Source organism: Arachis hypogaea, chromosome 8 (assembly GCF_003086295.3).
Source record: "Arachis hypogaea cultivar Tifrunner chromosome 8, arahy.Tifrunner.gnm2.J5K5, whole genome shotgun sequence".
NCBI lineage: Eukaryota > Viridiplantae > Streptophyta > Magnoliopsida > Fabales > Fabaceae > Arachis > Arachis hypogaea.
Genome location: NC_092043.1, coordinates 36373697 through 36445785, shown reverse-complemented (window position 1 = coordinate 36445785; position 72089 = coordinate 36373697). Strand labels below are relative to the sequence as shown.

Here is a 72089-nt window from a genome sequence, read left to right as displayed (position 1 = left end):
TTATTTATATTTATTTTTATTTGATTAAATTATTTGTAATTCTACTAATTTAACATGAAATTAATATTTTTATAAAATAAAATAATAAAATAAATAAAAAATTATTCTTACATTTATAATTTTTTAAAAATTAAATATTTATTTTTTAAATGTATAATAGATGTAATAGATAATAAATTTGTGGGCTTTTTGTAGTAATGGTAATTTCAATTTTTTTTATTCAACACATTTTATCTCTTTTATTATGAATTATTTTAAGCTATTAATAAATAATAACAAGAGAAAATAATTAAAATAAAATATATATATATATATATATATTAAAGATAAATTCTATTAAATGTGTTGAATGAAAAAGTTAAAAAAGTTAATTACATCAACAAAGAAAATAATATTTATAAAATAATATTATTGTGTTTTCTAGTTCAAGAAGGGTATCAGAGCCACACAAGTGTACTCTCCCTCTCACATAACATATTACTGATACTATTGTATTTCAGTTAAGAAGTTTATAAAATTACTAACATAATACTAATTTATTCCAAAGCTATGCATAGGTATCTCTTCCGCAACATATCACTAATACTATTATGCTTTTTAGTTCAAGAAAAGTGAGAATATTAAGATAACACTAATCTATTTTGAGAATCAAGAAACGTCTAAGAATATTAAGATAACACTAATTTATCCCGAAAGTCGCACAAGTGTCCCTCCCACAATATACCATGAATTCTTTTAACTTTAAGTGGCAATATGTATATCTCTCATAACATACTTTAAATTCTTTTAACTTTAGCATCATGTGTTTTCAGCAATTTTTTTTTTATTTTTTTATGATCTATGGACAGTGGACACATTAATTTATTATTTATATTTACTTTTTACTTGATTAAATTATTTATAATTTTACTAATTTAACATAAAATTTATATTTTTAAATAAAAAATTAATAAAATAAAAAATAAATAAGTAATTATTATTAAATTTATAAATTTTATTATTTTAATAAAAAAGAATTAAATATTTATTTTCTAACTTTATTAGAAATAGAATATTTTTTAAGTTTTTTTAGGTTTAGTCAGAAATTCTTTAAAAAAAATAAAAATATTAATATTTTAATTAATTAATTTTTTATTATTTTTTTATATTACTCTATTTATTTGATTAAAATATTTAGCATTTTAACTAATCTCAATTAATAGCTTCTTCAGCAAATTGTAATCATATTCAAATAAAAAATTTGTGATCCTTCTTCTTGCAATTACAATTTTAATTTTTTTTGTAAATTATATTTGTGTCATTTTCATCAAGATTGATTTTAAGTGAATAGTTAATAGTAATAGAAAAGAATAATCAAAATAAACGAAAAAAATAGAAAAAGAAGAATAAAAAAATACCAAAAAATAAAGAAAAAATGTTAAATAAAAAAGTTAATTTCATTTACGAAAAAGAGAATATGTACGAAGAAGTGATTTTAAAGTTAATAAAAAAACCAAACTTGATTTAAATTAATAAAAAATTATGTTAAATTAAACTAATTTTAAATGAAAACAAATTAGTTATTAACAGTTTATAAAAATAATAGATCAGTTTTCAGATAATTAGAAAAATAATTTTCTGTTTAAAAATCAATTTTTCATTTAAAAATTAGTTTATTTATTGAAAAATTAATTTCATATAAAAATAAACTTTCACTTATGAACTAACATTTTGCACTTTAAACAAATAAATTTAGTCTTTTTGTCTATCTATTATAAAATTAGTTTAGGTTTATAATAAATTTATATTTGAATAATTAATTTTAAAATTTTAAATCGTCAAATCGATTTTGATTTAATTAATCGAGTTACAAATTAATTTTTATCAATTTGATTAATTGTTTTTTAAAACTAGTTATAGGTTATAAACTATTTTAAATTTTTATATCAAAATAAATTATAATAAATAAATTTTATTTTAAAATTTATTTTTAAATAAAATTATTAAAAAATATAAATTTAAATAATTTTTATATTATTTTATTATTTTATTTTAAATATATATATAGAAATATTAATTTTGTATTTTTTTCAATACTTTTTTTATTATTATTTTTAGCATTCTCAATACTCTTATTTTTTAATATGTTTTAGACTATTTTTTATTAATTATAATTCTATTATTATTTATAATTAATTTTTATTTAATTTATGTTTTTATTAGAATCAGTAATTTATATTATAAAAAATATAACAATAAACTATAAAAAAATTTTATAATTACAAATTTTACCATAAAAATAGATTATATTTTTTTCGTATTTTTAATATTTTTTATTATAATTTTATTATTATTTTATGGTTAATTTTTTATTTTTATCATTTTTTCTGATTTATAACACTTCAAGGTAAAAATAAAGATAAATCTATCGAGTAAAAGATCCGGCCAAAAAATAACGATGGAGTTCACATCCGCTTCTATTGAGAAAGTTGACAATTGACACTGTTAATGTGTTTGACGGTGACAATCACATGACTCACTCATGAAGATATTATTGTATTTTTCAGTTGAAGAAGAATGTGCGAGTTTCAGTAACGATATTATTATACTACTATATTTTTTAAAGAAATAAACGTGAGAGTACCAATGTAACACTAATCTATCTTTGGGCCGCATAAATGTCCCTCTTACAGTATAGAACTATATTTTTTAATTCAAGAAGTGTAAGGGTACCAATTTAATACTAATCTATCCAGAAAATCAAGAAGCGTGTGAGAATTTTAAACATAACATTAATCTATATCAAAAACTAAAAAATAATCTATCTCAAAAATTCTACAAGTGTCCTTTCCACAATATACTTTTCAATTCTTTTGACCCTACCTAATAATCACCTATCTCTCCCACAGTATATTTTAAACTCTTTTAACCTTACATGACAACTGTTCATACGTATTTTCAACCATTTTTCTTTTATTATTTTTTATAATATGTGAATACATTAATTTGTTATTTATATTTATTTTCATTAGATTATATTATTCACAATTCTACTAATTCAATATGAAATTTTCATTTTTTTAAATAAAAATTAATAAAATAATAAAATAAATGAGTAATTATTATTTAATTTATAAATAATTAAATATTCACTTTCTAGCTTTATCGATCTTTTCATTTTAAAAGAATTTGAAATATTGAGAATGGAATATTTTTGTAAATCTTTTTTAGATCTTGTCAAAAAATAAAAAAAAATAAAAAATATAAATATTTTAATTGATTAACTTTTTAGCATTTTTTTAGAATGCTGATTATTTTTTTTATATTACTCTACTCATGTGATTAAAATATTTAGTATTTTAACTAATTTTTATTAATATAAGAATTTAATTTTAATGTATTAATAATATAAAATATTTTATATAGTCATTTAATTATATTTATTTTTTATATAATTATTTATGTGATTAATATTAAAAATAATTATTTTTAAATATGATATTATATAATTACATAGATATACAAAATTATTTTATACTAATCATTTTATTAAAATTAAGTTAGGTTTAATTATTTTGTTGATATTTATAGTTTTACTAAATTTTTAATTAAGTCCATGTACTTTTTTTTCTTTTAATTGAGTTCTTACACTACTTTTAATTTTGTAATTACGTCATTTTTATGTTAAAAATATTAAAATTAACATAATATTTTTACCAAAATACATGCGATCAAATATTTAATTATAAAATATCTTTAATTTGTGAAAAAATATTCAATTAACTTCAATATTTTTTACACTAAGAAAACGTAATTACAAAATTAAAACAGTGTAGGAACTGAATTAAAAGAAAAAAATATAGGGATCTAATTAAAAATTTGGTAAAATTATAGGGACTAATAGAGTAATTAAACCATTAAATTATTGATATAATATTTATTTATTTGTTAAGGTCATAAAAATTCTATGCTTTGTGGACTATGGGTAACTAGGTCAATTTTTAGAGCAATTTTAATGTTTTTGTTTAATTAAGAATAAGATTCGAATAAGTTACCTTTAAGTGAGTATAAAAATACTATGTGGTAATCTTATATAATTGTTTGAATCTTAAATTTTAATTTTATATGCTAAATATAAATATTATAAAAATAAAACAAAATTCACAAAAATGAATTAAGATATTAATTTTTGCTAATCATAAATAATAACAAAATAATTTTTATATAATAAATTAGGATAATACAAAATCCTACTCCTATTTATTTTGTTATTATGACTATTTTTAAGTGCTGCTATGAAGATGAACAATCACTTTAGATTTAAAAAGATAAAAAATTTAATTGAAGAAAAGTTAAACAATTAATATCCTTAGTGTGTTTGACTGTTTTATTCATGATATTATATTACATTATCACAGAAAATATTATTATGCTTTTTAATTTAAGAGAAGTGTGAGAGTAGTAATATATACTATTATATTTTTTAATGAAAAAAAACATGTGAAAGTATCAAGATAATTCGAGTAAATTCTTGTCTTTGAGATTGATGTAATGTATTAAAATTGTTCCTGAGATTCTAATTGCACCAATTACGTTCCTCAGATTGAAAAAATTGTACCATATTAGTCTATGACCCGTTTTTCGTTAACGATACGCTGATGTGGTTTAATGACATGGACTATTGGTGACACGTGTCACCTCATGATTTGGCCACGTAAAATAGCATGATGATGTGTTGGTTAGCTATACGTAACATGCTGACGTGGATGGTTATGCCACGTGTCATAATGTTATTTTGTTAAGTGGCCGATTATGTCACGTGCCATAATGTTATTTGTCCGCGTGTTCTCAACTATGTCATCATTATATATGCACCAAATTGGTCCCTTACTTTGCATCAAATGACTCATTTTTGTCCGTGAAATTGAATATTGTGCACCAAATTAGTCAATTCATCAGTTTATTCTTGTTTTTTTTTATAAATTCAAAATTTTTAATATCTTTAAATACACTCATTTTAATTTTATCTTTTCACAAGTTATTTAAATACAAGTGTTTTTATAAAATATTTTTAAAATGTTAGTTTTAATTATACAAATTTTTTTCTACAATATTTTACCAAAAGAATTATATGAGATATTGATATTAGTTTAGTAAAAAATGTAAGTTAAGAGTATAATAATATTTTTTAATAATAATTTTTTAATATTTAACACCTTAATAAATATTTTAAAAATACTTGATAAGGCACTTGTTAACTAATATAAATTCATTATTCACATCCATTTTAAAAATGTTTGATTCCCTATATAAATGACTTCTCACTAAATTAATAAGACAGATTTATACTGTTGATCATAATAATTTATTTTATCTGTAACTTAATTAAGTAGCCTTTTCATATATTACACTATTAATTAATGTAAGCATTTATTGTAACCATGTTTTAAATAGTATTAAAACAGATACAAATAAATAAAGAGACAATAATAAAATTTTGGATTTAACTAACATGTACTCTAATGATACAAGTTAAAATTATTAATTAAGAAATTCATTATAAAAAACTGTATAATAAAAAATTAAAATTTGTGTATAAAAAATATTGAGAGTTTTAAATTTACAAAAAAATGAGAATAAACCGATGAAGAGACTAATTTGGTGCACGATATTTAATTTCAGGGACTAAAATGAGTCATTTTATGTAAAGTGAGGGACCAATTTAGTGCACATATAATAATGACATAGTGGATGATACGCAGACAAATAACATTGTGACCCGTGGCATAACAATCAACGTCAGCATGCCACATGTCGCTAACTAACACGTCATCATACCGTTACATGTGGCCAAACCATGAGATGACACGTGTCACCAAATGTCCATATCATCAAGTCATGTCAGTGCGTCGTTAGCGAAAAATGGATCAATGATTAATATGGTGCAATTAGAATTTCAGAGACAATTTTAGTGCACGACGTCAATTTCACGCACCATTTTAAAGATTTACTCAGATAATACTGTGTCTTAGAGTAGTGCACATATCTCTCCGACACCATATAATTGATACTACTATATTTTTCAGTTTAAAAAAAAAGAAGCATGTACCAACATAGTATGGGAGTAGATTTCTTAATTTTTTTTTCAATTATTTGGTAAAGTGTTATTTCTCATCATTTAATAGTTTCTCTCACATATTTTCTCTTGATCTTATGAATATTATTGTGTTTTTTAATTCAAAAAAAGTGTGAGAGTACCAATATATACTATTATATTTTTCAAGCATATAAGAGTATCATGATAATATTAATCTGTCTCAATGTGGCACACGTATTTCTCTCACACTATATCACTTCACTGATACTATTGTATTCTTCAGATCAAGAAGCATGAGTGCACCAATATAATACGGAAGTGAATTCTTTCAATTTTTTTCAGTTGTTTGGTAAATTATAATCTCTCACCATTCAATATATTTTTTTATTTTTCTTTTGTCTCATTTAAAGAATATAAGGTGAGATATCACACTTTACCAAATAATTAATAAAAAAACAATGAAAAGAATTTATTTCTACCTAACACTAATCTATTCCAAGAATAAAAAAAGGTATAAAAATACCAATATAACATTAATTTGTTCTAAAGGCGTCCATCCCATAACATACTTTAAATTCTTTTATTTTTATGTGATAACTATTTACAAGTATTTTTAATCATTTTTCTTTCTATTATTTTCTATAATTTGTCAACATATTAATTTATTATTTATATTTATTTTTATTTGATCAAATTATTTTACATTCTACTAATTTAACATGAAATTTATATTTTTTAAATAAAAAATTAATAAATTATAAAATAAACTAATAATTATTATTAAATTTATATTTTTTATTATTTTAATTCAAAAATAGTTAAATATTCGCTTTATAATTTTTTTCATTTTAAAAGAGATTAAAAGGATTGAGAATAAAATATTTTTATAAGTCTTTTTTATATTTGGTCAGAATTTTTTTAAAAAAATAAATAAATAATATAAATAATTTAATTGATTAATTTTTTAGCATTTTTTATCATACTTTTTATTTTTTGTATTACTCTATTCATGTGATTAAAATATTTAGTATTTTAACTAATTTCAATTAATATAAGAATTTAATTTTAATATATTAATATTATAAAATATTTTATATAATTATTTAATTATATTTATTTTTTTAATAATTATTTATGCAATTAATATTAAAAATAATTATTTTTATTAATATGATATTATGTTGATTATGATATTAATATTAAATATTAATATAATATTTATTTATTTGTTAAGATCATAAAAATTCTATGCTTTGTGTGGACTGTGGGTAACTAGGTCAATTGAGCCTGCCGTTTTATTATATCCGGATCCCAACACTGACCCGGACCGGACCCACTTGTTCCTTTCTAACGATTTATGAACACACATATTTGAGAGTAATCTACATTATCCACTTACATCTTAGTCCTAGTTTATGTAACACGATCACATGCTTAATATGAAAGTGGTAGCTTAGTTAATTAAAGGCAGCTATAGTTAGCAATTGATCTTGGGTTCAAACTTCAAAATTAAATATAAGTAGGATTTATTAATTGAATTCTAATTTGGATGAAAGAGGTTTGACTACGAATAGGAGGAATCTAGTTGGATTTGTTGAATAAAATTATATTATTTTAATAAGAGGATATTTATTCAAAGTTCGCCTAAAAATGCTTGTTAATATGTTATTATAAAAAGTTATTCAAAATAAAAAATTAGTTTTCGAATACTTTATTGAACATAGAGAAGATATCTTTTTTTCACTTTAAGAATGTTAGTTAGCCAAACTCTTTAATATATAGTTTTGATAAATTAAAAAAATAAGAAAATAAGAAAAGACAAGAAATAATATTAAATAAGTTCTTGCAGATTTGGAAGCTGGGGATTTTGAAAAGAAAAAGATGATGGCTTATGGCTAATCATTAGTTAATAAATGCAATTAATCATAAAATGATAAAAATATGTCTCTGTTCATACTTCATTTGAGATATTTTTCCATTTAAATAAAACCTTATGTAAATTGTGGAAAATTGATCTGTACACACCTTAAATGATGTCGTTATATACATCGTACCATCAATTACCAAGTATGATTTAATTAGTTGTTGGTGATTAAAAAATAGATTAGACTGACGTGTTTCATGATCCCATTTATTTCTCAGAATATTATATTATTTTTTAGATTCTGGTTATGCGCATCAATTCATGTATTATATTTTATATCTAGGACAAAGGATATGTGTATTATATTTACTTGGCTTCGTTCATTTCACATTTTATATTTTTTATATTATATATATATTGCAGAGCGTTACATTTCTTTTAAAAACTATTGTCTGCGTTATTCTAATTACGTGTAACATTCATATGTTATTCTTTTTTAGCCACTTGAAGATTTCACATTTCTATGTAGTCTAAAATATAATTTTGTCAATAAGTAATTTCAAAAATGATTAAAAAATACCAAAAGAATCTATCTCAAAAATTTTGAAAATTTCAACCTAGGACATCAAAAAAATTATTTGAAAAAACCTTAATATCGGTAATTTACATGGAGAATAATAAATATTAATATTAATATTAAAAAATTTGAAGAATCAACAATTTTAATTTATATTAATTAATATTTTTAGTTAATATTTTTAAATATTATTGATTAATTATGAGACAAAAAATAATAAATTGTGCTGGTTCTGCTGTAATATTATTATATATATATATTAAATTTGTAAAAATTAAATAAAAGAAAATTATAAGCAATAAATATATATTTTGCAATAAAACGCACATACACACAGAATATTTCATTAATTTTGTTTAACAGAAGAATATTTCATTAAATTGAATGTTCATAAGAACTAGCCAGGTTTAGAGGGGAAATGTTTATAAAAGCTGATTCTTAGAGCAGACAATCCCCCGAAAAAAAAATTAATTTATGAGGAAAAGTGGAAAACTTTAAATTAGTGAGGCTACCACCCCTTTTAGTCCTTCTTATCTTCAACAAATTAACAAGAAATGCTCTTAAATTATTCATTAATTAAATAAATTAAACTCTAATAGAGTGTTATCAAACCTAATAATTTAAAGCAACATATTTATATAGCCAATATAAATGAAATTTTAGAATTTGATATTGGAACTCTTATCCATTTAAGTTTTGTAATTAATAGAGTGATTGTTGTAAATCAATTTTGTCATTTGTTGTTTATCTTTTTTTTTTTTTCAGAAAGAGAAAAGAAATAAAAAATTGGGTGCTATAAATTCGTTTTCAGGTTCATTTGCAGTGAAGATTTTCGAAAGAGTAACGTTTTTCACCTTTGACAGTTTGACGTACTCTTAAACAAGAATGACAACACAATCTCTATATGGATATCCAATTTGTCGTTATTCAATGATATATAATATAACTTTTCAAAAAATAATTAATTTAAAAATATATTTATTTTTAACCTTATATAATTGTTATTTTTAATTTAATTCATGTTTTTAATAATGTTTATAATTATATGAATCTTAAATTTTAAAGATTATAAAAATAAATAAAAATGAAACAAAATTCACAAAAACGAATTAAGATATAAAAACGGTTTTTATATATTCAAGGAGAAAAGTTGAAAGGAACTAAGAAATATTCAAGGAGATTTAGTTTCACACCTCCTTCACCTACCTTAATAATTATTAAGAAAAAAAATGTTATTACTAACAAGTAATTTAAAATCATCATTTGTTACAAATATTAGAAAACTTTAATAACAAAATATTAGTTAATTTTCGTTTAACAAAATATGCATTAAAAGAACTAATTTTTTTATATTTACTGTTATTCTTTTTAAATATTGTTTTTAAGACATTTTAAGTTAAATAGAAATTAAAAAGGAAAGTAGAAAAAACGTGCATGGTGGCTAACTCATCATATTGTGACCATTTTTGTTTCACTTGTGAGCGTCTTAGTGTATTGTACCATATATGTAAAATTAAAGTTTCTTTTCGAATTGGAGATATTCTTACTTATCTAAATCTGAATACCTTTTGTATATAGTGTAAAGTAATATGTATGTGGTCATGTGGATATTGATTCTAATCTTTAGTTTTCCGAGAATTTGTAATCTTTGAATAAGCAATTATTATCCAAATTCTTATTAAAAATATATTATTTGTGTATAATTCTTTTATTATCTATCAATTAGATAGATATTATTAGGCATATATACAATTTTTGAAATAGATAATAACAATTGAAATGGGTCATAATGTAAAAAACATACATAGATGTACTCATCCATATTATATTCTTTTTCAACCAAGTATGTGGAAGTGACAAGCATAGAGGAGATCTCCGCATGCGATATGATTTATTTGATAGCGACTTAATTCAAGGGAAGAAAAAATTGCAAAAATTATAATGGAAGAGTAATGCTATTTGTGGAACTATGTACTGTGGTCAAAGGACTGCCCAGCAAATTCTCTTTGTAGTTTGTATATATAAATGAAGAAAGTTTAAAAACCAAAAAAAATTGTTGTTTTTTGTTTAATTTTTTATTTTAATAATTTAATAATATATTTTTATTTTATATTTTAAAAATTAATAACTAATTATTAATAGAAAATAATAAATTTTATTAAATTTTTAATATTTTTTTATACAAACCTCAAATAAAATAGAAAAGACCCATAATAGTCGGTGCTAGGTAGAGGTATAGTAATCTCCTTTGAAATTTTGTCTAATTATACTTGGTAGCTTTCTTATCGATGATGAACTTACACAAATTTCTACGGTTTATATACCCTCATATTAACATTTAAATATTACATAATTGCCTTCCTATACAAGAGGCTTGCTCCATGGAATACGGGAATGTCAAGATGCAACTATCCCTAAAATAAATGGCTGTATACAGTGTGACATGGCTTTTCCCCTTTCATTAAGAAGGTTGATAGAATACGGTAAAATTTTCATTCTTGACAATTTTTAAAATTCTTTCGCTGTAAAACTATTTATATTAAATTATTAAAAAGACAAATATTTGAATACAGAAATATATCTAGATTCGTAAGAATAATTAAGAGGGTTTGATTTTTTTATTTTTCTTAAGTAAAGTCTTTTATATTTTTAATAGGATTGAATTGCAACTCCTCTAATAGAAAAACAACTGTAGAAGCGACTTTGATATATTGGGACTAAAACTCTGAAGTCACTATTTATACTTAAGTGTGACACTTATTAAACCCTAAAACCTAAATCAAATAATATTTTTGATTTTGTTCTTATTTAATTTCAAATCAAAAAATAATTATGACTTATTCAATTTAATATTTGTGACAATAAATGAGATCACTATTATATAAGTCATTTAATGTAAAATAACATAATTTATGATTTCTTATTAGTGATAAAGGCGGATCGAAGACTTAAAATAAAGAGAAAAACTAACTAAAATCCCTTACGAGGGGATACCAGACATATCTTGAAGAAGAAAGAGAGAAGTATCTTGGGAACAACATAAAAAATGTGAAGGCCAAAGGAAAGATTATGGCCTTTTTTCGCTAGGTAATCAGCAGCAAAGTTTGCCTCTCTAAAAGAGTGTGACCAAGTAATATTTTGCACTCATCTAGGTAGTATAGCAAGGTCATCAAGAAGAGAAGCATAGAGGTGAAAAGAGCTATATCCCCTCTTGATGAAATTGATGGCTAAAGCAGAATTAGATTCGACCTCTAAAAAAGTGATATTATTAGCAATTACAATTTGAAGATCACGAATAATGTCCAGACCTTAATGTGCATAATCGAGTAGCTTCTAAAGTTGCAAGTAAATCCTTTTATAAAATGACCTAAGTGATTTCTGAGAATACCACCACAGGCTGCACTGTTCGATTGAGCAAAAAAGGATCCATCCACATTTAATTTAGTAACATTCTATAACAGTAATTTTCAAGTAATGAGAAGCTCTTCCGAATTTCTTGGTATATCTTGAAGCAGAATAGTTCTTGTTACTTTGTTAATCTCTTCAAAGCGAGCTTTGATCTGTTCTCGTCTAGGACGGATAAGAGTGTTGTCTCCCTCAAAGATAAATCTATTTCAAAAGTACCAAATAGAAGAGACCGTGACGCCAAAGAGACAAGGCCACTTACCCTTTGAAGTCAGATTCTAGAGAAGCCAATCATGCAAATTAAGATGGAAAAGATTTGTTAGTCCTGATGCACTTATTAGGGAAGGCAGATACCTACAGCAAAGGGACAATCCCAAAAAACATGGAGAGTAGTTTCGTCATAAGCAGAACATCTTGGACAGGTTGCATCAAGAGTCATGTGTCTTCTTTTCCTTTTAAAATTAGCAAAGATAACGTTATGTGATACAAGCCAAAGAAAGGTCCGAATACGTTTAGGGCTCTTCCATTGCCATATCAACTTGTGAAGCCTGTTATTGCTATCTTCTTTCCCACTTATATTTTGGTGAGCCATTTTGAGCTTAAAGGAACCATGAGACGAGGGATTTCAAACAATGTGGTCATCTTTTTTTCATGGAGAAGGAAGCGATATAGCCAAAATTCTTTGGATCAGCTTGTCCAACAGCTAAGTAGTGAGTTTGTTGTAATCCCAACTTCCTGAAACAATTAAAAAATCATTTAGATTATCTTCCAAATTAATTGGCATACTCACCTGGTTAGCATACATCACAAGAGAACCCATGTTAAGCACCTAATTGTCCTTTAAAAAATTAATTTTGGAACTATTTCCTATGCGCCATATATGGTTTTGCTGAAAATTGACCCAAGACTTGTGGACAGTTTTTCAAAGGTTAAACTCTTTCATTCTTCTCTCAACAACTAGAATAATATCAGTTCCACAACCATATTTAACCCTAAAAGTTTTTGTCCAAAGAAAATTTTTTCTATCAATGAGACTCCATTTGACTTTTTTCATAAAAGCACAATTTATTTTATTGGTATGGTGAATGCCAAGCCCTCCTAGTTTCTTAGAAGTGCAAATTTTGTTCCAATTAAAAAGATGAATTTTTCTTAAATTGTTTGTGTCTCCCTAAAAGAAAATACTGCATTTACGATCAATCAAATTACAAGTAGATGACAAAAGTAAAGCAGATGCATAGTATAATAAGAAATAGAGAAAAGAACATATTTCAAAAAAATACATCGCCCCCACAAAGGAAAGGGATGCTGCTTTTCAAGAGTTCAGTCTGAAGTTTATCTTATTAATGATGTCACCATATGTTTGTCTCAAGACTTTGGAGTGGAGCAGAGGAGCACCTAAATACTTTCCTAAGACATCCATTCTAGAAAAATGTAAGGTGTTGCTAATCTTGGTTCTGACATTGTGACCTACATTCTTCAAGAAGAAAATTTGAGTCTTGTCTTGACTGACTTTTTGACCGGAGATAGCATAAAAAGCATCCAAGCATTTATTAATTATATTAGTTTGCTCCAAGTTAGCTTCTGCGAAAAGAATAATATCATTAGTGAAGCATAAATGGGAGATATCAATGGCATTTGTTTTAAGGCGGATAGGTTTTCAAAAACCATGGTGGACTGCAACATTGATGAGTTGAGATAGACGCTTAACGCACAGCTTTAGAAAAGGCTAGTGCCAATCCAAATTACACATATCTCTATTTAATCTTTCCACTAAGTCCTCCTATTCCAAGAAAAAGGCCAGTCCCTATAGCCCAGGTCAACCAAACCACATTCAGAAACATAACTTTAAAAATTGGGACAACCAACTGAATTTGTTATAGGATTGTCCCCACATCTTTTAAAATTTTGCAGAAGAGCATTGAAATCTCCTAAAATTCACCAAAAAAAGTTAATATTAGAAGTCAAAGAACGAAGAGAATGCAGAGAATTCTTCTACTAATATGTTGTGGGCTGCCATAAATAACAGAAAGAAGCAAGTAACATCATTTTTATCAGTGAGTTTGAGATGGACAATCCGTCTATTATGATAAAAAAATATCAACTTTCCAATAATCCGAATCCTAGAGGCACCAAATCCCACCAGAGTGACCATTGGCTTCCATAATAAAAGATCCGTCAAAACCAATTTTATCACGCACAGTAACTCCTTGTGACCCACTAATATGAGTTTCAAAAAGGATAATGAAATCAACCATGTATTCACGTCTAACATCTCTAATAAGAGTAGAAAATTTTTTTTCACCAGCACCTTTACAATTCCATCTTATCATAGTCATCATAAACAGGGGAAAAGAGATAATCACAAAGTACTAGATTACTCTAAGGCCTAAATCTGAGATTTCATTTTGGACTTCGCCGAAGATTCTTCTCCCAAATTTGAGTTCTTTTTTTCTTAACGAGCTTCCATCATATCCGGTGGTCTGCCGCCGTTAATTCCTAATCCATTATTCAATTCCATCGAGTTTAACGAAATAACAAGTTCAACGAGCTTATGCCATATTCGCTATTATAATTGATACATATGTATTGTTTATAAACAAATTAAAAATTTAATAATTTTTCAACACTCATTTCATGATTATATGACTAAGAGTGTTATAAGAAATTAAGTGAAAGATGGTCATGCAGATTAATTATTACTATCTAGCCACAACCTTAAAATCCATTTGGCCTCTCTCAAGGATAGAGTTGAGAGAGTGAACTATTTTATTATTCCGATCAATTGCGAATGAATTCTTTTAATGAAAAAAGTTGTCATATTTTTATAGCAAATGCAAGTGGAGATAGCCTGCTGGAAGAATGAGAATAAATTGCATGAGGATTATCATAAAGCTTGTTTATATTTTTTAAAATATTTTTTAATTAAATAAATAAAAAATTATTATCAACTTTTTAGTACATCATCAGGGCATTACTGAATGATGTGAATCTGATTCTCCTCTTTTTTGTTTCTTCTCCTTTATTAATCTAGAATATATTCTATATTCTTTAATTAATTAAATAATACAGTTTATGATCAAATTTTTACAGATTCACATAATGCAAATTGATTGAACAAACTTGAATAAAGGGTTAGACAAATTAATCTTACAATTATTCTTAAATTTTAATTTTTTTAAAGTATTTTTCCCTTATTTTTTCAATTAAAATAGCAATCTATGATTCCTACGTGCGTTTTTCCTATTTTAATCCATCTAAACTTAATGATGAACTCAACAAGTTAACAGTATGCATGCATGTACTTTCTCTATGGTAAAAGTTAATAGCATATACTCAAGACAATTATTACTTTAATTTATAACATTTATTTGAGACAATGAATATGAACATCTTTCAATCTTTTTTCTCATAAAATAATTAAACAAATGAATGCACAAAAATCACTATTAATTGAGGACGTTTGAAAGGTGTACAAGTGTACATTAATTAATATGGTGTCATATAAATTTTTCTTTTTTCATTTATTAATTAATATCAAAAGTTATTAATAGTAGTATCATATATAATCTCAAATCTTTTTGAATTTAAGATTGGTTTGTAAAATTTTAATTTTTTAAGTGAAAGATGGTCATGTAGATCAACCATCACTGTTTAGGTACAACTTTAAAATCTATTTAACCTCTCTCAAGAGTAGAGTGAATTATTTTATTATTTTAATCCATTGTGAATGAATTCTTTTAGTGAAAAAAGTTGTCACCATCTTTACAACAAATGCAAGTGAAAATAATCAGGTGAGAGAATGAGGAGAATGCCAGTAAATTAGATGAGGATCATTATAAAGCTTGTTTATATTTTTTAATTATATAAATAAAAAAATATTATCAACCTTTTGGTATAGTGTCAGAGATATTATTAAATTATGTGAATCTGATTCTTCTCTTTTTGATTCTTTTTCCTTATTAATATAAAATATATTTTATATTTTTTAATTAATTAAATAATATAATTTTTGATCAAATTTTTGTACATTCACATCATGCGAATTTATTGAACAGATTTAAATAAAATGTTAGACAAATTAATCTTACAATTATTCTTAAATTTTAATTTTTTAAGCATTTTTCCCTTATTTTCAAATTAAAATAGCAATTTATGATTTTTGCGCGTATTTTTTCTATTTTAATCCATCTAAACTTAATGATAAAGCACACTTAACAAGTTAACAGCATGTATGTACTCCCTCTATGGTAAGAATTAACAGCTTACACTTGTAAAGACGATTATTATTTTAATTTATAACATTTATTTTGAGACAATAAATATAGATATCTTTCAATTTTTTTTCTCATAAAATAATTAAATAGATGAATGTATAAAAATTATTATTAATTGAGGACTTTTAAAAGGTGTAAAAGTGTACATTAATTAGTGTGGCGTCATGATAAATTTTTTCTATATTTATCAATTAATATAAAAAATTATTAATAGTAGTATCATATATAATTTTAAATCCTTTTGAATTTAAGGTTTAGTTTGTAAAATTTTATTTTTTTTTTTAAGTGGAAGATGGTCATGTAAATTAATTATTACTGTCTAGCCATAATCTTAAAATCCATCTAGCCTCCTTCAAGAATAAAGTGAATTATTTTATTATTTTGATCCATTGCAAATGAGTTCTTTTAGTGACAAAAATTGTCACCAACTTTGCAGCAGACACAAGTGAAGGCAGTCAGGTGAGAGAATGAGAATAAATTGAATGATGAGGATCATCATAAAATTTGTTCATATTTTTTAAAATATTTTTTAGTTATATAAATAAAAAAAACATGATCAACTTTTTGATACAGTAGGTATCAAGGTATTATTAAATTATATGAATCTGATTCTCCTTTTTTTAGTTCTTTTCTTTTATTAATCTAAAATATGTTTTATGTTTTTTAATTAATTAAACAATACAGCTTTTGATCAAATTTTTGCACATTCCCATAAAGCAAATTTATTGAACGGACTTGAATAAAGCGTTATACAAATTAATTTTATAATTATTTTTAAATTTTAATTTTTTTAAAGTATTTTTTTATTTTTCCAATTAAAATAGCAATGTATGATTTCTGCGCACATTTTTTCTATTTTAATCCATCTAAACTTAACAATAAAGCACACTTAACAAATTAACAACAAACATGTACTCTCTCTATGAAAAGAGTTAACAGCATACACTTAAAGACAATTATTATTTTAATTTATAAAATTTATTCTGAGGCGATGAATATAGACACTTTTCAATATTTTTTCTTATAAAATAATCAAATAAATGAATGCACAAAAATCATTAGTAATTGAGGACTTTTGAAAGGTGTACAAGTGTACATTAATTAATGTGATATCATGATAATTTTTTTATTTTTATCAATTAATATCAAAAGTTATTAATAATAGTATCATATATAATCTCAAATCTTTTTTGAATTTAAGATTTGGTTTGTAAAGTTTTATTTTCTAAAATAATTTATAATAATTATTTTTTAAAAGCCAATTTTTTTTAAAATTATAATATCTATATTTAATAAAATTAAATTATTTTTTTTATAAATACAAGTATTATAATTGTATTTAATAAAATAATTTTAAAAATAAAAAAACATAATAAATATATAATAAAAAATAATTATTTTTTAGTGTTAATAATTGTTTTTGGATATTTATTGTTATATAAAATTATATTAAATTTTTTAATTTTGATAAATATAAGTTAATTTTAAAAAAGTTCATTCTTAAATACTTTTAAAAATATTCCTAACTTTTAAAAGTTACAAATATAAACACATGAATTTTTAATTTATTAAATACAAAATGAGATATTTGTGTTTTTTAAAAACCCAAATTTTACTAAACCAAATTTAAGTAAATTACAATATTTCATTGCATGTAGGGCTTGAAATAAGTCGAGTTGAGTCGAGCTAGACCAATCTCAAGCTCGACTCAAGAAAATTAAACTTGACATACAATTCGATTTATTAACAATCGAGCCTATTTCGTAAGTTCAAACATAGCTCAACGAAAATTCACGAGTTGGCTCGAACTCACAAACTGATTCAAATAATAGAAACATAATTTATAATTTTATATCAATAAATTATAACTTATATATACTAAAAAATAAATTTTATATATTATCTATCTATTAGTTATAAATTTTTTATTTATATCTAACATCAAAATTATATATATAAAATAATTATAAAACTTTAAATAATTAAAAATATTAATATATATATATATAATTATATATTACTATTGTATATATATATATATATAATTATTAATACGTATATCTTATATGTATTTAATCTATATTTTTAATATTATATATATATATAATCAAACTAAGTTATGAGTCAATAAATTAAGTTTATCTAAACTTAAATTCAGTTTATTTAATTTATAAATTTAATTCTATATTCAAATTTGAGTCACTAGTTCACAAGTTCAATTAAATAAGTAATTAACAAATTAAATTTAAACTAATTTATAAGTTAATTTAACTCACTTCTAACTTTATTTGTATGTAAAGTACTCATCATATGTCGTGAGGTAATCACACGCATTTCATACTAATAATGGCCATTTAATTAACATCTAAATGAAATGGATGTGTCCCAGTCAATGATTTCGTTGGTTGGTTTCATAATTACTTGACTTTGAAGGCCGCATTGTGTTCATGTATTAAAAAAATAATAATTTATTAATAAGCACTATATTATAATAGAAAATTTTACTAACAAATAATAATTTTATATTTAATATTATTTGTATATTAATTTTTTTATGGTGAAAGATTTTAATTTTTATCTTTTATTATTATAAAGAGAATCGGATAAATAATATAAAAAATACTTTAATATTTTTGATATATATTTAAAATAAATTAGTGAATAGATTTTGTAAAATTTACATTAAGAGTTAGAATATCAAATAAAAGAGAATTATTTATTGTAAATTTTATTAAATTAGTAAATAATTAGTTAATAAATTAAATTTTAATAATAAAAATTAAAAATATTAATATCATATTAAATTAGGATAGAGCTCATTAAAACGAAATTTAGACACTAATTTTAAAAAATTTAATTCAAAATTGGACTACCCTTCACACTCACTCGTCAAAACGCGTCATGTTAAAGAGATGTATCCACATTCTTATAAGGCATGTTTCGTTTCCTTCCCCAACCGATGTGGGACCTTATATCGTCAATACCCTCTAATAGAGGGTAATATTAGAATATTGATACTAAATACATTTTTCATTCATTTTCCATCTATTATTGGAGAGAAAAAAATTTCAGTGAGTCCCACCTATTTTTTTAAACTATTCATTATTTTTCTTTGACTTTTCCATTCAACTAAACAAAGAAAAATAACTATTTTTCTTTTAAATTTTTTCGCTTCTATTTTCTTCCTCTAATTTTCACTTCAAACAAACACACCCTAAATGACAACATGTGCTTCTCTCACAAATATCTTTTTTTTTCTATTATTTTTTATAATTTGTGGACGTATTAATTTATTATTTATATTTATTTTCATTTGATTAAATTATTTGTAATTCTACTAATATAACATGAAATTTATATTTTTGTAAAATAAAATAATAAAATAAATGAAAAATTATTTTTATATTTATAATTTTTATTATTTTAATTTAAAAAATTAAATATTTATTTTTTAAATATATAATAGATATAATAGACATAATAAATTTGTGATTTTTTTTGTAGTAATTGTAATTTCAATTTTTTTATTCAACACATTTGTCCCTTTTATTATGAATGATTTTAACCTATTAATCAACAGTAACAGGAGAAAATAATTAGAATAAAAAAATAAATATATATATATATATATATATATATATATATATATATATATATATATATATATATATATATATATATATATAGTAAAGATAGATTCTATTAAATGTGTTGAATGAAAAAGTTAATTACATCAACGAAGAAAAAAATATTTATAAAAAAATATTATTGTATTTTTTAATTTAAGAAGGGTATTAGAACCATACAGGTATACTCTCCTTCTCACACAATATATTATTGATAATATTATTTTTTCAGTTAAGAAGCTTATAAAATTACTAACATAATACTAATTTATTCCCGAACCATGCATAAATGTTCCTCCCACAACATATTACTAATACTATTGTGTTTTTTTAGTTTAAGAAACGTGAAAATATTAAGATAACACTAATCTATTTTTAAGAATCAAGAAACGTTTAAGAATACTAAGATAACATTGATCTCTCCCGAAAGTCACACACATGTCCCTCCCACAACATACATAGATTCTTTTAGCTTTAAGTGACAACACGTATCTCTCTCGTAACATACTTTAGATTCTTTTAACTTTATATAGTACCACGTATCTTTAGAAAGTTTTTTTATTATTATTTTTTATCTATGAACAGTAGACACATTAATTTATTATTTATATTTATTTCCATTTAATTAAATTATTTAGAATTTTATTAATTTAACAAGAAATTTATATTTTTTTAAATAAAAAATTTAATAAAATAAAAAATAAATAAATAATTATTAAATTTATAATTTTTATTATTTTAATTAAAAAGAATTAAATATTTATTTTTTAACTTTATTGGAAATAGAATATTTTTTAAGTCTTCTATAGGTTTAGTCAGAATTTTTTTTAAAAAATAAATAAAAAATATTAATATTTTAATTAATTAATTTTTTATCATTTTTTTATTTTCTTATATTACTCTATTTATATGATTAAAATATTTAGCATTTGAATTGATCTCAATCAATAACTTCTTTAGCAAATTGTAATCATATTCAAATAAAAAATTTGTGATCCTCCTTTTTGCAATTACAATTTTAATTTTTTGGTAAATTACATTTGTGTCTTTTTTAGTAAGATTGATTTTAAGTGAATAGTTAATGGTAATAGGAAGAATAATCAAAATAGAAAAAAAAAAGAAAAATAACAAAATACCAAAAGAAAAGAAAAATTCTATTGAAGATATTAAATAAAAAAGTTAATTTTATTTATGAAAAAGAGAATATGTATGAAGAAGTGATTTTAAAGTTAATAAAAAAAATCAAACTTGATTTGAATTAATAAATAATGATGTTAAATTAAACTAATTTTAAATGAAAACAAATTAATTATTAACAGTTTATAAAAATAATAAATCAGTTTTCAGATAATTAAAAAATTAATTTTTTGTTTAAAAATCAATTTTTTATTTAAAATTTAGTTTATTCATTGAAAAATTAATTTCATATAAAAATAAACTCTAACTTATGAACTAACTTTTTACACTTTAAACAAATAAATTTAGTCTTTTTGTCTATCTATTATAAAATTAGTTTAGGTTTATAACAAATTTATATTAGAATAATTAATTTTAAAATTTTAAATCGTCAAACCGATTTTGGTTTAGTTAATCGATTTACAAATTAATTTTTATTAATTTGATTAATTATTTTTTAAAACTAGTTATAGCTTATAAACTATTTTAAATTTGGTGAAGATTTTTTTAGTTTTTATATTAAAATAAATTATAGTAAATAAATTTTATTTTAAAAATTATTTTTAAATAAAAAATTATTAAAAAATATAAATTTAAATAATTTTTTATATTATTTTATTATTTTATTTTAAATATATATAAATATTAATTTTATATTTTTTCCAATACATTTTTTATTATATTTTTTTAGCATTTTCAATATTCTTATTTTTTAATATGTTTTAGACTATTTTTTATTAATTATGATTTTATTATTATTTATAATTAATTTTTTATTTAATTTATTTTTTATTAGAATCAGTAATTTATATTATAAAAAATTATAAAAATAAACCAAAAAAAATTTTAATTAAAAATTTTAGAATAAAAATAGATTATATTTTTTAGTATTTTTAATATTTTTTATTTAATTTTATTTTTATTATAATTTTATTATTATTTTATGGTTAATTTTTTATTTTTATCATTTTTTTCTGATTTATAATGCTTGAAGGTGAGAACAAAGACTAGGTCTATAGAGTAAGAGGTCCGGCCAAAGAATAATGATGGAGTTCACGGACGCTTCTATTGAAAGAGTTGACAATTGACACCGTTAGTGTGTTTGATGGTGACAATCAACGTGACTCACTCGTAATGTTATATTATATTATCACTGAAAATATTATTGTATTTTTCAGTTCAAGAAGAACGTGAGAGTATTAATATCAGTAACGATATTATTATACTACTATATTTTTTAAATAAATAAACGTGAGAGTACCAATGTAACACTAATCTGTCTCAGAGCCGCACACATGTCCTTCTCACAGTATATCACTGATAAAATTGTGTTTTTCAATTCAAGAAGCATAAGGGTACCAATATAATACTAATCTATCAAGAAAATTAAGAAGCGTGTGAGAATTTCAACATAACATTAATCTATACCAAAAACTAAAAAATAACCTGTCTGAAAAATCGTACAAGTGTCTTTCCTATAATATACTTATGAAAAAGTTTTTAGTATACCCAAAACACTGATATTTCAGTTGTTTTAACTGTTGATCTGAATTATAAAATATATATATAATATATTAATTAAAATTAACAGTTAAAATAACTGGAACACTAATATTCTAAATACACTTAAAATTTTTTTTATACTTTAAGTTCTTTTGATCCTACTTGATAATTACGTGTCTCTCCTACAGTATATTTTAAACTCTTTTAACTTTACATGACAATTGTTCACACGTATTTCCAACCATTTTTTATTATTTTTTATAATATGTGAATACATTAATTTGTTATTTATATTTATTTTCATTTGATTATATTATTCACCATTCTATTAATTTAATATAAATTTTTTTAAAATAAAAAATTAATAATTAATAAAATAAACAAATAATTATTTTCAATTTATAATTTTTATTTAATTTATAAATAATTAAATATTCACTTTCTAGTTTTATCAATCTTTTTATTCTAAAAGAATTTGAAATATTGAGAATAGAATATTTTTGTAAATCTTTTTTAGATCTTGTCAAAAAATAAAAAAAAACAAATAAAAAATATAAATATTTTAATTGATTAACTTTTTAGCATTTTTTTTAGAATGCTGATTACTTTTTTTATCTCACTCTACTCATGTGATTAAAATATTTAATATTTTAACTAAGTTTAATTAATATAAAAATTTAATTTTAATGTATTAATAATGTAAAATATTTTATATAATTATTTAATTATATTTATTTTTTTATATAATTATTTATGTGATTAATATTAAAAATAATTATTTTTTTAATATGATATTTTATAATTACATAGATATACAAAATTATTTTATACTAATCATTGTATTAAAATTAAATTAGGTTTAATTATTCTATTGGTATTTATAATTTCACCAAATTTTTAATTAGGTCTATGTATTTTTTTTCTTTCAATTGGTCCCTACGCTACCTTTAATTTTGTAATTACGTCCTTTTCAGGTTAAAAATGTTAAAATTAACATAATATTTTTACCAAAATACATGCGGTCAAAGATTTAATTATAAAATATCTTCAATTTGTGAAAAAATATTCAATTAACTCCAATATTTTTTACACTAAGAAAAACTTAATTACAAACTTAAAACAGCGTAGGGACCGAATTGAAAGAAAAAAAATATAAAAATTTAATTAAAAATTTGATAAAATTATAATAACCAACAAAGTAATTAAACTATTAAATTATTGATATAATATTTATTTATTTGTTAAGGTCATAAAAATTCTATGCTTTGTGGACTGTGGGTAACTAAGTCAATTTTTAGAGCAATTTTAATGGTTTTTTTTTTAAATTAGGAATAAGATCCGAATGTGTTATTTTTAAGTAAGTATAAAAATATTATGTGGCAATTTTATATAATTGTTAGTTTTAATTTAATTTATATTTTTAACAATATTTTTAATTGTTTGAATCTTAAATTTTAATTTTAAATGCTAAATTTAAATATTATAAAAATAAAACAAAATTCACAAAAATGAATTAAGATATAAATTTTTATTAATCATAAATAATAATAAAATAATTTTTATATAATAAAATACAATAATACAAAATCATGCTCCTATTCATTCAAATTATTATGACTATTTTTAAGTGCTTCTATGAAGATGAGCAATCACTTTAAATTTAAAAAGATAAAAAATTTAAGTGAAGAAAAATTAAACAATTAATATCGTTAATGTGTTTGACGGTTTTACTCACGATGTTATATTATATTATTACAGAAAATATTATTGTGTAGTATAGGGTACCAACATATTATCTGCCAACTTCTGCCAACTCTTATTTATATTTGTGTTTCATGGAAGTGTATTCGTAGATGTGTCTAATAATTAATATATTTTAAATACATATATAAAGAGACATATCCATAAAATATATCTATAAAGACACTTATATTAAACACAGTTATAAAAAAGACATTTTTATTAGACACATCCACAAACACACTCCCATGAAACACAATTATAAATAAGAGTTGGCAGAAGTTGGCAGATATGCTGTTGGTAACGTAGCGGAACCGTTTTTAATTTAAGAAAAGTGTGAGAGTACTAATATATACTATTATATTTTTCAATGAAAGAAAGCATGTGAGAGTATTAAGATAATACGAGTAAATTCTTAAAATGGTCTCTGAAATTAATGTCGTACATCAAAATTGTTTCTTAAATTCTAATTGTACCAATTACGTCATGAGATTGAAAAAATTGCACCATGTTAGTCTTTGATCCATTTTTCGTTAACGATATACTGATGTGGCTTAATGACATGGATCATTGGTGACACGTGTCACTTCATGATTTGGCCACGTAAAACAGCATGATGATGTGTTGGTTAGCGACACATGGCATGCTGACGTAGATGGTTATGCCACGTGTCATAATGCTATTTTGTCACATATCAAATTATGTCACGTGCCACAATGTTATTTGTCCACGCACTATGTCATCATTACATATGTACCAAATTGGTCCCTTATTTTACATCAAATGACTCATTTTAGTCCGTGAAATTGAATATCGTGTACCAAATTAATCCATTCATCAGTTTATTCTCGTTTTTTTTTATAAATTCAAAATTTTTAATATCTTTAAATACACTAATTTTAATTTTATCTTTTCACAAGTTATTTAAATACAAGTATTTTTATAAAATGTTTTAAAAATTTTAGTTTTAATTATACAATTTTTTTCCACAATATTTTATTAAAAGAATTATATGAGATATTGATATTAATTTAGTAAATAATGTAAGTTAAGCGTATAATAATATTTTTTAATACAAATTTTTTAATATTTAAAACCTTAATAAATATTTTAAGAATACTTGATAAGGCACTTGTAACTAATATAAATTCATTATTTTCATTCATTTTAAGAATGTTTGATTCCCTATATATAATTGACTTCTCACTAAATTAATAAGACAGATTTATACTATCGATTATAATAATTTATTTTATCTATAACTTAATTAAGTAGCCTTTTCATATATTACACTATTATTTAATGTAAGCATTTATTGTAACCATGTCTTAAATAATGTTAAAACAGATACAAATAAATATAAGAGGTAATAATAAAATTTTGGATTTAACTAACACGTGCTCTAATGATACAAGTTAAAATTATTAATTAAGAAATTCATTAGAAAAAGTTGTATAATAAAAAATTAAAATTAGTGTATCAAAAAATATTGAGAGTTTTAAATTTACACAAAAAAATGAGAACAAACTGATGAAGAGACTAATTTGGTGCACGATATTTAATTTCAGAGATTAAAATGAGTCGTTTTATGCAAAGTAAGGGACCAATTTGGTGCACATGTAATAATGACATAGTGGATGATACGCGGACAAATAACATTATGACACGTGGCATAATCTGACACGTGGCAAAATACCATTATGACACGTGATATAACAATCAAAGTCAGCATGCCACGTGTCGCTAACTAACACGTAATCATACCGTTACATGTGTCCAAACCATGAGGTGACACGTGTCACCAAAGGTTCACGTCATTAAGCCATGTCAGTGCGTTGTTAACGGAAAACGGATCAAGGATTAATATGGTGCAATTTTTCTAATCTCATTCTCAAGGACGTAATTGGTGTAATTAGAATTTTAGGGACAATTTTAGTGCACGACATCAATCTCACGGATCATTTTGGAGATTTACTCGGATAATACTAATGTGTCTTAGAGTGGTGCACGTATCTCTCTCACACCATATAATTGATACTACTATATTTTTCAATTCAAGAAGAAGCGTGTACCAACATAGTACGGGAGTAGATTTCTTAATTTTTTTTTTAATTATTTGGTAAAGTGTTATCTCTCATCATTTAATATTTTCTCTCACATGTTTTTTCTTGGTCTTACGAAGAATATTATTGTGTTTTTAATTCAAGAAAAGTGTGAGAGTACCAATATATACTATTATATTTTTCAGTGAAAGAAGCATACGAGAGTATCATGATAAAATTAATCTGTCTCAATGTGGCACACGTATTTCTCTCACACCATATCACTGATACTATTGTATTCTTCAGATCAAGAAACGTGAGTGCACCAATATAATACGGAAGTGGATTCTCTCAATTATTTTTTTCAGTTGTTTGGTAAACTATAATCTCTCACCATTTAATATATTCTCTCATTTTTTTTGTCTCATTTAAAGAATATAAGGTAAGATATCACACTTTACTAAATAATCAATAGAAAAAAACAATAAAAAAATTTATTTCCACCTAGCACTAATTTATTCCAAAAATCAAGAAGGGTATACCAACATAATATTAATTTGTCTTAAAGGCGTCTATCATTTGTTGGTATCAGACCTATCCTAGGTATAGATATAAGATCGAGCATCAATTTATCTGCATTCGTTGTCCCTCCTGGGACTTCTCCCGCAGGCTTCCGACCTCTTGGTGATCACTTCCCTATTCACGTGCTTTCATATGGTACAATTAATATATTATACAGATTACAGATACACTACTAATATACTTTCTTTTTTAAACAAAAAGATTATATAATAAGGATATGGTCCAATTAATTAAACGGATCCACACGTGGCTTTCGCGCAGCTTTTTTATTTTTTATTTTTTTTGCTTCTAACACTGTTGAGTCGGTTACCAGCTGTTGGATTCACTTTTTTGTGACGATGTAACGCTTTTGGTCTTATTCATCAAGGCCCTTCAAAATTGTTGAATCAAGTAATAAAGCTGTAAAGGCTAAAATTATGTAATTATATTATCTGAAAGTAATAATTATGTTCAGTTATCTTTGCATTCTTCTTAGTAACACAAGAATTACATTATTAATAGTTTGTGAATTAAGCCACAAAGAGTGTTTTATTAAAATCTAACCTGGATGGATGTAATAAAGAAAATCACGAAACACCAATTATATTATTTTCAAGAAACTCTACTAAGTTGAGAATTTTAGATTGGGTTGAAAGATGTGAAATAGTAGAATAAGTTAAAGAATGTTATGGTTGGAGATGAGTAGGATAAGTATAACACGTGGCGTGTTAGTATTGGACATTGGACAGGCGACGGTATTTCCAAAACATCACGTGGGAAAAATTAAAAGAGGGGCAACAAGAAATTTATATTTGTGTTCCCATTTCGGAGTCTGATGAGTCTGAAACTCTGAATGAGTCAAACGTAATAGAGACGTGGACTACTAAATACTGCACGCTGGTCAAACTACAGTGTTGCTATCAACAAAAATATACATATAATGGCTTAATCACAAAGATTTTCAAACTCTAAAAGAATATTCTTATGGTAGAAGAAAGAATGTAAACAAAAATAGTAACATTTAGTATACGGACATGCAAAATTTTTGGTACTATATATTCAGACAACCCTCTCATTTAATTATTTTCTTCTTTTTAAATACATATTTTTTTATAAGATATAATTTTATTAATTTTTTGTAGTTTTAAAACTTTTTATTGTGTACTATTTTAAAGGATTTATTTAACTTATGTTATAAGAATACATGTTAAGATGATAAATTAATTTTTTTTTAAATGCAAAAAAATTAATTTTTCAATGTATTTGTTTTTTATTTATTAAATAAAAATATTTAAAATATTCTATTAATAGTAGTCTTATCATGTGTCCTTAGAATATATGTTAGTTAAATTTTATTTTAAATTCGTTAAATAATGCTATACAAAGATATATTTCAATTTTAGTTATGTCCCAAAATTATTCAATTACTAAATTTTTTAAATAATAAATAATATTTACATTCTTATTTAAAAACAAAAGGACTAAAAAATTATAATATACTCAATAAATCTAATATTTTATCATTGTGTATTTAAAAAATTTATTACATAGAGATATGATATCAATTTTTTTTAGGTTAACCTTTTATGGGAGTATTTGTATGTGTATTGAATAATAAAGAGTTATTAACGGGTTCACACTATAAAAAAAGGTAATATTATGTCTATTTAATATAATTACAATTTTATAAATAAAAATAGTACAATATAATATATACGTAATAGATATTATAATATTTTAGAAAAAAATTTATTGTAATTTATTTTTAACGAGAGCATACAAAAATAAATTGTTTAATGTGAATTTTTTCAAGCTGTGAGCTTATTGCCTTATTCACCAAGTCAAAGGTGCATAAAGGAAACTTGACTTTTGACGTTTCCGTTCAGCTTCAATTCATTCGTTCACCTCACTCTCACGTTTTTTTTTTTTTTTTTTTTTTTTAAAGAAATTAATTATTAAGCTAAGCATACAAGAACGGAAGTACCTATTAATACAGTCTGCCTACATGATTAGCATTTGATTTTGTAACTGTCACTCTCTTTTTTGTAACAGTAGCGCTTTGTCTTTACAAATTAAATTGAGTAAATAGTTAAATTAATCTCTAAAAATTTATATAATTTGGTTCTTAAAAGTTTTTTTTTTTTAGTTAAATCCATTCTTAAAATATTTAAATTTAGTCACGTTAATTTTTCATCACTTTATTTACTATCATCGTTAACAAAAAAAAATGTTCCAATTCGTTAAATAACATGCCAATATTAAAACGACACAATTTTTTAAAATGAGAAACCGTGAATGAAATGGCATCATTTTGACCTCTTATTCTTACTTGAATTAGTAAGGGACACTACTCTCACTCTCACTCTAAAAAACTCAATTTGATTTAGTAATAGACACTATATTCACTCTCCCTCTAAAGAACTTACAAAACTCTGTTTGTTGTGTGCACAATATATTAACAAGGACAACCTTTATTCTTACAAACAGTTCTACATCTAATTTTGTCATTCATTCTTGTTAAAAGATATAGTCGTTTTACCGATTGTATTGTATAGTCTCTAGACAACCATAAAATTATGTTTGCTCTTAAAATTTATATTTATCGCCTCAAATTTGAAGTCATCAAATTTCGACTTCTCATTGTATTTTAGAAACACACGTGGCTCCTCGTGGTTAAAGTTTAATATCGATTCTATTTGACTTTTTTGAGTGTCACGAATTATCATAATAAGATATGCACCTTCACGATTTCTTTTATATCCACTTTCATTTTCCGAATCTAACCATAAAACAGGTTTTAATAATTTTTATTCAAGTAAACAAGTAATAATAATTAACATATTCTAATAAACTTTAATAAATTCATTAAAACAAATTCACAAAGTTAATAAAAATTAATATATTCTAATGTCCTTAGCAAATTCACAAGCTGAAGATTAACATATTCTATTAAATTAACAAATTCACAAGCTGGAGATTAATAAATAAAGTTATAAACAAAACAAACATATTTAATAAGTGAGAGTAATGTCAATTACTAATTTAAATGAGAGTAAGAGATTCAAATAGCGTTATTTCTTTCATAGTCCTTCAACTCAGAAAATTACATTATTTTAATACTAATATGACATCGACATTTAACGTGTTAGATCATCTTTTGTTAACGATGTTAATAAAAAAAAGATAGAAGGAGTAACCTGATTAATTTTAAATATTTTAAGGATATATTTGATTAAAAATTGTCATTTTTAGAAATTAATATAAAGGATAAGTATTGTTTTGATCCCTCATGTTGAGGGTCGGAATCGAACCCATTCCTAATCTAATTTTCGATTTAGAATCATTCTTAACGTTTTTTTTTCGTATTAAAATCGTCTTTTTTAATAAATTTTTTAAGTTTATTCCTAAATTACTCTTATTTTAATAAAAATTATAAAATTTAAAAAAAAAAATAAAACATGCGTGGGTGGGTTTGGCATGGGGGGAGGGGAGGGAGAGGCGGGAAGGAGAGACCGGGGGTGGGGGTGGGGTTGGTGGTAGGGGGAGGGGAGGGGAGAAGGGGAGACGGGGCGGGGGTCGGGTTGGTGGTGGGGGGAGGGGGAGAAGGGGGGAAGGGGAGACGGGGAGGGGGAGGGGGGAGAAGGGGGGAAGGCGAGACGGGGAAGGGGAGGAGGATGGGGAGGGGGAGGGGTGAAAGGGAGACGGGGCGGGGGTGGGGTTGGTGGTGGGCGGAGGGGAGGGGGAGGCAGAGGCGGGAAGGGGAGACCGGGGGTGGGGGTAGGGAGGGGAGGGAAAAGGGAAAAGGGGGGTATTTTTGTTCAAAAAAAATAAAAAAAAAGATTTTAATACAAAAAAAAACGTTAAGGACGATTTTAAATCGAAAATTAGATTAGGGACGGGTTCGATTTCGACCCTCAACGTGAGGGATCAAAACAATACTTATCCCTTAATATAACTATTTACTCAATTAAATTTGATAAATTTATACCTACTCTTTCAGTAACCACGCACTTGTTCTCTCTCTCACTCTTCTCTAACACAACCAATTCCTTGACCGCATCATTCATCCTTTGTTATCGTAGACGTCCAAATTTATTAGGCAAATAATGTATTACTGCATATATAAAGTATGAATCCCTGTCTTTTTCTTTTTTTAAAAAATAGCATGAATGCATATAACGCAAGAAGAACAAACAAATATTTAAAATTTATATAATAGACACAAATGCTAATATGTATCAATTTATTATAATTTATTGTTAAGTAATCTTTTTTTCTCATAAAATATTTAACATGTTTTTCTCAAAATTTATGAAAAATATACAAATATTAAAACGCATCTTGCGTAGTGTCCGGCAAAGTCCTAGTATTAGTGTATTATTTTTTTTATAATATTTTTTAATCCGATATCTCAAAAACTAATCCATCAAATATTAATATATTATTACTATGACATTTTATAGGATGCGAAGACAACATTTGTCGGTCTTTTTGAAAGTTGATGAGAATTTGACAATTTGTTCTTTGTTTGGATCAAAATATATGAAATGAGTAATTAAGGTTTCATAAACATATTTGGGTTTTGGTAAGCCCAAGACAGGAAAGGGATTCTTCGCATTTGAAGCCCAATAGAGTTCCCCGTCCAAACGAAAAGCCCAATAGAGTTTAGTGGTGGCATGGACGAAAGGATATTGTAACCAGTATAAGCCCAACAATGAATTTTCCTTAAAAGGTTTGAAGTTTACGATTTCAAGGCCAAAAAAAGCTTATGATTTACATGTCCAAAAAAAAAGTTTACGATTTTATGTGTTGGTGTCATTGTGTATGTCATTATTTGTCAAAAAAGATGGTTGATTTTGCTTTTTAGTATACAAAGATAAAAACCTAAATCACCTGAATGATATGAAAGAAGCCTAATTTATGTTTCAACTAATGAAACCTATGATTTTGTGATGGTATATGGATTATAGAATGGGACCATGATTTGAGGAGCTAAATCGAGAACAAAAGCACATGCTACCACATGTGAGAATCACATGCCCCAAAGATAGATCCTACAGAAATATTTATGCAATGTATTTATTATTTAATTAAATAATAATTAAAGAGAAAAAAAAGGGGGTTCAGCATTTCAGGCTTTCCTTCAATCTCATGCAACCATAATTTGCACTATTAGAATCTTTTCCTACAAGTTATACACAAAATACAATACATGCACTCAAAATGAACTCAATTGCCCAATTGGCCATCATTTCTCTCTAAAAACAAAACACTTTTAAATTGGAGAAATATATGGGATGATTGTATGCTTCATCATGGTTGGTGCAACATTTCTGACAAGTAACTAGGTTACTCTATATATAATAATTAATAATGTGACCAAAAAGCTCTTATCCGGATATCAGTATCCATCATGTGAGAAGTGAGAACATAATGCAGGATTTCATCAATAATAATAATTAAGAAGAAGAAGAAGAACTTTAAGATGGCTATTGGCTATATTAATATATAATTTAATATGCTAAAATATTTTTTGTGGATTAGTTTTGTCTTTCGAATATGTGACGGGGATATTTAGATGAGTTAATTATATTAGATTTTGGTTTTATTTAATTTTTATTACAGTAAAAATTCTACTAAATAAATAGGTGCAATAATTTTTTTCAGATAAATTGAACAATTTCTAATTTTAATATTATAATATCATAAATTCACTTACAATATACACTTACACACACAACCACTTTGATATTGTCGAAAAAAATATTATTGTATTATGAAACACTATTAAAGTTAGTTGAAAAAGCCTGTTATTAAGTCTATTTTTTTCATTTTATTTTGTATATAGAGAATTTCTTTTACTACAGTAAAAATTAAACAACACCAAAATCATATGTTATGACAATAACAAATCTAATCCACCAAAGAATGAAAAGATTTTAGACATACTAGAAGAACTTTAATAATAATAAATTAATAATGAAGAAAATAAAAACATCACCCCTTTTCTTTAGGGATTCTATAAAATAATCTTGAAGGATTTTGCTATTTGAATTGTGAGATGAGGACAAATCACTGCCGGTTAATACAAGAAAAAGAAAAAGGGTTCATCTCTAGTCCCAAGTGCTTTATGTGTCGGCTCAATTGACCACCTATCTAGCAATAATAATAATTATATATAATTGAACCCTTCTTTTCATGTTTCTTGGTTCACTAATATACATGAATGGAAGAGTAGGTAAAGTGAAAAAGCATATATTGTTGAACTTATTGAATGTTTTTTCTTAGAGCAATACTATACAATTAATATAATTTTTTATTTTTTATTAATAGTTAATCAACAATATTTAAAAAAATTAAATTAAAAATATTAGACTATTGGTTAAAAATATTATCCAACATAAATTAAAATTGCTTACCTTAAATTTTTTCTCTTGTTATTATTTCAAAATAGAAACACTATACCAAATATTTGCATCAGCCCCTGGTTTAGTCCACAAATTTCATCAACCTTGTTTCTATCTAGCTACTCCTCAGTAATTTAATTGTTTATGATGATGTTTGCACTGTTAGTGGCCAAAACAAGCTTTTTCTTTATAGGTTTTATCCAAGTCATATCTACCTTGATCATATCTTAGCGTCTTGTTATGTAACCATGATAACAATTTTTATAAACGTCAGACTATATTAATTTGGTCAATTCTAATAAATTCTCTTTACATATATGTTCAAATATCATTTCTCCTATATATTATTTTTATCTCTAATATTTTTATCTTATTTAAGTATATTTAATATTTTAAAATTGTATCAATTTTATTCTATTAATTTACTATCAACTTTGTTAACAGATTATTAATCACAAAATAACATTAAGACAATTTTAAATATTAAAGACAACTTTAAATTTATTAGACAAAAATTATATTTTATTCCAGAAATTTGACTAATGTTTATTATTCCGAACAATCCAAATGATGTACTTATTAAATTTTTGGTACCAATAATAAATTGTCCAACGTAATGACGACGTGTGCACCACCAAAAACTATATATAGCGACTTAATAGTTAATATAAATGTGGCCGAGTCTTGGGTGCACTAGCTAGGGTATTAATGATATTTTCCCTCCGAACTATTTTGAGGCCAAAATTCATTATTCTAACAAGCAAAAGATATATTATATATTATATTGTAGGAAAAATTTCTACTCTTTAATGGGTTTTATTACTTAAAATTTTAAACTTTAAATTTTAAAATCTATATTTAGATAACAAAATTTAGATATCAGTGATCGAATAAAAATGTAATTATTTATAATAAAATTATTAAAAAAAAGAAAAATATTATAGTTTGTGTTACTTAATTAATTATTGATTGATTGAATTATAAATTATGAAGATAAAAATAAATATATAGAGTATTGGGATATAAAAAATAAGAATAAATAAAGATAAGATAATAAAGACTAAAATTGTAATATAAACTTTTTTATGAAGATCAATCTTATGTACTCTTTTAAATATCGCTTGCTCTCTCTCTCAAACAGAGCATCTCTTTCTCTGAAGACCATCACTTGGCTTAGACAATTCAATTTCATATTTAAAGATGACGAAGTTCTTCACCAAATTAAAATCGTGCTATTGTCCATATCCAACTACTAATAAGAAGAAGCTGTTGAAGTCTCTGCTGTCCAATGGTCGCATTACAAAGAATTGCCGTGACATCGTCAACCACAACAAAGTTGCTGTAACCAAACTACAAAAAAAATATAATGTGGTCTTACTTTCCGAGGATTACAAAAACAACAGGGAGTGGTGAAAGTCAATGCCGATCCAAACTTTAGCGTTCACTTTTTCTATGTCTTGAGCTCTAAATTCATATAATGTTTAAGTATTATGATGTGTTTGGATTTATGTTAATAATTAATAATTAAATTTTTATGCTACTGAAATTATAATTGTAACAATTAGTTCAACTTTTATATTTATACTATTTTATTTTCGATGGAAGGATGGTTTAATAATTAATATATATGTTTTTATTTCTTTTACCAATGTCGTATATATTTGTTTGAAATGCTCTTTCATGACAGTGCAATGGACAATCAAATTTTTATATAAAATTAATAATTAGGTTCAAGTTCAATTGACCTTAATTTAAGGGGAAGATAACGACAGTGAAGCATTTGGAAAAATTCAATTTGTCAATGACTATATCTTAGAACAACAACCATTATTTTTTTGAATCACAGAGTAGTATCTAACCCCGAGAAGAAAGCTACACAAAAGATATTTTATGTTTGCTGAGAGATAAGAATTAAATATATAATAATATAAATAAGAGCGTATTAGAACATGATAATAATAAAAGTGCTAGAACATAAGATAAAAGAGGTGGACATTTGAACTAATACTAATAGTTTCACTCAACACAACATAACTACTAATGAGCAAGTTAAATAAGTTATAATTTTTTTTACACGAAGTTTGTAGAGTATAGATTTTATATTAGATATATACTGAAATTAGTGAAAAATCAACAAAGCTTAATGAGTTAAGAGTAACTAGTTGTACTTTAATTTAGAAGCATTCTTTTGTTCTTCTCCGTACAAGGACACGAACTTAAACATGGTGTTATATATATATATATATATATATATATATATATATATATATGAAGTCACTTTCGTGAAGGGTGTGAAGGGTAAGGGAGTGGGTTACACTTTGTTTTCGATTAAAAATTGCAATGTTGCTTGGATTAATCACTTACCCCCTTTTATCTCATCTCAATCTCAATCTCACATTAGGTCATATAGGTGTGTGTTAGGTTCACTGATCACTTCCATTCTCACTCTTTTCCATACCTATTAACACCAAAAAGTAAACTAAAATTTTTTAAAAAAACAATGCTATATGTGTAATAAATATTATTATTTTTTTGTTAGTATTTAATTAGTAATAATTTATATTTATATTTATAAAAATTTTATACACAAAAAATATATAATTTATATTTATATTTATCAAAATTTATATACATGAATCAATACAGTTTATATTTATATCTTTTAAAATTTATATACATAAATTGATAAATTTATTTATTAATGATATTTTAATATTTATGTTGGTCAAATAATGACTAAAAATATTAAAATTTACCGGCCCCAAGAGTTGTTCTTTTTTTAAATTTTATTTTAATTAGAATTTAATTAATAATATTCCTTTTAGTTTTCTGTTTTCTCCCATAATTTTATTGGTATGTAGATGTTTTGAAAATGAAAAATCTTGTTGAAACTCACTAATCGTCAACCTTAAGCTTCATGAAAATTATTGAATATTAACTTGAAAAAGAGCATAAAAAGAAGGAAAGCAATTTTTATTTTTACTTGTTGCATTCATTTATTCATTTACTTTAGCTTTATCTAAATAACCATTATTTTAAATTCATTAAACTGCAGTTGACCCATTTTCAGATAAAGCTTTTGCAAAAATGTTTTTGCACTCAACTAATATAAAGACCTATACATTAATATTATCACTAATGATCATGATATGTTATGGATTAAATGAATAATTAGAAAAATTTAATATAAATTAAATTAAAAAATAGTAATTCCTAATTTAATAAGTATATATTAAAAATAGATTCTTCTAATTTTTCCACAGTCCAAAATATAGATAGATCCATGACCCATAAATTTGTCCACGTTTTAGAGAGGTGGTGCCATTTATTGCTTTGAAGTTTGAATAAGATAGTAGATAGTTGAAGAAAAGAAAAGCAATCTAATATAATTAATGAAAGTAAGTGGTCCTTTATGTAATAATAAAGAATTTAATATACGGTCGATGAAAGAAACGACGTGTCTCGCGTATAGTGGGGCCCCTATATACTCTCAAAATTTGATACCTCTAACTCTAACCATGGTTCCATGTTCCTTCAAAACATCATCTTCAATGAGAATAATTGCTACAAACCCCACATCTACAAAAAGTAGGGGGAAATTTTATAAAGAAAATAATTTATGCACATAATAATAATAATAATAAAAAAAGAAATGAAAAGCCAAAATTATCTCCACCATCTTCCTCCTTAGACTCTTTAATACAAACAAACTCTATTGGGATTATAAATGACATCTGTGGTTTCTGCCTTCCATAAAAAATAAAAAAAATAGTTTTTCAAAATTTAAAAATTTACAGTATACGATCATTTATAAGCCACCAAATATGTAAATTATTTTATTTGCTTTTTATATATCTATATTTTTACTCTATATTATATATAATGAAGATATAAAAGAGTTGATGTATAATTTTTTTTCCAAATATTTTTTAATATATAATTCATCAAAAAAATTTTATTTTTATTATTTTCAAATTTTAAATCTTAAATCTTTTAGTTAAATTATAAATAATTTATTATTTCATTAATTTTATTTGTAGAATTTTTATACATATTTAATAAATAAAAAAGTTAATAATCATGGTATCTATGTCTACAAAATTTAATAGTGATGAGGATAAAGTATCGAATTAGATTTATGCTACTCTAATCTTTCACGCTAAATAAACTACTTATATCAGTTTCTAATTAATTTAATTTATGTGTATTAATAATGCTACAAGGTCAACAAATAAGAATTTTATTTTTTTTAAAAAAGTCATTTTAAATAATTACTCATAATAATAATAATAACTTTTATTATATCGTTTTATATTCTATGTTTCTATTCAATAAAAATTAATTAGAAATTTTTACATAGAAGTACATAAAAATTATTATTTTTAAATATTTTACTATTTATAAATGATATTTATGAGCTTTGTTAGGGAATTTATACAAACTTTTTGGTAGCATACTTATGTATATTTATATGAATTTATACGAAAAGATTGATATGCTTTATTTATTTATTTAATTAAGAAGTGACTATTTGTAGATTTTTAAAATTTAGATGATGAAGGACTAATTTATCCTCAAATTTTTTAATCAGGATTTATTATTTTAATTAATTCTATAGCATATACATTATTTTATTTTATTTTTTGCTATAATTTTGTAGTATCCTGCTTATGTATGCAAGTTTTACTCGTTGTTTTTGTCTTTTGTCTTCTCAAACTCAAAATTCTGCAACTAAAAAACTCGCTCCTCCTTCTTCTTTAGATTCCTTTCTCTCATCTTTGTTCTTGGAATCTCATTCACTAGTTACTACACTTAACTTCTCTTTTAGCAACGGTTCCACAAAACCCGCAACTCCTTTCAGTTCAGCTTTTCATCATCATTACTTTCTTATTATTTATTCAGCTATTTATTTATTTTCAAATTTTAACAGGTGAGCTTGTGTTCTCATTTCTCAAGGTTATATGGTTTTCTCAGAAACACGTTTTTTGGGGTCAAACTTGAACCTTCTTTGCTGTCAGTGTTTTCAAATTCGATCTGTCTCTGACACTGTTCAAGGAACGTGCTTTGTTTTGTGTCTTTTTGTGGCTGCTTAAGAAGTACATAGAGATATAGGTACTTGCTTTTGGTACTATAGACATGTTTGGTTGCTGAGAAAATAAGCTGGGTGGGAAGAAAGAAAAGGGTTGCCAATTTTTTGTTAAAAAAGTGTTCTTTGTGTTTGGTCAAATGCCTGTGTTAATCCAAGCTGGGATTTTCATTAATGGGGTTTGTGCCTTTTCTGATCTTGGATGAATGGGAAAAGCAGATCAAGTGTTTGATATAAAGGATTGAACTGCATTTGCATCAGTTTTGGATTTTCTTTTGCTGTGTGAAAGTGATTTTTTTAAATTTATTTTTGTAATTTTTTTTTATGGATTTGACTATTGGGGGTGCATGATGTGTGATGGATTGTATAGGTAAATTATTCTTATCTTATTATTATGTGCTTGGTTTTTCAATTCAACCAAGTAATGCTAAGGTCAAGCTTTGATTTTTCATGTTTCTAGACTTTGTTTTTATGTGAATGACTTTGAAACTTGAAAATTGAGAGTCCTATTAATTAGCCTAGGATTGACCAATTCAAATATGATGAACCAAGCACCACGCATCATTTAGTTACTAGTGGCATTTTGATTTGATATATTTTGTTGTGTGAATGTGACTAATGCAACTTTTTGGTGGATTTTGCAGGTGTGTCAATGGATTGGATGATCAATAGCAATAGGGATTAGCAGAAGAATAGAGAAAATGAAAGAGGAATCAACAGGACTAATCATTGGGATCTCCATAGGTGTAGTTATTGGAGTTGTTCTTGCAATTTCTGCACTTTTCTGCTTTAGATACCATAGGAAGCGTTCACAGATTGGGAACAGCAGTTCCAGGAGGGCAGCCACCATACCAATTCGCGCAAATGGTGCCGATTCGTGTACTATTCTCTCTGACTCAACCTTAGGTCCAGAATCACCTGTGAAGGCCGCGTCGCGAAACGGGGGCATGTCCTTCTGGCTTGATGGATTTAAGAAGAGTAGCATGGTTTCAGCATCTGGTATACCAGAATATTCTTACAAGTATGTTTCTTCCTGTAGTGAATTTGCTTCCTCATGTCCTAGTCTTTTTGGTTTTGAGAATTTAGTGTGAATTCTGCTACATTTTCATGCCATAAGAGTTGACAACATGGTAGGCCGGATTATATTGCAAGGCTCCCACTTAGCAGAGCCTTTGATTTGTACCTGTGATACTGAACTCCAGTCACAAGGCAGTAATCTTAGGTTGCATTTGGGTTTTGTCTGAGAGAAAAATGAGTTGTGTCCAAAATCTCAGTATCTCTTCTCACATACAGGATTCAAATGCAAGCCTGATGATCCTTTCATTCAGTAATCTAGAATTCTAGATAGCAATTTAAACTGAGAATTGGTAATTGGTATCCAATCCCTGTCGAATGAGATATCCTGAGCTTTCGCTATATTACTAGTCCAAACTAGTACACTTGCCAGAGACATATCAATGTTGTGGCAAAACTCACCTCATCAAAATGTCCTTTGGGATTATGTGTAAAAACCAGCCCTCTGATCTATTTTCTTCCACTTGTATGAGGAATGTGAAATGGTCCATGTAGGATTGTGTTAAATCACTGCAATAGTTCTGGTTTTAAGTTGTGCTCTTTTTGCAAGCGCTTGATCCAATCCTACCATTATAGCTGTTAAGATAGAAGCTTTGATTGCTATAGGCATTTGACTGATCATATCTAATCATAAATTACATAATCTGTTTCAAAACTTTGGTGCCCACTAATGGATTCTGTAAGTGAGGTTTCCATGCCATTATCCTTTTCTTCTTTCATTCTGTTTAATGCTTTTATTTGCATTTCAGGGATTTGCAGAAAGCAACCTATAATTTTACAACACTCATAGGACAAGGTGCCTTTGGTCCTGTTTATAAAGCTCAGATGTGTACTGCGGAGACTGTTGCGGTTAAAGTTCTTGCAACAAATTCCAAGCAAGGGGAAAAAGAATTTCACACCGAGGTAAAGATGGTTACTGATAACAGTTTCTCAACTATAGCCATGGAGTAACCCAATTCCACTAACAGAATTAGTCCATGTTTCATAACAAAACTCTGTGATTGATGAAATTTATGCTAAATATTCTAGCTCGATAAATATATGAATGTATAACCATCCTTTTGAAGAGTTAAAATATTGGAACCATGTTTATTACTATATGTAAGTACTAAATTATATTGTTTTATTTTCTGCAATTGAGTAATTTGTTTTTGTTCTGTCAATATTGGTTAGGTTATGTTGTTGGGAAGGTTGCATCATAGAAACCTGGTCAATTTGGTTGGATATTGTGCAGAAAAGGGGCAACATATGCTTGTATATGTTTACATGAGTAAAGGCAGCTTGGCTTCCCACTTGTACAGTAAGTTGTTTTTTGTCTTTGTCTATCTTTATTCTCTTTGGTCTGAGAAATTGCAAGTCCTGAATTTCATTAGTTAGTCACTTTTCTTGGCAACGATCCAAGTTTGTTTAGTTTCTGGCATTGTTAGAATAAAGTGATTCTACTCATAATCCCCGAATTTCTCTTATTTAATCTGACATGTATTAATATATAGCACTTACTTCTCAAGCTTTACTGTTGTATTGCATATTCAATAGCAAATGAATAGATACTTTCTTTATTTCTCTTTCTCAGGCGAAGAGAATGGGACGCTGGGTTGGGATTTGAGGGTGCACATAGCTTTAGATGTAGCAAGAGGCTTGGAATATCTTCATGATGGAGTAAGTATCATCCATGTCATAACTCATAAGCACTAAGGTCATTCAGCTTTGTGTATTTTGGTCATGATTGTTCTTGTTCTTGTTGTTTTTTGTCACTTCAGGCAGTTCCTCCTGTAATCCATAGAGATATCAAGTCTAACAATATTCTCTTGGACCAGTCGATGCGAGCCAGGGTATGGTCTTGTTAGTCATCACCTTCATCACACAGAAAGTACTTTCTCAGTGAATAAAAAGGGAATTAATATAGTAACTAACAAAAACTTAGACGAGTTAAGGTCGCGCAGATAGAATGATCATGAAAAATATGTAGTTAATTTAGTCATTTGTTGTTACTTAGGATGATTCTTAGTTTCTTACTATGTAATTCTGAATCAAACAGGTTGCTGATTTTGGGCTTTCAAGAGAAGAGGTGGTAGATAAACAGGCAGCAATTCGCGGAACCTTTGGATACCTTGATCCTGAGTATATATCTTCGGGAACATTCACTAAGAAGAGTGATGTTTATAGTTTCGGTGTGTTGCTCTTTGAACTTATAGCTGGAAGAAATCCACAGCAGGGTCTAATGGAATATGTTGAACTTGTAAGACCTCTCTCTTGAAGTGAACAATGTCAAATTCAAGATCATTGTTGTAGATTCTAGACAAGTTATGCATAATTCATTCCTTTATTATCCTAATGAATACTATTTCCTTGATGATTAGGCGGCAATGAACACAGATGGAAAAGTTGGTTGGGAGGAGATTGTTGATTCTAGGCTAGAGGGTAAGTGTGACTTTCAAGAGCTCAATGAAGTCGCGGCCCTTGCCTACAAGTGCATCAACCGTGCTCCGAGGAAGCGGCCGTCCATGAGGGACATCGTGCAGGTGCTGACGAGGATTGCGAAGTCTCGGCACCACAAGAATCATCACCACCACAAAAAGTCCTTGTCAGCAACAACAGCAGATGAAGTTTCCATTGATGTTGATAATCAAGAGACCAAGGTTACTGCTGTTTCTCAACACAGGAGAGAAGAGTCTATAGATAGTGCAGCTGACATGTATGATGTGTAGAATATTGTTTTCTTTTTTTTTTTTGCATTTATTTTATTGTTATATTTTCAGTTTTGGTGTTTGGCTTTGGATATATGATCATGGTCTTAACTAGACATTTTAGTCCTGAGTGATTTAATTATTGATGCTTGGCATCATCTTTTGTAATTTTGTGTATCATTTTTCTTTCATTTTTTGGTTCCTTGTCTCACCTAGTTTCTGTTATCTTGCTGAAATGACAATCCAAAATTTGTATATTTATAATGCAATTTAAGTCACAGGGGAACAACTTAGGTTCCATCCCCACTGAATTAACAATCTATATGTAATTTTGGTTCCTTGTCTCACCTTGTTTCTGCTTGAGATTTTATATTCTATATGATGATTAAATTAATATTTGTTATAGTTGTACTTGTTAAGCTCTGCTAGTGTACCAGTTTCATTATTCAAATTGAATAAACTCAATTAAGATTTGGATCAGTTAAGGGGAAATCAAGTAGTTTGATATCTCTTTTTAAGTTTTTATTGCCATAAAAGTTTGATCAATTTAATCACAAATTAAAGTGCAATATAAAAAAGGATAAAATTTTATATGTTACACAAATGAGAACGTGATCAACAGACGAATGATTAAGATTCTAATGACTGATACAACATTATTATTAATATAATAACTAAGATAAGATATACCTCACTCGTCCCTTGCAGCTGATTAAAGAAGGAAAATTCTTTAGAGCAAAAAACAATACAATATTAGAAAAATCCATAAAAATTGCGTTTGTAAGAGATTTATTTTGCCAAAAGATAATAAAAAAGAGGACAGTGATTGTGATCTGTGATCATCATTGAAATATTTTTCACCCAAATAGTGAACCCGCGCTACACACTAGTTCTTCTTTAATTAATTATGGTCTGGACTGCCGCAACAGAGCCAACTAATAAAACAGAAGCAGAGTTCTCCCCGTTCACTTCCAAGAGAAAGCATACATAAAAGTTATTTTGTGTGTGTGTGTGTTTTTTTTTCAGTTTTATTTAATTGCATAAAATAATGTAGAATATATAGGGGAGAGGGTATTAGGTGGAAAAAGATTATTAGGCTCACCGAAAGATTGCGAACGGATTATAGGACTCACATCAGTTTAACGATCTATCTCAAACACACGGCCATTGCTCTCTCCTTCTCTCCCCGTCGATCTATGTTTATGCTATGTTTGATCTGTTTTATGTATGTAATTAACTGTTCTAATTTTTATAGGCATACAATTGTTGATGCAGAACTGAACTTATTCTTGCAGATGGGGATGGCTCCACGCGTGACACCATACCCCCATTGAAAAAAAAAAAAACCCCACCCCACGCGTGACCCACCTTCCCCCATTTAAAAAAAAACACACCCCGCGCATGACCCCCTTTCCCCCCATTTAAGCCCCTTCGTGAGTGGTCATGGAACCCACCCTTGTCTCAGCGCTGCCGTGTGATTTCCTTCTCCGGAAAAGACGCCGTCTCTCTGTTGCTGTATTCAGAGGAGAGGGATTCTCGGTCATGGGGTTGCGTCGCCGTCGCCGAATTCGATTATCTGCGTCTTCATCGGAATGCTGCGCCTGCTCCTCTCTCACAAGCTTCAATCTCCATCAGAGTCACCATCTGAGTATTCAAGAGATTTAGGGGCTAGAAGCTTTGAAGACACTGCCGTCGATCAGAGCTTCGCCTCGCCGGGATGCTTTCGATCAGGTCTCACGCGTAGGTGGAGAGGGAAACTTAGTTTTGAAATCCGGGTCGGGTTGGGTCTTGGAGCTTCTGTTTTTTGGGTCTGGGATAGGTTTTTGACCCGGGTCCCTGTCCAAAAAAAAACACCCTAGTGAGTGTGTCACTGAGCTCAGCCATAGCTTCTTCACAGTTCACAAGTCGCAACCCAAACCAAAACCCTAGCTCCTTCAACGGTTCTGCCGCCGCGGTCCGTGATTGTCGGCGCCTCCGCAGCTTCCTCCTTCAACCCAGGTAATGGTGCTTTTGATTGGGTTGTTGGTAACGGTGTTTTTTATTGAATTTATTGGTAATGGTGTTCTTGATTTTTGGCTCTATTTGCTGCTGTTTCAAACTTTGTGAATGATTTATTGATTTCAGTTATGGACTAAAAAAATAATTGCTGATAATAATGTATTTGCTTACCTGTCAATCCTCCTATTTTGAATGATGATGCCGTAAAAAAATTGTTCTATGAGTCAATTCTTTGTTTAATGAAAATGATATGAAAATGAAGGAGTTATGCCTTCAAGATTCGATAACTAGCTTATTTTGATGATTTGTGTTTGTCAACAGATCTTAATGTTAAAAAAAAATTTTCAATTTTTTTGACATCATTTTATTTTGGCAATAAACTATAAATGATATGAACATCTGTGATTAATTTAATTGTGTATTCATTTTTTAGGATAGACCAAATATGTTCAATCTTTATTTTTTTTTTTGTTACCTTTTCGTTTTGGCGAGTGCTACGGTGCACCTAATAAAATGAGGTGGTAACAAGAAAAGTTTGACACGTGTTGAAGTTGTTACAGGAGCAGACACAAACTGTGGAGTAACGCAGTGGTGGCAGACTGGCAGGAGTTGTGTTAAAAGTATTAAGCAATTATTAATAGTTTAATGAAATAATGTTTTTTGTTGGTTTTTGTTATCATTGGACATGGACATAAACATGCTGTTTTTATTTTATAGTTGGACCCAATTATTCAGAAAGTGAACCATTGCTAAAAATTTATTTTAGGTCATAATAATAATAATAATATTTGGATATGGCATAATATTTGGAACATGTAGTAGTTATTTGTAGTTTTGTACATAAAAATCAATAGAACTACGATAATACTATCATAGTAATAATGATTTAAAATTATAAATCCCAGTAAAATAAATAATAATAATAATAATAATAAATTCCTCTATTATTTTATCTTTTTTACCAATTCATTAAACTTTAAAATACAATTTCTTAATTAAAAAATTATCTTCATTGTAAAAAATAAATCATATAATTAAACATATATAAGAAAGTGTAAAATAAAATAAATATAATTAATAAAAAAACAATGTACAAAATTGAGAAAAATATGTTCAACAAATCATAAATCCTAGTTGTTAAATTCAAAACTTTAAATTCTCAACAACAAACTCTAAACCTTAACCTCCAATCCAAAATCTCTAAATCCTAACTCAACTCTTATACCATAAATTCTAAACTACAAACCTAAATAAAAAACACTAAATAAATAACCTTTAACCATAAATTACTAATTCATAAATTCTAAATCATAAATCACACTTTTTATTCTATCAATAATAAACACTAATTTTTTAATTCTAAATTCTAAATAATATCATATTTAGTAAAATATTAATAAAGATACTTGTATCACTTTTTTAATTAAAAATACTAAAACTTTAATATTTATTGTATACAATCTTTTAAATTAAAAAATTTCTCGAAATTTTTTTTAAAAAAAAAAATTTGCTAGTATTTTGTGATTTGATGATTTTGATATTTTTTTTATAAAAAAAATTGAAGAACATAATAAATACAAAGTAATTAATAAGTCATTCAAAATTTAAAAGAATAGTAAATTTTTAAGAAAATAAAACTAAAAGAAGAATATATATATATATATATGATTTAAAAACAATGATAATTCATATTAATAAATTGATTGAAAATTAAAATTATGCATATATCCTAAATAAAAATTGGTTATATGTATATTCTATGTTAATGTGTGTTAGTCTATTTACATAATTTAATTTGTATGGCCAAAATAAAAAAAGAATGCAACTTATGAAAATTATAAGTGTACATCTACAAATGATTTTATGACTACTAAAGGATAGAAGAAGATTTTGGATTAACTTTAATATTATTTAATAAACCCTTTTGAAACAAAATTATCCTCACATAAAAATTAGAAACTCGTTTACTCATTACAATATTAGATTTGACATTTTGAAATATTAGGTTTTAGTGAAAAAAAATTTATTTAAAGGATTGTATACAATAAATATTAAAGTTTTAGTATTTTTAATTAAAAATGTGATACAAAATATCTTTATTAATATTTTACTATATATGATATTATTTAGGGTTCAAGATTAAAAAATTAGTATTTATTGTTAATAGAATAGAAAATGTGATTTATGATTCAGGATTTATGAGTTAGCATTTATGATTAAAATTTATTTATTTAGTGTTTTTTATTTAGGTTTGCAGTTTAGAGTTTAGGATATAAAATTTGAGTTAAGATTTGGAGATTTTTTATTGCGGATTAAGATTTAGAGTTTGTTGTCAAGAATTTAGGGATTTAGAATTTAGTAGCTTGATTTATAATTTTTCAAACACCTTTTTTTTAATTAATTTATTATTTTTTATTAACTTTTTTATTTTATTTTATATTTTTATATATATGCTTAAATTATGTGATTTATTTTTTATAATAAAAATAATTTCTTAATTAAAAAATTATGTTTTAAAATTTAATGAATTTGTAAAAAAGATAAAATAATAGAAGAATTTAAGATTTTATTATTATTATTATTATTATTATTATTATTATTATTTTACTGAGATTTATAATTTTAATTCATTATTACTATGATAGCATTATTGTGGTCCTATTTGATTTTTATGTACAAAACTACAAATAACTACTACATGCTCCAAACATCATGCCATATACAATTATTATTATTATTATTATTATTATTATTATTATTATTATTATTGCCCAAAATAATTTTTTATCAATGGGTTCATCTTTAAAATAATTTGGTCCAACTACAAAATAAAGTCAGCATGTCCAGGTCCAATGACAACAAAAAAATTATCTTCATTAAACTATTAACAACTACATAATATTTCCAACATAATTTCTGCCACCACTGCTACTTCACAGTTTGTGTCGCTCTTGCAATAATAATACCAACACGTATTCACTCTCCTTATCACCACCTCATTTCAGTAAGTGCTGAAAAAATCTTGTTTCAGCACCATAACATCACCCTTTAATTTTATGAACAATTTTTTTTGTTATTCGCTAATTTTGTTCTCTCAGATGACATGTCAAATATGATTGGCCTTTCTTTCGATCACGCATTTATCGAAGATGACGAATTCTTAAGGTTCTTTGGCTTTTCAAAACCTCTTATATTGCCCTTATTGTGAAAATGACCTGCTGCATTATATGCTAAGCAACAAGATTTCGTAACAAAACCATCTTAAATGCTTTAATGTAAGGATTAAATTATTACATGAATGGGTAAAACAATTTAGGATTATAAGCATAAGGTTCAATTTTAATATTTAGATATTTTTTTATTATTTAACTAATAATATCATGATGATATTTTATGTAGTGTTTTAAATTTGAGAGATATTTTAAGATTTATATTAGATTATAATTATATTTTAGGATGTTTATTTATAAATTATTTATTATTTTATTTTAAAATGATTTTTCCGATCGAACTACGATTGGACTAGAAAATCAGTGTTTAGAGCGGTTTGATTATCAATCCGGCTAATTATTAAAAAATTTAAGACTAATCTAATAATAATTCATAAAAATTATGCTTGATTTGCTTGTGTTAAGAGTTGTTCTTATAAAATTGTATTTAAATTGGCCTTAAATTTTTTGAAAAATTAATCATTACGAGTATATTTGATGCAAATAAAAATCTTTTGGGACCAAATTGAAAATAATTATCCTGGACAGTAACGGACTCAACAAATTTTAGTAATGGAACAAAATAACGTATGAAAATAATAAAAAATGAAAAATTAATATATTTATATATTTAAAATTTAAATATATTAGTCAATTTTCTAATATATTCATAATATATTTATTATTAATACTACTATCTTGTTAAGCATTTTGTATCCATCAAGTCACTTTTTATATATTTTTATAATACAACAAAAATTATAGCTTAATATTTAAAAAACTATAAGGATATAACTCAAATGGACTATTTTTTATTTTTCACTATAATTGTGATAAAGACAAAAAAAATGTAAAAGGCAAAAGTTCAAAAATCAAACGAGCACAATTTTCTTTATATACGAGTGTAGACAATGTCTTTCTGTTAATTAAGTAATTATTAAAATATTTTTTGCTATTTAATTACAGAGTTGATAATTATTAATTGTAAGATAAAAACGAAGTTAATTAAATAAAACAACAAGCATAAATAAATGATATATATTAATTATGTCAATTAATTTAAAAAAAACTACTAAATACTAATAGATTAAACTACTAAACTACTATATATATAACTAGTTAATTAGATTATTATTATTATTATTTGTTTTTTTATATGTGAATATATTTGATATTTCAATTCTAATAGATTAAATTTTATAATACAATAACTTTTATCATTATATTAATGTTTAATAACATAAAATTTTTTCACATAAATAAAATATCTTCAAATGTGGGGGAAAATATATTATTACAATAAAGACATTATATATACCTATTATTTCTACATAGGTGTCATAGACTTACACCATAGTATAATTAAGTTGATAGATACACATTAAATCAATTTATTAAGATATTATTATTTTATGTTTAGATGTTAGTTAATGTAGAATATTTGCGGTCCTTTTTAACTAAAATATCCGCGTGTATTAGTGCTATGAAATCGGTTGCATTGCGGTGGACCTTGAAGGCAGCAGCAAGACATAGAGGAGATGAGTAGTAGACCTCCATGTAATTACGGTGATTCCGTACAGAAGAAGAATGGTGAGTTATATGAGGTGTTCTTTGAGTTATAAACTCAAAAAAAATTTAAAAATTTTGATCAAATTATAAAGTGCAACTCTTATTCACGTGGGATTTGTGGGCTCCTATTTTCGATAACTAATTCATGCCGGGTTTGTGGGTCTATAATTCGACTATTTTTCGGAGGCTCAATGGGAGCACTCGGTGAGGTAGGACCTATATATATTCATTTGATTGATAATTTCAATACAAAAGTTTGACATCAAAAAGAAAAAAAAAAGAAAATGGCTTCTAAGTTATTTTATATTATTATTTTATGCATTTTTCTAATACTTCATAAGGTATGGATTTAAATTTATATAAATTTTATAGATATTTTTTTAATGATATAAATTTTATTTATCCTAAAAATAATATATATAACTATGTGCTTTGTTTATTATTTATAACTAAAATATATATGTACCAATTTCCAATTATATTTCACAACAAATGATTAATAGCAAGAGAACTATCTTATGAAATATGATTGCGAATTTGTACATATATATAAACAGATAAAAAAGACTTTTTTTTTGTGTAATTCAGTTTTAGCTTTTGAAAAAATTACCACAAATGATAAACAGAACTGTTTATCCAGAAAAAATAGAACGAAAATAACAATATCATCAAAGTCACACTACTAAAAAGGAAATACACATATATAAACATGGCCATGATGAAATTTTGTTACAAATATTAACATAATAAGCTCCTTTTTTTTTTCTTAAGAATATTACAATATAAAAAAGTGATAGCCCTTATTACATGATAAACATATTAGATTATAATTATATTTTAGTATATTTATTTATATTTTATTTATTATAAAACGATTATTTTGACTGAATTACAGTTAAATTATTAAATCAGTAAATAAGTAATTAAAGCAGTTTGGTTTTACACTTGTTTTTTTAATTAGTTATTAACTTGGGGATGCCACAACATATCCAGTTCCTCGGCCAATTTGTAGAGGAGAAGTGCTAGGGGAAGCACTTTTGTTAAATTTTGGTCAACACTTAATTATTAAAAGAAAATTGAATAATTCTACACTATTAAATGTAATCTCACACTATTAAAAATATCATTGATGACTAATTAATGACTAAAAACCACAAAATCTACTGGTCCCTAGACTTTTTCTTTGTAGAGTGACCCTCTGTATGTTTTCTCTTCTACAATTCAGTTGAGCAAGAAAACTCGACCAACAAAACACACGGTTGGTGGCTCCACTGGTTCGCTGTCTGGGCTGGCTCTCAATGGAAAACTGTGCACTTGCTCATGGAATAGGCTTTGTTGCGGCATCGTACGGAATTAATAACTAATTAAAAAAAAGAAGGGTAAAACTGAACCGCTTTAACTACTAATTTACTGGTTTAATAATTTAATCGGTTCAACTATAGTTTAACGAAATAATCATTTTATAATAAAAAAATAATAAATATTTCAGTTTGGAGAGAGAGAGAGAGAGTTTGAAGTGAAGCAGCAACATGGCTACTTGGCTTGTTTCAATAGAGGTTGGAAAATATTTCATTGAAAGTTTCAGTTTTGATTGTTTTATGTGCTTGCAAACACTGAGATGTGCACACTTTGTAGTTGAAGAGCCAATGGTGATTGGTCCTGAAAGTGGTGGGATCACCGAAAAAGTTAGCAATGAATTGGTTGCTGGCATTGCAACAACTGCAAGCAGGGTGGTATAACTTGCCGCTCCACCAGTTCATGGTTCCCTTGCTAATAAGGTTTGGACTAATCAACAGCTTCTCAAACTAAAATCCTTCTAATCTTGTATGATTCTGAATATGGTTAGCGACTTCCAAATATGTGATAATTAGATGAACAATGACCACATCAGTTAGCAAAACTACATTTTTTTAATATAATTTCCATTTGGAATTTTGATTTTATTGTATGTTCTGAAGTCTGAGATAATGGTGGTGTTGCAATGTTTGTGTGTATGTCTGCCTTTTTATCTTCCTATCTTTTGTTAAGCATAATGGTGGTGTTTGCAATGTTTGTGTGTATGGTGCTCTGAAACAGCTGCATAATATATCAACCCAGGAAAGAAAATGAAAGTATCCATGACAGGTATTTAAGAAAGTAGATACTGTCTGAGGGATATTTGGTCCGTTATTAGTATTTTCTTTTTTATTTATGAAGTTTATATTTGCTAATAACATAATCTTATATTGAATTTAGTATAATTAAAATATAATTGGTTGCTGTCTTCTCTCTTTTCTCTTTTGTTGTATCTCACTTGTCCTCTCATCTTGGTGTTAGTTTGCTTATGTTGAAATGAAATTATGCGTTCCTTATGTATATGAATAAAATCCAAAATAGCAAAACAAATTGGCTTTAGACAAATGGATGACATTTCTACATTCCAATAGTGGTCCCAAAGCTAAACTGTTGCGGTTCAAGTTCTTTCATAATTCATTCCTTTATTATCCTAATGAATACTATTTTATTTTATTGATAATTAGGCAGCAATGAACACGGATGTAAAAGTTAGTTGGGAGGAGATTGTTGATTCTAGGCTAGAGGGTAAGTGTGACTTTCAAGAGCTCAATGAAGTTGCAGCCCTTGCCTACAAGTGCATGATCAACCGTGCTCAGAGGAAGCGGCCGTCCATGAGGGACATCATGCAGGTGCTGACGAGGATTGCGAAGTCTCGGCACCACAAGAATCATCACCACCACAAAAAGTCCCTCTCAGCAGCAACAGCAGATGAAGTTTCCATTGATGTTGATAATCAAGAGACCAAGGTTACTGCTGTTTCTCAACACAGGAGAGAAGAGTCTAGATTGTGCAGCTGATATGTATGATGTGTAGAATATTGTTTTCTTTTTTTTTTGCATTTATTTTATTGTTATATTTTCAGTTTTGGTGTTTGGCTTTGGATATATAATCATGGTCTTAACTAGCCCATTTTAGTCCTGAGTGATTTAATCATTGATGCTTGGCATCATCTTTTGTAATTTTGTGCATCATTTTTCTTTCATTTTTTGGTTCCTTGTCTCACCTATTTTCTGTTGTCTTGCTGAAATGACAATCCAAAATTTGTATATTTATAATGCAATTGAAGTCATGGGGAAACAAGTTAGGTTCCATCCCCACTGAATTAACAATCTTGGTATAACTCAGGTCAATTGATTCTCAAATGATCTTGTTATCACGGACAAAGGAAGGTAATGTCGATTTCTGCTTGAGATTTTATGTTCTATATGATGATTAAATTAATATTTCTTAATTCTTGTAGTTGTACTTGTTAAGCTATGCTAGTGTACCAGTTTCATTATTCAGATTGAATAAACTCAATTAAGATTTGGATCAGTTAAGGTGAATAAAGTAGTTTGATATCTCTTTTATCAGTTTTTATTGCCATAAAAGTTTGTTCAATTTCCAAGCAGATTTGTGTTCCTAAGCGTCTAACAAAGGTCTGTTCTAGTAAAATTTTGACTTTCGAAATGTTGATGCTATGTTCCATAAATCAAAATATAAGTGACATTCAATGAATACAAATTATTTTTAATATATAAAATGATTTCAATTGACATACATATAATAAAAATTAAGCATAATTGAATATTTAATAATATATAAATTTATATTGGATTTTTAAATTTTAAAAAGTATAAGTTAACGTTTAAAAGTACTTTCATAAATGTTTTCAAAAGCAACGCAAACTTCTAAAATTAAGAACAAAAATATATGAATTTTTATTTATGAAATACAAAGTAAAATGTTTATATTTTTAAAACATCTCAAAAAGTGAAAAAACTTTTTACCAAACTGTATTTTGTATTTTACTATTTATGTTGTTTTATTATTATCATTTTAAAATAATATTTTTATTACGGTTATTTTAGAGACTAAACTTTTTTTTATTTTACCAATAATCTTAAAAAATAAAGTATCAGTAAAACCTAAGGGTTTTGGATTGATATTGACTTATTGTAGAAAAAAGAAGGAGAAATAAATCCAAAAGAGAGGAAAAAAACTAACTGCCTAAAAAAATTGATTGTTAATCTTTCTTCCTTTTTTTTTCCTAACAAAACATTTTCTTTTCCTGTTAAGCAAAGAGAGAAATTGGGCTTCAACACGGCCCAATTTTAGAATTCAGAGCAACTGAAACGATGTCGTTTCATGCATTCCCTCTTCTTTTCTTCTCTGCTATTTCACTCTCACACTGCATTATCCATTAACGTTATCAGAAGAAGAAGAAGAAGAGGGTAACAGTAACAATGGCAGCATCAGCAGCTATGGCTGCTCTTCAGAGCTCCATGACGTCACTCTCACTGTCCTCCAACTCCTTCCTCGGACAGCGTCTCTCTCCTCCTTCTCCCCTTCTGGTACCCCAATTCGTCTTCTCTTTCCCCATTTCCTTTATTTTAAATCCAAAGCTTCAATTTTGAACACTCCACGTGCTTCCTTTTTACTTATTGTGAATTCGTTCATTTCCATATTTCCTTGTTTCCTATTGCATTCCAAATTCATGTAAGGTCGTGCAATTTTTGCTTTTGAATTCATACTCGGGTTTCTCTGCAACTTGATATGGCTGACTCTCTTGGCTTAATATATAAGGTTCATTCATGACTTGAATTTCATATGCATATATTGGTTTTGGATCAAGGAGATTGGTAAAGTGAGAAAGTAAGTATCTAAAAGTGAGTAGTTTGTAAAGTGAGAAAGTAAGTATTTAATCACCCTTGAATTAAGATAATGGGACTCGCATATGATAAGAAGTTACAAATTCAAATGTGATTAGACACTCATTTTATCACTTTACCAATTTTTTCCCGTTAGAGGATGCAAATTCACTGGTTTTAGGGGTTAAGATGAATCGTTTTGTAATTTGGCTTGAATTTGTTGTTTTGAAAAAGAATGAGAACTATGCCATTTTGAAAAATCTGAATTTTGATTATTAAAATATATGTTTGTGGTTTAAACTGTGTGAAGTTGGGAAGGCTACAACATATGTTGATGGATGCTCATATATGTTGCAAAATGATTTGTGGTTATGCTGGTTATGGAAAATCTAGTTATTATTAATATTATCATCATTTATTCATGCCGTAACTATAGTATATTTCCCTTATCCTTTTATTATCTTCATGTCTTCAAGAGATGCAATGTTATTTTTTTTTTAAACAATTGCCACATTTGGAAAAACCTTTTGATCTTCCTGAAAGTTTCCAGATTGTTTCCAATTTCATTGTGGCATCCATGCTAGTCTTAAAACATCTTTATGCCATCAAGATTGTAACTAAGTTTACCATAGATGGTTGTACTGAAAGGTTTAGTTGTCTAATTTGATATTGTTTTATGTTGCGACATGCAGAGTAAGTCGGCAGAGAATCCATGTCTTATTGTAATGAAGGTGAGCATTTGATTCTTGCCTCATCCATATATTCCATGCGTGCCTGATTTGATTATTCTTTTGCGAAATTCATAAATTCAAATCAAAATGGACCTAAAGGTTAAGGATAGTGTAGTTAAGCAGACGATGTACTTCAGTTGATCATTTATTAGATTCTTTAGAATGTGATCCAATTTGATTAAAAACATTTCCTAGCAAGTCATACCAAAATATAGCTTGGTGCAACCAATGCAAGAAGAAAAACATATATTTCATTTTCATAAAATCTTGAGGTTCATGCAAAAGAATGTTACTAAATTCATGAGTTATTCTTTTGACATAGTGTAATACCCTTTCTACTTTAGTGATGTGGAACTTCCTCATTCATTGATGCCGGATATTTTTTTAACTTAACACTAGCACTGAAGACATGTTTAAATTTTCTGTGTTTGAATTACCATAATCATAGAACTTTTGATGCTCTAAAGAAAATGAAACAGAACAAACCTTAAAGCTTCTCTAACAAATTATGAAAAAACGTGAAAAAAAAAACGACAAGGTCATGATTCGGCATGGATTGTCTAGGTAGCCTTAGTACTTCTCTTCTCACTTGCATAATTTAGGTTTTTTTTTACTGCTTCTCCTTTGGCAGCTTAAGCGATGGGAGCGAAAGAAATGTAAACCAAACAGTCTTCCCATCTTGCACAAGATGCATGTTAAAGTCGGAGATACAGTAAAGATCATATCTGGACATGAAAAGGGAAAAGTAGGGGAGATTGTCAGGCTCTTCAAGCATAACAGCACTGTCATAGTGAAAGACATAAATTTGAAAACGAAGCACATGAAGAGTAGAGAGGAGGGGGAACCAGGGCAAATTATTAAGGTTATTTTCATTTCCTCTACCAGAAAAACACAAGATTATAAATTCTCTGATCCTTCTGAATGTTCTTCACTTGTGTTTTCATTTGGAAAAGGATGGATATATCCTCTAACCTCTATGAACATCTCATTATTGGTTATTATGTATATGCAATTTTATTTTTGATAAACTTCATTATGGTGTTCCCTAATAGGATGTTTGTGAATTTTGATTTCGGAGGGAAAAGTGAAAGGAAATGAAGTCCTTTTTTACTTCAGATCCTTCTCTTCCATTTCCCTTCGAAAACTCCAACTTGCAAACATAACCAAAGGATAGAGATAGACGCATCGATCTAGTACTTTGCTTAATGCTCTAATTGTGATTTTGCATATTAACTAGCAAAATGTGCATGCGATTTTTCGCGTATCTCTTCATCTCCTAATACATGCGAGATTGTTTTCTTTCTTCCAATGGCAGATTGAAGGGCCTATCCACAGCTCAAATGTGATGCTGTACTCCAAAGACCAGAATGTTGCAAGCCGCGTCGGTCATAAAGTCCTTGACAATGGTAAAAGAGTCAGGTACCTTGTAAAAACTGGAGAGATAATTGATAGTGCAGAGAATTGGAAGAAACTGAAAGAGGAAGACAAGAAAACTGAAGAAGTTGCAACCACCTAGTTTTGTAGGTTGAATTCTTTAAGCCCTCACTATGGATGTAACAATAGGTGTACCTTTTTTCTTTATCTCTTTTTCCTTTTCATCATGTGATGTATATTTTTACATAAAACCTGAGTAATTAATTTTGCTCTATAATTGTTGGTTTGACTTTGGTTAAGAGAAGAAATCTTTCATGTCTCCCACCCAGATCCATTATGTGCCCCACGTTCAAGAAGAGAACAATTTCTTTTGGATTTACATCTATTAATATCATTAGGTATTGTGAAATGGATTTTGGATTTTCTCTCAAATTCTAGTTGTGGCATGAAACGGATAAGTATAGAAGACTAATTGAGTATAATATTCTGATTATTCCCATTTGATACTCTTTCACTTCGTGACAATGAATGGTTCAATTCAACACTGAAAAATCTTTTAGCATGCTCAACAAATCTCTAGACCCTAGTATTATATATTATATTATTCATTTTCATGCGTTTCCAAATCCAAATTGGAAGTTGGCATGTATGTTGACTTATACAGTACCATCTACTAATTAATACTATTATTAATGTAGATTCTATTTTGTTTTATCACTCTTTGTTTCATGTATTTTTACATAGATATATTCAACAATCATATAAAAATGTCATCAAAATAGGAATAACAATGTCAATATCATTTGAAACAATTTTCTTTCTAATAAAATCACAACCAGAGTTAACATTTTGTGAAGCTGAATTCAGCAAACCATATGCAATCCCGTGAATATGGGTATGGACATGTGTTGTGGCTATTTCACAAACACTTGGCATCTATGCATGGCAACAAGAATTTTATTTTATTTTATTTTTTTCAATAGAAAGTTCGAAACACACTCGCACACTAACCTAGCCACCATTGCTAGGATTTGAACCTGATGTGGCTTAGTTTGAGGCAAACACCTTGCATGGCAACAAGATTAACATTCATTTTGTGCACATTTTGAGTTCATGTCACTGCAAAATTTAACACAAAAGCCCAAGCATACAACAAACCTCAAATTTATTGTTGAAATCAATGAATTTATAGGCATGGTAACATTTAATTTAATTTAATTTGAATGTGGGGCTATGTATTAGTAAACAAATATATAGCACTTGGCTACGTGCCTGCATCGATGTAGCATTAATTGATATAATAGAATTAGCTACTAATTTAGTACTCAAAATATTCAGGCGCGGAAAAAAAGTTCTTAAAATATGTGATCGATGCGATAAAAAAATTAATAAATATTATTATGAGTTTAATTTTGATATATTAATAGTGTAAAATATTTTATACAATCATACAATTATATCTATTTTTAGAGGACTATTCACGTAATCAATAAAAATAATATTATTTTTTATGATGTGATGTTACGTGATTGGATGGAGGTGCATCAAAATTAAATTTTATTATATTTTTTATAAATAACCAAAAAAAATTTCATATTTAACAACCGGTTTTATATATTTAATCCGAATTTTGTGTCAACATTTGAATAAATATTTAGAAGGTGCACAAAAGAATTCAAAATAAAATTTAATCTCTAGATTTTTTATATTTCAAAAAATAGTCATTCACAGTAAAAAATAAAAAAAATCACCTGACATATTTGAGAATTAAAATTTCTTATTTTTTAATAATGTTTATAAAAAATTACATCAAAATATAATTTTTAAAGTCTTTTTTAGAATATATATTTAATATCTAATTCTTCTCGTCGCATTTTTAAATCTTTTTAGAACTTATTTATCGTTAACATTTTTTGAGATTATTTTTATCAATGTTGTGAAATTTCGGATACCATTTTAACAGTTTACTCCAATATAATACTATTATTGCAGTTTACCAAAAAGAATAAGAATCCATTGCATTGCATATAAAAATGAAAAAAGTTGGCCAATACTGATAGGTCCTTTCATAGAGAGGGTTAAAGGGGTATCAACTTTCAATATTGGTATTCATAGTTGGAGTGAGTAGAAATAATGGAGGAAGCACTTAATAAGATGGTGATGAAAGTTGATCCTTCTTCAACAACATACTGTGTTACTGGAGCCACTGGGTACATTGGTTCATACCTTGTAGAGATTCTTCTTCAAAGAGGCTACAAAGTTCATGCCACTCTCAGAGATCCTGGTTAGTCATTTCTTAACTTTAATTTTTTTACTTGGAAAAAAAGTAACTTGAATGAAGACCTTAGAGTAATTAGGAAAGTGAAAAATTAGTTTTGTGATGATGTTTAATATGTATTAATTTGTGGCAAGCTGGTTCTTCCTTGAAGTCATAGAGAGATTATTTGATTTGATTTGTTATATATAATAACTTGATTTCAGTAGGAAATTTCTTGATAATTTTTTGTAGATTAATAATAAAAATAGACTTAAATAAAATTTTGGATAAAATATTATTTTATTAATCTCTAATATTTGAATTAAATTTTAATTTTGTCTATAATATTAAAAGTGTATGTCTTATTTTAATTCTAGGCATCTTATTTCATCTTATATTAAATTTTCTCTTTCAAAAGTACAATTTTTTCCATTATAATTTTCTTGTAGGTAAAAAACAATAATCGTAATTGTAACAATTGTAGTGGCGATTGTAGTAATTGAGAATAAAGCGAGAGAAGAATGAGAGAAAGAAAAAAAAATAATAAAAAAATTATTTTATTTGAAATTTTTTTTAATATTGACAAAAGTATGTTTTTTTTTTTAACGTTAACGATGAAATTACAATCTAACTTAAACATTAAGAATTAAAATAATATTTCATTCTAAATTTTTTTATCCAATTAAAAATATTTTTTGGTTTTATTCTAATAAAATTTTAAAAGTCTATATTTTGGTTCTATTTGTTAGTTTGTCCCTAAGTAATGATGATGAAGAACATTTTATCACGTTAATAATTAACTTGTCATATCAACTTTTAACGTGGAAAGCTAATCACAATGACTAAAATAGAGACCTTCCAAATTTTATGGGACCAAAAAATAAATTATAGAGATCAAAATAAAAAAATTAATAGTCAAATTAATTTTTAAAAAAAATTCGTTCTTTAAATTTGTTAAAAATTTTATTAATTAAATTGGTCTTTCAAAGGTTATAAATTAATTTTTTTTGTTTTTTTATCATTCTATTAATATTTTTTATTAATGATTAATGAATAAAATGAAATGTTAAGCGACAGTATACATGATATTTAGCATATTTAATTGAAAGCTGATAAATATGCTTATGAAAATCTAGAATTATTTATTGTTGCTACATTATTATATTGGTTAGCATTGATAGATTTTTATATATATATTTAGTTAGTATCTAATTAGATATGCTTCATGTAAATTATCAATTAATATTTTATATTATCAATCATTGACAAATAATGTTAATAGAACGATAGAAGACAAAATAATTAATTTATAATCTTTAAAAAATTAATTTAATTGATAGAATTTTTTAGAGACAAATTTAAAAATAATCTATTTTTTATTGACTAATTTAACTATTAACCTAAAAATAAATGTAGTCTTTTATAAAAATTAAGAACTTATTTAAGCCATAAATAAAGTTTGAGAAAATTTCACTCCCCTCTCCTGCCAGATGCTAAAATGACACCCCACTTTCCTTCTATTTATAAAATGTACATTTCTCTCTCTTATAACTTTTAAAAAACCTCCTCTTTAATCTATTTTAAATTTTTTTGTGTTAAGTAATGTTAACTTTATCCATTTTTCAAAAAAAAAATAAATGATTTTTTACAAAAATACCCTTTAACAAAAATTTTATTTTTTTGTTATTAAATTTTGCTTACCAAAATACTCTTTAATAATTTTTTTTATTGATTAAATTGTATTTTTACCAAAATATTTTTAAAAAAATTTAATAATTAAATTAATTTTTTCTAAAATATCCTTCAATAATTTTTTAATTATTAAATTATGATTTTACCAAAATTTTTGTTAAATTTTTTTATATTTTACTATTACTTTTTTTATATCAATATATATTATTTTAATATTAAAAAAATCTTAGTAAGATTATTTTTCAATATTAATATATATATTAATTGTTATACATATTAATAATGGTAAGATTTTTTTATTTGATGTTAAAATAATATACATTAATATCAAAAAATTAATAGTAAAATATAAAAAAATTATTAACAAAAATTTTGGTAAAATCATAATTTAATAATTAAAAAATTATTGAAAGGTATTTTAGAAAAAAATTTAATTATTAAATTTCTTATAAAATATTTTGGTAAAAATATAATTTAATCAATAAAAATAATTTCTTAAATGGTATTTTAGTAAGTAATATTTAGTGATAAAAAAATAAATTTTTTGTTAAAAGGTATTTTTGTAGAAAAAAATTTTTTTAAAAAAATAGATAAAGTTAACATTAGTTAACAAAAAAAATTAAAATAGATTAAAGAGGAAGTTTTTTAAAATTTATAAAAAAGAAGAATGTACATTTTATAAATAGAAGAGAGAAAAATGTCATTTTAACATCTCGCATGGGAAGGGAGTGAAATTTTCTCATAAAATTTTAAAGAATTCAAAAATTTTGCGATGAATTCGTAGGTTCTTAAAGACAATAAAGCAATCAATAAAGTCTTATTACTAAAATTTTGTGATGAATAATTATAGCTCCTCAGAAAAAAAAAAAACAGTGCGTTAGACATATTTCATTCTTTGAACCTATAAATCCACTTTTACAATTTTTTTACTATTTATTTAATATTTTTTTTCAACAGCTATAAAATATATGGTTTAGGCCTATGATAATTGTGACAATTATCCTATTGCAAATTATATAATCATTAGTCATTACACTTCTCTATACGAAAAAATGTTAATACTTTAGTCTTTGTTGAATTTTTTGTCCCATATAAGATTAAATTAATTAATGAATTTTTTTTACCGGCTTCTAATGCAACAGAAAAATCACTACACCTAATGTCAGTGTGGGGTGGAGGTGACCGATTGAGATTGTTCAAAGCAGATTTGAATGAAGAAGGAAGCTTCGATGAGGCTCTAAAAGGCTGCGATGGTGTTTTTCATGTTGCAGCTTCTATGGAATTCAACGTTGATGACAAACAAAACATTGGTAATTAATATCATGACCAATGCTTTTAACCTTGAAACTTGATGATAAGACAATAATGAGAATGAACTTGCACTGCAGAATCCTATGTTCAAGAAAACATAATAGACCCTGCAATCAAAGGAACCTTAAACCTTCTGAGTTCATGCTTGAAGTACAAGAATTCAGTGAAAAGGGTTGTGTTCACATCTTCCATAAGTACCATAACTGCCAAGGACAATGATGGAAAATGGAAACAAACAGTGGATGAATCTTGCCAACTACAACCTCATCATGTATGGAACACTCAAGCAAGTGGATGGGTAAGCACTAACTACTCAAGAATCTCAATTTAACTTCCTATTAATTTTTGAACTTCACTTCCAGAATAACAATATACATACTTGCTTATAATTATGACACTTCAAATATGTGTTGCCAATAATTGTAACATCTTTTCTTTATCCACGGAGCTACTTAGTTATAGGTTATTGATAAGTTTAGTTTAAGATGAAAACTCTATGTGTAGTCAATTTCAAGGGAAGTTAATAGTTGAGAGCGGTTAAATGATTTGACTGATTTGACTAAATTTTTATCCAACCGCTCTCAGTTACAACTTCACGTGAAGTTGACTGCATCTAAATTTTCAGCTTAGTTTAATTATCAATATATAATGTCTCAGTTAATAACGTTTGATTATTAGGTTGTGAAATGTTTGATCATTCTATTGGCTTATTACAATGTTAGAAAAATATGTAAATCAATGTATATAAATATATACAAAGATATATTGGTTGATTTTTGTATTTATACAGTATTTTTTTTGTTTCAAATTTGAGAGTTGTTTTAAATAAGAGGTAGTACTGGTTGGGTTAACTTTTGTTACATTGTAACGAAATTGACTAAGTGGTTGTGTGTTTTGGTGCAAGTGTCAGGTTTATGCACTTTCAAAGCTTAAAAGTGAAGAAGCAGCATTTAAATTTGCAAAAGAGAACGAAATTGATCTTGTGTCAGTTATAACAACCACTGTTGCAGGCCCATTTTTCACGGCCAATGTACCTTCCAGTCTTAAAGTTCTTCTCTCACCAATTACAGGTTTACTTTCCCATCTATTTTACATGCATTTCAAGCAACTAATTCACCAGAAAATTCAACCACCTATTTCCATGTTACTCAGCATTCTATTGACCCCTTTTGTCTGTCTATAAGTGAAAGAAAGCCATGGTTATGATATTTCTGTTTCACACCAACTACTTCTCCCAGAAAACATTGAATACATATGCTAAGTTGTGTGCATCATAACATGAAACATATAAATGAAATTTGTACAATAGGGTAGGAATTTACTTAGGTTATTTATCATGTGACAATGTTTGACCATATATATATATATATAGGTGAACCTCAATTTTACAAGATATTAAATGCTGTGAATTCAAGAATGGGGTCAATAGGTTTGGTTCACATTGAAGACATATGCAATGCACACATATTTCTAATGGAGAATGAAAAAGCACAAGGTAGATACATATGCAGCAGCCTAAGTTGTCCATTGTCAAAGTTGGCTAATCTTCTTCACCAACACTATTCTCACCCAAACATCAAAAGGTAAATGTTACACTCATTTTCCATAGTAATCTTTCTTTGCTTTTATTAGGTGCTTATGTTGTTCTTATATATGCAGGGTTGCTGAGAATAATTATGACAAAGTTCCTTGTGAGATTTCCTCAAACAAGTTAAATGATCTTGGATTTAGCTACAAGCATGGCCTTGAAGATATAATCAATCAAACAATCATGTGTTGTTTAGATTATGGTTATTTACCTCCTATTAGCTAATACAGTCTCTTAATACTATTGTACATGATTTTATTGTAACAAAATCCTGGAGTTTTGTCCACAAATTATAACTTACTGTGTACTTAAAACTTTCTAAGTTTGAATAATTAATGTCAATTATGGTGGCCATGGTCCCGGAAATTTTCAGCGCGTTATCCACGGCGCAATTGCATCGACCGGAGGGCATTCATGAGTTCAAGAACAGAGAGGAATCTATAATTGCATCTTATCTCATTCAACAAACTTTTAAATGCTGGTTGGTCCATGTTGAGTTTGTATAGTAAGAATAAATGTAAAGGTGAAGAACCTCTTGCATCTTGATTCTGATCAATTAATTTGAGTCTACAATGTGAACCAAAGACCATGTTACCTGAGATTAATTAAACTTTGAAGACAATTTGATGAAACAATTTAATGTAATTAAGCTTAAAAGTCACTTTGAAAGATACACATAACAAAGTGTTGTTGAGTCATAATAATTGTTCAACAAGCTGATTTTGTTGATGGAAATCAATGTGAGTAATGAGAATGAAAAATTAAGAACTTAATTCAGACTATACAGCAAAAGTTATAAAATTGGACGCAAAGTTCAATTACTCATTTAATTTGATCATTTGACCAACAAAATCATTTGACTTGAATTGGAAATGTAACTCGTTAAATATTCAATTTGATTGTTGAAACATCGTGTGCCTACAAGAAATAAAATGGGCCAGTCTAAAGGTTAGGGAGTTGAATATCTCCGGATTCAAACTTTGGTATACAAAAAAGGTGAAAAATAAGAATTGGGTAGGTATTATCGTGGATAAGCAGTGAAAGAAGGATGTAGTGGATGTCAAAGAGGGTGAGTGATCAAATAATCTCTATCAAACTTGTGGTGGAAGGAGACACTTTTCATGTGATTAGCGCCTATGCACCGCAAGTGGGTTCGAACGAGCAATACATACAGGATAATTTTTTGGGATGATCTAGAGAGTTTAGTCCAAACATACATTCGAGAGATAAGATTTTCTTAGAAGAATATTTAAATAGCCATGTTAGAAAAAAAAAGTGACTAGGTATGAAAGTATTCGGAGAGGTCATGGTTTCGGGATGGTCAATACCGATGGTAAAATTATTTTGGACTTTTTTTCAACCTTTGACCTTCTCATCGCAAATACATGTTTTAGAAAGAGAGACGAATATCTTATAACCTATAGGAGTGACATGACAAGTTCTCAAATCAACTTCTTCTTGTTGAAGAGAGTTGACCGAAAATTTTGCATTAATTATAAAATTATTTCGGGAGAGAGTTTAACAATACATCATAGGATGCTCATCATGAATTTTCACGTTAAGCAAAAGACATTATATGAAGAACCCAAGGACGAGGTGGTGGCAGATGAAAGGTGAAGAACAAAGAAGCTTCCTAAGATGGATAGGAGAAGAGGCAAAGTGGGAAGGTGATGGAAGCGTGGAGGAGATATAGAGGGAGATGGTAGAAGTTATTAGAAAAATAGTAAAAGAAAATTTTGGTGAATCTAGAGGGATATGACCAAGAGACGAGAAGTTCTGGTGGTGGAATGTGAGTGTACAAAAAAAAATAAAGACAAAAAGCGAGTGCTTTAAAGAGTGGTCTTTGTGCCGCATTGCAAATAATTGAGAAAAATATAAGGCGGCAAAGAAAAAGACAAAAGTGGTTGTAAGTGAAGTAAAAACAAGAGCATATGAGGATCTCTACCAGTCTTTAGACATGAAGGAATGAGAAAAAGGTATATATAGAATCGTAAAGAGCCGTGAAAGAAGAACGAGAGACTTGAATCGGGTTAAGTGCATAAAAGATAAAGACGGAGAGGTTTTGGCTAAGATGAGAAAATCAATGAAAGGTGGAAGAGCTAATTTTAGGAGTTATTTAATGAAGGACAGAAGACTCTTGCGAATCTTGGTCGGTTATGCACGAGGGAAGAAGATAAAATTTTTTACTACTATCGAAGGATTCGAGATTTCGAGGTAAAAGATGTTATAAAGTGGATGAAAAATGGCAGGGCAGTAGGACCCGATAATATCTCGATTGAAGTTTGGAAGGGCCTTGGAGAGAAAGACATCAGTTAGTTAACTAAATTTATTAATGAGATTTTAAGGTTAAAGAAGATGTCAGATAAGTGGAGAAAGATCACATTGGTGCCTTTACAAGAATAAGGGGAATATACAGAGTTGCGAAAATTATAGAGGGATAAAACTCATGAGTCATACCATGAAGTTATGGGAAATAGTGATAGAACGGAGGGTAAAACCAATTTGGTTTTATGCCAGACAGATCCACCACTGAAACTACATACCTATTAAGAAGGATGATGAAGAGGTATCATAGTAATAAAATGGATCTATATATGGTATTTATTGATTTGAAAAAAGCGTACGATAGCGTGCCAAGGGAGGTCTTATGGAAGGTTTTAGAAAGGAAGAAAGTAATGATCGCATATATTCGTGCAACTAAAGACATGTTTGATGGGGCTACAACTGTGTGAAAACTCAAGGTGGTGTGACTGAGGAATTTTCTATTGGTATAGGATTACGTTAGGGATCATCCTTAAGTCCATATTTTTTCACATTAATCTTAGAGGTATTCACAAAGCATATCTAAGAGCCTATGCCATGGTACATGTTTTTTTGCCAATGATATCGTTCTTATGAGAGAGGCAAAGGAAGGCCTAAATAAGAAGTTGGATTTATGGAGAGAAGCTCTAGAAGTGTATGGTCTGCGTATAAGTCGTAATAAGACGGAATATATGGAACGTAAGTTCAGCCACCAAATGAAAAACCCTAATACATAAGTGAAGATTGGAGAAAATATCCTATGAAAAGTTAAAAGTTTTAAGTATCTTGAGTGTATCATACAGGATAATGGAAAGATTGAACATGATATAAATCATAGGATTCAAACAGGTTGGTCAAAATGGCGGAGTGCATCTAGTTTTATATATGACAAAAAAAGTACCTTTAAAACTTAAAGGTAAATTCTATCGCATTGCTATCAGATCGGCTATGCTTTATGGTATAGAGTGTTGGACGGCCAAAGGAGAGCATGAACATAAGTTAAATGTGGCATAAATTAAGATATTGAGATGAATGATTGGTCATACGCAATTGGATAGAATATGGAACGAAAATATAAGAGAGAGAGAGTTGGAGTAGCACCTATTGTAGAAAAGATGGTAGAATCGTCTCTCAAATGGTTTAGACATGTGAGAAGAAGACCGATAGAGTATCCAGTCAAGAGGGTGGATGAGCTGGAAGATGGATAATGGGTGAAAAGCAAAGAAAGATCTAGGAAGATCATCTATGAGGTAGTCAAATAAGATTTATATGTAAACAGTCTCTTTATAGATATGATATATGATAGAGTTCAATAATATTATTTGATCTAAGTAGTCGATCCCATCTAATGGGACAAGACTTCGTTATTGTTATTGTTGTATTGTTGAAACATTACCTTTTAGTGGTACTTTGGTTTAAAAAGCATTATATCTAAATGTGAAGTCTACCATCATTAAAAAACATGTCTATGTAATTGAAATCTTATAAATTGGAGTAACAATAACGGTGATTGCTATGGTACTTAAAAGTATTTGTCTAATTTATTAAAAAATGTTAAAAATTAATATTTAATTTTAAATGAATAAAAATAAATAATTATTAAATATTTAAAAATTACCATAAAAAATAAATTAAACAAAAATTAGACACCAAATTATAGACACCATAGAATTCACTAACAACAATATCTAAATCTTAGTAAATAGGATTACCACTAGCATTTTTGGTTTAAATTTTTTCTCACTAAACTATATTGCTGAAGGGACTTCTATAAAAAAGTAACTCAATACATGTTTTGGTTAGATCAACTTCAATATAGTTTTTTTTCCATTCCATCTTTAACACTTCCATTAAATTAATTAGAGGTTTTTGTAATATTATTTTACTCATATTTTTGTATAAATTAGGCTAAACGTGTGAACAATATTACAGATGCTTTTAAAATATCATTCAAACCATAAAATAAAATTAAAAATATGCTATATAATTTAAACGACGTTATAATATTATAAAAGAAAGAATTTATTATTGTACTAAAAACGTAGTTATCAAATCGATCGAATCGGCCAGTTCAATTAAAAATTGGTGAACTGAATCTCTAATCGGTCCAACTGAACCATTCGAATAAAAATTCTAAAATTAATAAAAATATGATTTAGACACATGTCCTTTTTATTACTACATGCTCCTTTTATCATTAAGCTATGCTATTTTTTATTATTATAAATATTAATTATTAATTATATAATAAAAATATATAATAATTTTGTTAGATATTATTTTAATTTTATACTCACTTATATTTAAATTAATTATATTTTTATTATTCATTATTATGAATATAAATATAAATATTATTAAACATGTATAAATAAAAAATATCAAATATTTTTATTAATTATAATATAATTATTCTTTTTATAATTATATGATATTTATTAATATTATCTTTTCAATAAATACAAATAGAATAAGTTACTCATTTAAATTGTTTAGAAATTATAATTACCAGAATTCAATTTTTGAATAATGAAGACGTAAATGCAACATTTACATAACTATAGAAATTGCGAGAGGCTATAGTGGTTTAGGAATTGAATGTAAACTGCTATAGCATGTAGTGATTTACGTGAGAAGTGGTGTTGGCCAAAAACTGCTATAGGATGTAACGATTTCTGAAGGTATCTAAACATGAAGAAACCACGTGAGGCTCTAGCGGTTTCTTCTGATTGTATTATTTTGGAAACCGTGTGACAATATAGGAAATGTCTATAAATACCCAATATGAGACAATGGTGAAGTAGTATAATGTCATTTTTACATATGGAGAGTAAGGAGAATTTTTTACCTCTAGTGTATTACTCTGAAAAAAATCAGAAAAGTAAAAGGTATGGTGTTAAATTTACTGATAGAGAACCAGTGAATATTTTTATCCGGTCATCAAATATGTTGTCAGAGCTAAAAATCAGTATATTACAAAAAGTGGAGGTGTGTGGGACAAAGTAGATGAAGAAGCTGTTCTACAAGATTCCTATTGCGGTTGTGTCAACTGGTGTGAAGTATGAAACATTTGTGATAGGATCTGACGAAGATATGCAGATTTTGTTTCATTGTTGGCGAAGTTTTCCGGAAGTGAGAATACAGGAACTATATGCCAAGTTAGAAGATGGCGTCGATAGTTCTAGGGCATCAAGGCCGAATCCTTAGTCGACTACGGTGGGGAGTGTTTTTACCTCGATGCCTGTCATTGCATCTGCTTGTCTGTTGGCTGATCCTCCATCTGTTACAGTTGGAATAACTAGGTCACCTCATCTGATTCTGGATATTGCCGGTGAGGGTAAACCGGATCGGGTTGAAAATGCGATGCGAGATGATGATTCGGACGAAGAGCCTGTTGATATCGTTGGAGACAGTGATGAGGATACCCAGACTAACCCACCAACACATCAGGAGTCGTCAAGTTCCGGCACACAGCAACATCCTCCACATTTTTCAACCCTGAATTTGGAAGCCATCGGCCAACAACCGAACATAAATCCTACTTTTAGGAGGTCAAGGATTGCATGAGGAAAATGCTGCTACGGAATTTTAGATTGGCCAATCTTTCTAAAGTAAGAAGAAAGTTGTGTTGAGTATAAAGGATTATAGTATCCGTCGTGGAGTTGAGTACAGGATGATAGAAAAGACGAAGTATAAAAGGAGTAATCCATTTCTTGCAAAGGTTTAACCATTGGAGGGAAGTCTTTGACAGTATTACCCCCATTTCTCTATATCCTATCCCCTTGCCTTAAGTACTGCATTGCTATCAGCATCTGGCTAAGTCTGCATCAAACCATTTAATAGAAGGAAGATCCAAAAATGCTTAATAAATAAAAAAAAAAAATGAAGTGTCAGGACTCAGAACAGAACATTGATGTAAAAGGGTCTCTCTCTATATTTATGAGTTTCATGCCAACTGCACCACCACCTTTGTAGTTCCAAATACTTGGCTCCAAAATTTGAAATATCCAATGGAGATTCACTCATTGAATGATACCAGTTCCCAAACAAGGGAATGGTGCACACATTTATGAGGCTGCATGTGCCACATGTTAACAGTAATGAAATGTCATTACCATGTACCAAACCACACTAAACTTTCTTGCCATTAGGACTCTTAATACCACCTAAAGTGCCCCATAAACTTTGCCATATTCATATCCATACTTCTATAATGCATCTATCTCTAAACTTAGCCTTTGTTTAATTCAAACATTTTTAAAAGTAAAACAAATACATAAACAAGTAAAAAATGGAACTTTATATATATATATATATATATATATATATATATATATATATATATATATATTAAATTATAAGTGGCGAATTCTTGAAAGGTGACTTAAACTATGTGTTATATTTTATTATAATTTTTTACAAAATATCAGAAACGTTTTGTTTCTTTACAAATAAAATAATATTTTTTATAAAATATCAGTGATATTTTGTCTTTTATATAAATTTTTTCTCTTCCGTCTATATCTCTATCTTAAAAACTTGCCGAATACAACTTAGAAAATTAAACTCAGTATTCGTTTTATTTGATGCGTCTTCGAAAAAGTAAAGATTGTACTGCTTTATAAAAATTAACTTATTATTAAAGATAAAAATAAAATAGCTTAAATTCTAAATTTTAAAAATCTAACTATAATCCTTTAACTATTAATGTAAAATATAATAAATGGAGAATTAAAATTTGTTTAATTAACAAAGAATACAACATTTTTAATTAGTAAAAAACATTTAAAGATGAATCATCTAAAATAAACATAACATTTTTTTCGGGCAATTTACTAGAATAAATTATTTGAGCTTCAAAATTATAGAATACAATTTTTGAAACATTGATACGTTAAAATGGAAATGCATGGAAACCGTGGTAGGGATTTTACGGTTTCTGCTTGAATGTAAAATGAGCATAAACCGTGAAAGGGGATTCAGCGGTTTATACCTGGATCTATTTCGCCTATAAATATCCATCCAGGAGAAGTATTGTGATGTAGAGAGTCATTTTCACTTGTTCAAAAATGAGTGAGGAGAGTTTTTTGGTCCTAGTCTACTGTTTTGTGAAAATTAAAAAAAGTAAGAGGCATGAAGTTAAGTTCACTGACAAAGAACCGGTCAGTGTTTTGTGCGATCCACGATGACTCTGTCAGAACTAAAGACGAGCATTTTGTAGAAGGCAGGGTTGTGTGGGTCCAAGTGGGTGAAGAAGTTGTTTTACAAGATTCCGATTGCGGTTGTTTCATCTGGGGTGCAGTATGAAACATTTGTGATAGGGGCGGACGAAAACATGTTGGTTTTGTTTCATTGTCAGCGCAGTTTTTTGGAGGTGAGAATACACGAGCTTTTTGCCAAGTTGGAAGATGTTTTTGATATTTATGGTGCATCGGCGCCGAATCCTCAGTCGATGACGGTGGGTGGTGCGTCGACCTCGATGCCTGTCGTTGCAGCTGGTTGTCTCTTGGCTGCACCTCCACCCCCTCCACCAGCGGCAGCTAGGTCACCTGGATTGATTCATGGACTGTTTGGTGAGGGTGAGCCGGATCATATTGAGAATGCGATGTGAGATGATGATCTAGATGATGAGACAGATAACATATTGGGAGACAGTGAGGAGGATACTTCGAGCACGTCACCCACACGTCGTGGGCCATTCAGTTCTAGTTCAGCCCAACAACCGCCACATTTCTCTACGTTGAACGTGGAAGCAATCGGCCAACACCTGGACATAGATCCCACCTCCGGGAGGCAGGGGTTACACAAGGAAAATCCTTCTGTAGACTTTCAGATTGGCCAATCTTTCCAGACTAAGGAGGAAGCTGTATTGAGTGTTAAGGATTATAGCATCCGTCATGGATTTCAGTATTGGATGATTGAGTCAGATCATCTGAAGTTTCATGGGAGATGCAAGAAGTTTGGGAATTGGTGCACGTGGTTGATTCACATCACACATCGACAGCGCAAGGGTACTTGGGAGGTTAGAAGGTACAACGGACCTCACACTTGCTTGGCGACGTCGATTTCTAGTGACCATCGACAACTTGATCACCATGTCATTTGTGCCAGGATATTTCCTTTGGCGAGGGCGGATGCAGCGGTTACGACAAAAGTGCTGCAAGAAGCTAAGGAGGCAACGTATGGTTTCAGGCCTAGTTATAGGAAGGTGTGAATGGCAAAACAGAAGGCAGTTGCACAGATATATGGGGATTGGGAGGAGTCCTATGCCGAGTTACCACGTTGGATTCTAGGGGTACAGGCCACGATGGATGAAACCGTGGCAATGTTGAAGACTTCTCCAGTTCGTATTGGTAATCAGGTTGATGAGTCTACGAGGTACTTTTATCGTCTTTTCTGGACATTCTCTCCATGCATTGAAACATTTAGGTATTGCAAAAACCGTGGAACCCCTACCACAATTTACGTTCACCCAGAATCCGTCAAACCTCTTCCATGAATTACATAGAGTTGTGAAAAATTAGATTTTTATATCAAAGAACCAAAAATTATATTTCAGTAAAATTGAGACTCAAACATTTTAAATTGGTAAATTGTCCTCTTTTTCCCTTTGTTTTAATTTCTTTTTTTTTTCATAACATATGCAAGGAGATGAATGCTGACTTTTTTTTTTCTCTCTCTTTTATGTGTAAAAGAATTAAATAAGTTCTACAGGTCAAACTTATCAAAATTTATACATACTTTTAAGCTTAATAAACACTAACAAAAATATCCAGAGACAATTTTGTTGTTCTTTGTTTCAAATTTTATCTTGTGTGTTAACCCTGTTCATCTTAGATCTTATCTTAAGCCGTTGGTGATCTTATCAAAGGATGATCCATAAGATCCAATGAGAAAGGAAGGCGGCCAATTAAATATTATCAAAGCATTGGCAGCACAGTGACAATAAGAGAAGAGACAAGGAATATATGCCTCAACTGTGAACATATACCTCTAACTCTCTTAGTATCCTTCCTTATGTTTGTCCTCATCTTTGGAATAACCTATGTTTGAACTTGATCCATACTTACTCAACTAGGACCACATCACATGCCTCTATTTATTACTTATTTGTTTCTTTTCTTCCTTGTTCATCAAATAAAATAAAATGAATAATCAAAGTTGGGTTGGTCGGTTAGTCGACTCACTCATCGGTTTGAGTAAGCGTCAAGTGTTTGAATTCCGTCTTGTATCTGCAGTAATTTATTAGCCAATAACAAATACTTAAATAAAGTTT

General features: G+C 27.1%; 4 protein-coding genes and 1 long non-coding RNA gene across 10 annotated transcripts; all 5 read left to right on the top strand.

Moving 5' to 3' along the window:
• The first annotated feature begins 37746 nt into the window (after window positions 1-37746).
• LOC112707271 (calcium/calmodulin-regulated receptor-like kinase 1) lies at window positions 37747-42445 on the top strand. Of its 5 annotated transcripts, none has more exons than XM_025758947.3 (8): window positions 37747-38363; window positions 38982-39358; window positions 40161-40314; window positions 40585-40711; window positions 40985-41070; window positions 41172-41243; window positions 41450-41650; window positions 41772-42445. In XM_025758947.3, exons 2-8 carry the CDS (start codon window positions 39039-39041, stop codon window positions 42117-42119), a joined length of 1308 nt encoding a protein of 435 aa, XP_025614732.1. In that variant the 5' UTR covers window positions 37747-38363; window positions 38982-39038; the 3' UTR covers window positions 42120-42445. The 5 variants fall into 5 exon arrangements, with proteins under 5 accessions (XP_025614732.1, XP_025614730.1, XP_025614729.1 ...); XM_025758945.3 differs by having other exon boundaries at window positions 37881-38707; XM_025758944.3 differs by having other exon boundaries at window positions 37895-38181.
• A 918-nt stretch (window positions 42446-43363) lies between these two features.
• On the top strand, window positions 43364-44891 carry LOC140174851 (uncharacterized). Its single transcript, XR_011864811.1, has 2 exons — window positions 43364-44096; window positions 44657-44891. It is a non-coding gene; the product is annotated as an uncharacterized lncRNA (long non-coding RNA).
• A 6467-nt stretch (window positions 44892-51358) lies between these two features.
• On the top strand, window positions 51359-51888 carry LOC112708423 (calcium/calmodulin-regulated receptor-like kinase 1). Its single transcript, XM_025760579.3, has one exon. The coding sequence runs from the start codon at window positions 51400-51402 to the stop codon at window positions 51724-51726; it is 327 nt and encodes a 108-aa protein (XP_025616364.1). The 5' UTR covers window positions 51359-51399; the 3' UTR covers window positions 51727-51888.
• Window positions 51889-52963: 1075 nt separating this feature from the next.
• Window positions 52964-56073, top strand: LOC112707270 (large ribosomal subunit protein uL24c). Its single transcript, XM_025758942.2, has 4 exons — window positions 52964-53262; window positions 54252-54290; window positions 54922-55152; window positions 55606-56073. Exons 1-4 carry the CDS (start codon window positions 53155-53157, stop codon window positions 55804-55806), a joined length of 579 nt encoding a protein of 192 aa, XP_025614727.1. The 5' UTR covers window positions 52964-53154; the 3' UTR covers window positions 55807-56073.
• Window positions 56074-57694: 1621 nt separating this feature from the next.
• On the top strand, window positions 57695-62872 carry LOC112707269 (putative anthocyanidin reductase). 2 transcript variants are annotated; one of them, XM_025758941.3, is made up of 6 exons: window positions 57695-57948; window positions 60756-60923; window positions 61002-61222; window positions 61835-61994; window positions 62297-62507; window positions 62584-62872. In XM_025758941.3, the coding sequence occupies exons 1-6, from the start codon at window positions 57798-57800 to the stop codon at window positions 62735-62737; spliced, it is 1065 nt and encodes a 354-aa protein (XP_025614726.1). In that variant the 5' UTR covers window positions 57695-57797; the 3' UTR covers window positions 62738-62872. The 2 variants fall into 2 exon arrangements, with proteins under 2 accessions (XP_025614726.1, XP_072057354.1); XM_072201253.1 differs by having other exon boundaries at window positions 57696-57948; window positions 61829-61994.
• The last annotated feature ends 9217 nt before the right edge of the window (window positions 62873-72089 follow it).

Bases quoted from the DNA above. Each gene is read 5' to 3' on its own strand.
- LOC112707271 (XM_025758947.3), top strand. From the start codon at position 39,039: ATGAAAGAGGAATCAACAGGACTAATCATTGGGATCTCCATAGGTGTA. The intron at 39,359-40,160 runs GTATGTTTCTTC...TTTGCATTTCAG, and splicing joins ATACCAGAATATTCTTACAA to GGATTTGCAGAAAGCAACCT. The intron at 40,315-40,584 runs GTAAAGATGGTT...AATATTGGTTAG, and splicing joins AAAAAGAATTTCACACCGAG to GTTATGTTGTTGGGAAGGTT.
- LOC112708423 (XM_025760579.3), top strand. From the start codon at position 51,400: ATGAACACGGATGTAAAAGTTAGTTGGGAGGAGATTGTTGATTCTAGG.
- LOC112707270 (XM_025758942.2), top strand. From the start codon at position 53,155: ATGGCAGCATCAGCAGCTATGGCTGCTCTTCAGAGCTCCATGACGTCA. The intron at 54,291-54,921 runs GTGAGCATTTGA...CTCCTTTGGCAG, and splicing joins CATGTCTTATTGTAATGAAG to CTTAAGCGATGGGAGCGAAA. The intron at 55,153-55,605 runs GTTATTTTCATT...TTCCAATGGCAG, and splicing joins AACCAGGGCAAATTATTAAG to ATTGAAGGGCCTATCCACAG.
- LOC112707269 (XM_072201253.1), top strand. From the start codon at position 57,798: ATGGAGGAAGCACTTAATAAGATGGTGATGAAAGTTGATCCTTCTTCA. The intron at 61,223-61,828 runs GTAAGCACTAAC...TTTTGGTGCAAG, and splicing joins ACACTCAAGCAAGTGGATGG to TGTCAGGTTTATGCACTTTC. The intron at 62,508-62,583 runs GTAAATGTTACA...TTATATATGCAG, and splicing joins TCTCACCCAAACATCAAAAG to GGTTGCTGAGAATAATTATG.